This window comes from Abramis brama (genome assembly GCF_963993115.1).
Source record: "Abramis brama genome assembly, chromosome: 4".
NCBI classification, from domain to species: domain Eukaryota; kingdom Metazoa; phylum Chordata; class Actinopteri; order Cypriniformes; family Leuciscidae; genus Abramis; species Abramis brama.
Genome location: NC_139966.1, coordinates 4925341 through 4997429, shown reverse-complemented (window position 1 = coordinate 4997429; position 72089 = coordinate 4925341). Strand labels below are relative to the sequence as shown.

General features: G+C 41.5%; 1 protein-coding gene across 1 annotated transcript; it reads left to right on the top strand.

Annotated features, from left to right (window-relative positions):
* Positions 1-40640: 40640 nt before the first annotated feature.
* Positions 40641-57336, top strand: LOC311082039 (interferon-induced protein 44-like; the record flags this gene model as incomplete). The annotated part of the gene is made up of 5 exons (XM_084112784.1): positions 40641-40767; positions 40884-40917; positions 41389-41587; positions 56886-57050; positions 57148-57336. The coding sequence occupies exons 1-5, from the start codon at positions 40707-40709 to the stop codon at positions 57334-57336; spliced, it is 648 nt and encodes a 215-aa protein (XP_083968910.1). The 5' UTR covers positions 40641-40706.
* Positions 57337-72089: the final 14753 nt, after the last annotated feature.

Here is a 72089-nt window from a genome sequence, read left to right as displayed (position 1 = left end):
AAAGTTTTTTTTATTTTATTTATTTTTTTTATCCAACAAACACACAATCATTTATCAATCATAAAGCACAGACCTTAAAAGCACATCATATATTTCATTACAACATCACTGTGGAAATGTAGCAAATGTAATGTTTCGTTCAATTTTGCTAAATGTTTTTGTTTTGAACACGAGTTAAACAGTTTTGACAGCAGTGTGTACGCCTGTGCAGCTTGGCCTGTGTGGAACATAAAGTTTTGATGTCTAAGTGCAAAAATAATTCACGTAAATCGAAATATGCCGTCATCTAATGCACTTTGTGCCATAGCAATGATAAATGGTCCACAGTTTAGCCCACACAGGTTTCTGCTGTGCTCACTGTGGATAGTTTTGACAAAGTGACCTTGAGAAATGTGTGACCTAGCGATTAGGAGAAAGGAGAAAGAAAAAAAAAAAAAAGTGTAATAACCCGTATGACCCTTTTTTCATAGATGTTTGTAGACCTACTTTGTGAGGATCAGGCACGAGAGTCTCCGACCACTGGAAGGCTCCAACCGGCTGTTCGTCTCCGGGTCCGGTCAGGCCGTGCACAGCGTCTCCCAGGACATGTACAACTTTCACGCCATGTAAATACCTGCACAGACACCTCCACGCGCACATGTGTGATTACATACTCTCGGTTGCATCTTGTCAGTCACACCTTTTATATTGTATTTTTACAGGTACAAACTGGAGACGTGGACGAGCATAGACGTGCGGAGGGCCGTCGCAGTGGCGGCAAAGCAGCTCACCACACGGCAGCGGCACATCGTCGACGCCAACCTGGGCCGTTGCGATGGTGAGGTCCACATCGAGGACCTGGTGGACGCGGCCGAGCTGCTGCACTCCTTGGCCGTGTACGTCTCTTCGTTTACCTAGGACATAGCACAAACCATTTGTCCAGCGGATTAGCAACTTGTACACGTTTATCAATGTAACAGTGTAAACGTCTCGGGTTACGTATGTAACCCTTGTTCCCTGAGAAAGGGAACGAGACACTGCATCGGTGACGACACTAGGGGAAACGCCCTTCAGCGTAGCGCGTCTGAATTTATGAATGAAACTCAGTCCAATTCTATTGGCGTTGCGTGATGACGTAGTGTGTGACGGCATATACGGATGTGTACAAAAGCACGCCGGCACACAGAAAAGTCAGCTTTGCTATGAAGCAAGTCGCTCCAGGCGGGGTGAGGCGTGGCGAACCGACGCAGTGTCTCGTTCCCTTTCTCAGGGAACAAGGGTTACATACGTAACCCGAGACGTTCCCTTTCGAGGGAACTCGAACTGCGTCGGTGATGACACTAGGGGAACGAGATACCCACTATGCCACAACAAAAACCCCGCCTGTCCCAGTGTGAAACTGTCTTCAGACACAACTAGGACAAGAGCACTCGTGTGCCGGGTGTAGAGGGAAGGTCCAGACTGTAGAATCTCATGATTGTGTGCAGAGTGGCCCAGCCAGCCGCCTCACATATGTCATGGATAGGAGTCCCTGAAAGGAGGGCTTTGGAGGACGCCATGCCTCTAGTAGAGTGAGTCCTCACGGCCATAGGTGAAGGCAGATTGCGCACCTGATAGGCCAGGGAAATAGTCTGAACGATCCAGTTGCTGATGGTTTGCTTAGAGGCGGGAAGCCCTTTCTTGGGGGACCCGAAACACATTTTGTGTATTTGTGTCACACTGAAACAAAGAAAAAAATAATACATAGGCTATTATTACTATTAATAAAAAACAAAGTCAAACCTGTATTTACTTGATCAGAAATACAGCTTTCTATTAAGAAAAGGGTGTTTTTTAGGCAAAAATAGGCTGTAGTTTTAAAGTATATTTGGATACCCAAATCTATTTCAAGTTTGTTCCACCTGTATATTTTATATTGATATATTTGAACTAAGTTCCATTTTTTATTTATGTATTACTACTAGTGTTAACAGATGTAAGGTACAAATAAAAATAACTAAATTTATTCAATGATAGTGTCACAGGTCGGGATGGGCCAAGCCGGACTGCGCCCACCCCTGAACCAGGACCACCCTGAGGAACGTGTCAGAGACGAGACAGAAACGGAATTCAAGGAATAACAGTTCTTTTTATTAAAGTTAAAAGTAATTTGAATAACCTAAACTAAAATCTTCCTTTCCTCTTCTTCCCCAGGATCGAGGCAATGCAGCAGTCTCCGGGGCCCACTCCCACGCCGGTGCAAGGTTCGCAATGGCCTGTGATGGATCGATGGATTTCCACAGATGAGTATGCGGTCGGGGCTGTTCCTCTTCCCACACTGATGCAGGGTCCACAAGGACCTACGACGGACAGGTGAGTTTCCACCAGTGAGTAGATGGTCAGGGCTCTTCCTCTTCTCACACCGAGGCAGAGTTCACAGGGACCGACGACGGACAGGTGAGTTTCCACAGGTGAGTATACAGTCGGGGCTGGTCCTCTTCCCACACTGATGCAGGGTTCACAGAGACCTACGACGGCCAGGTGAGTTTTCACAGGTGAGTAGACAGTTGGGGCCCTTCCTCTTCTCACACCGGTGCAAGGTTCGCAGTGGCCTGTGAGGGGCAAGTGAGTCTTCACAGGTGGGTCGGTGGCCAAACGGGATACGGTTGTCTCACGTGTGCTGCAGGAAGATGGACACTTCACACTAGACAGGTGGACTATGGGGCTGCAGCAGACTCAAGTCAACAGGCTGAGCGGAGCTTCTCTAGGACAGACAGTTAGGACAGACAGAGTCAGCTTCAACAGCAGTATATAGGCCTCACGTGTGTTGCCGGGGACAGGTGACTTCACACCATGCAGATGGGCCGGGGGCTATAGCAGACTCAAGGCGCAGGCCGAGCGGAGCTTCTCCTGGACAGACAGAATCAACTTCAACAGCAATATACAACTCACGTGTGTTGCAGGGGACAGCTAACTTCACACCATGCGGATGGACTCGGGGGCTATAGCAGACTCAAGGCGCAGGCCGAGCAGAGCTGCTCTAAGACAGACAGAATCAACTTCACAACAGTATACAGTTCTCACGTGTGTTGCCGGGAACAGATAACTTCACACCATACAGATGGGCCGGGGGCTATAGCAGACTCAAAGGCGCAGGCCAAGCGGAGCTTCTCCTGGACGGACAGAATCAACTTCGACAGCAGTATACAGTTCTCACGTGTGTTGCAGGGGACAGATAACTTCACACCATGCGGATGGACTTGGGGCCGTAGCAGACTCAAAGTCGCAGGCTGAGCGGAGCTTCTCTAGAACAGACAGAATCAACTTCAACAGCAGTATACAGTTCTCATATGTGTTGCGGGAGACAGATAACTTCACACCGTGCAGGTGGGCTTAGGGCTGCAGCAGACTCAAAAATCAACAGGCTGAGTGGAGCTTCTACGAAGACAAACAGAATCAATTTCAACAGCAATATACAATTCTCACGTGTGTTGCAGGGGGCAGATAACTTCACACCGTACAGGTGGGCTTAGGGCTGCAGCAGACTCAAAAATCAACAGGCTGAGTGGAGCTTCTACGAAGACAAACAGAATCAATTTCAACAGCAGTATACAATTCTCACGTGTGTTGCAGGGGACAGATAACTTCACACCGTGCAGGTGGGCTTAGGGCTGCGGCAGACTCCAAGTCAACAGGCTGAGCGGAGCTTCTTCTAAGACAGTCAGAACCACTACTTCAAAACAGAGAGGTTAGTTTGACTTACAGATGCTGTTCCTTCTAGTCCTCAACAGATGGAACCGATCGACATTATTAAGCTCCAGTTACTGACAGTAGACCAGCATGGCACGAGGGGAGTGCACGGCAAGAGAGAATAAATCTTCCACCCACACACACGGCAATTTCACTCCAAACATGCAACGTGAGGGGGGAAACGTCAATTTAGGCACTGCAATCCACTTCAAATAAGTGCAGATAAGGCCAGCACTCACCCAGGGGTCTCTGTGCCACAAGCAACGAGCTTCGATGTTGGGAAAGAGATATTTCAGGATTTTCCTCCACAGACATAGACAGGATTCACATCACCGTTCCAACACGGGGGAAGAGGGTAAGAGATCGAACATGAATCAGTATAATTCACTCAGTGACGTTTAGATAGCACAATCAAGCACTCCAATCCACCTCAAACTCAGTGTTGAAACATGCAGGTACGAGATACGATGGTCGATTACTTATCTCTCTCCCTTCCAGGCAAACGGTGTGTTTTCACAACTCTTCCACACTCCTCGAGTCCCCTCCAACAACACTTTCCCTTTGCACACCCCAATTCTTCTCTGCAACACTCAAATAGAACGACTTCTCATGGGAGAGAACCATGCAACAGTCTCTCTTCACTGGCTTTTTATATCCTTCTCAATGCCCACATGGCTTCGTCATGGCTCTAGATTAATTTCCCACACCTGGTGTCAATTTCCTCATCCCGGTTGGCAGGGCAACAGATATACACTTACACGGGGGGTAGTGTTTCCTTGTTATTATACCGGAGGGGACACAATTGCGGCGAACTTTAGTTCCGCCCTCATTTGTCACACCGTGACAATAGTGTATCATTGTTACAAAAGATGTCCTGCACTTTTGACCAAATGAATGCAAGCTTAATGAGCGTAATAGACTTCTTTCCAGAACAGTAATTATAGTAAAACAAAACAAATCAAAACAAAACTATTTACTCACCTGATAAACTGTTCTTCACTATAATAGATGTTGTGTTTCTCAGCCTGACCCTAAACTTTCACACCTTTCCAGGGGGGATGGTTTAAGCTGAGTTCTGATTGGCTGGTTTCAATTCAAACTCAGGTTAGGGTCATGTCATTTCATTCCTCTGCAACAGTTTTCTGTTATCATCTGGAGATCCCGATTTGCTTTAGACTAAATCACTGTTTTTTTTCTTCTAAAAAACTGATATCTCAAAACTTGAAATGGCTTCTGAAGGGTGAGTAATTTCTAACTATTATTGCATTAGTTGTGTTAAGGTGCCTTTTTTGTTGTTTGTTAAAAGACTTACCTGTGTCCAGATATCTAAAAAGTGTTAAAAAAATCAATAATCATTTACTTAATAACTTAATTTTTTATTTATTTCACCAGAAAACAAGACATACTATCTTATTTCATTTTAGTTCTTTAGTAAATGGATCTTGATTGAATAAATGTTTGATATTTGGACTGGAAACTAGACAAAAATAGTAAGAAAGAGCTATTTTTTCCTGTGACACAAAGCTTTAAGGCCAGGACGGGTGTGCAGATCTAGGAAAAAAGTTAAATAATACACATTTGCATCTTGAATCTGAAAATTGAAAATGAAAATATTTTGTGGTTGTTTTTGGTGGTGCTTCTTTACTATGCTGCAGACTAAGCCATACGTCACGTTGACTACATTTCATTTAACTTGTATGTGGTAAAATAACCTTTTGTTTGTCCATACAGAAAGTACCACAGCAGGATTTACTTCCTCTGCCCTCACTGTAAGAAGGCGCCGCGCACTCTCCCAGGGCATCTGAGGACGCTGTGCATGCAGGGAAGCTCTGAGGAGGACATCCAGGCTACGGTACTGCAGGCCAAGAAGGAGATGGCAGAGTTCTCCCACACCGGCCGGTTCTGGGAGTACCAGAGGATTCAGGAGATTTTGGGATCGGCTGATCCTCTTGCCAGGTGTGTAATTAACCTTTATGCCACTCTGCTTTGTCCTGTTGCAGTATAATACACAATATTCCATCAAATGTGTGTGTATTCACTGTTTTTCTTTACTTAGCTTGTTAGAGGAAATGGACAGGAAGGGCTTGGCGGTGCGGAACATTCCTCCACTCCTTCCTGCGCCATCTTCTGTTCCTCAGAGCTCCACTAGGGATGCTGAGAGCGAGCCGCCAGCTGTAGAACCAGCAGAACCGGAGCCGGCGTCGGATGACAGCTCTGAGGAGTCCTATCAGAGGTAAAGTTTCACATCATCCTTCACAGAGAGCAGATGCAGATATTGGACATCATGATTTCTCTTGAACATATACACAATCATTTGACCACCTGGTTTATATGATTTCAGCACTGGGGGACCGAGGTGGACCTCTGATGTGCGGGTGGAGATGGCCAAGAAGGGCCTCTATAAGAAGCACTCCATCAAACACATGGCAAAGGTATGTTCTAAACTTCACACACATCAGTGCATGCAAAAAAATGCTTATCTTACTTAGTATGTTTGTGTTTTTTCCAGTCCAAATATAAAAAAACTTAAATCAAGAAGCATTTACTAGATGAGTAAAATGACATAAGAAATTCTATTTTGTTTTCAGATAAACAAAGTAATTTAGGTAATTTTTGCTTAAAACAAGCTAAAGTATCTGCCAGTGGGGTAAGAAAAATAATCTCAATTCAAATGGAAAACCAGAAATAAATCTGAATTCAAATGGAAAACAAGATTATTTTTTCCTACCACATTGGCAGATAATTTTGCTTGTTTTAAGGAAAAATTACTTAAATTACTTTCTGTTTATCTGAAAACAAAATAGAATTTCTTATGGCATTTTACTTCTCTAGTAAATGCTTCTTGATGTAAGCTTTTTTTTTAGATATTTGGACTGGAAACAAAACAAAAATACTAATTAAGAAAGCATTTTTTGCAGTGCAGAAACTGTGAACAAACTGTAAGGTTGCTTTGAGCTAATTTTCTTCTGTCTGTATTTTTTCAGAGATCAAGCGCAGCAGAGCACAAGTGTCCGGGTCAATATGACGCAAATGGGTCTCTACGAAAAGTTCCCTGCAGAAGAGGCCATGCTGACAGACTTTAAGGGCTACTTGATCAACACCCTGCAGGTCCCAAACTGCCAGCAGGAGGTAAGATACATCACATTTGTGTTTCTTTTTAGTCTGATCCGTATTGCTCTTTGTAACCGGGAAATGTTTTAATATATAGTAGCACAGCACATGTAGAGCAGCTATTACGTTCCATAAGAGAAGGGAACTCAGATAAAACACAGCTTTATTAGGGGTGTCTGTGTATGGCTGGTTGGTGTGTGGCTTTTCTTCTCACTGCATCATCTCACACTTCTCTTTTTCTTTCATCACAGGTAGACAACGTCTCCAGGATGCTGAGGTACATCCAGCCACTAAATATGCATGATCTGTGACGCCCACTCCGCATATTGCCTTTCCAAACAGAAAGTGCTTTGCAAAATTCAAATCAATGTATTGTGTTATGTGAATGATTAGGCAGGGTGATTTTCACATCATTTTGAAGAAAAAACACTAGGCAATGACATCTATTAGACAAAAGTCTTATTGGCACATATTTAGTATGTGTTTTATGGCCTTATTTCAGAAACTTTAGTTTTTAGTTTTTTCAATAACCACGCATAAACATTATTCTCTCAAAAATGCAGACATGTACATTCTTGTTGCTCACATATCATGGTAGCCCTGTTTGTGCTAAACAGTGTGTAATTTTTTTTTGCCATTAATATGTTTATAAGCAACTGAAAAAAGCACAAATGTCAGGGCATGTCAGAACATCTCAAGGACCCCAAAAACACCTCAGACCCCAGAGGGTTAACATCCTTTTATCCTTTTATACTAAGCAGTCTGATAACACAAAATTGAAACTACCCAAGGAAAAAACACACAACAAGGAATCAGGAAACAAAATACTTTTATTTAACAAAAAAGTGCGTGTATGTTGTGTATGTGTTTGCGTGTTGCCAGGTTTACAGCTGAAACGCGTTATTACTCCTCCACATCTGATTCCACTCATATGCTTGGAACCTAAAACAAAGTAAAACAAAATTTAAAACTTTAGGTCTATACAGCAATTTTTTAAAGATAATTTAAATATTTTTAAATAGGCTACAGGGGATCATTGCGCCCTATAGATTTTATTCACGAACACATTGTGCGGTTATAGCCTACTTTATTTTAAGGTGTCATTGTTACAGTGTAATTACATATTTAAGTAATATTAATTAAGTACTTACTAGTTAGGGTATGGATTAGGGTTTGGTTGAGGGTTAGATGCATATAATTATGCATAATTAACTGTTGTTACTATTGTAATGTAACAAGGACACTGTAATATAAAGTGTTCTGTTTGCACACAAGCACAGAATCATAGAGATTTATGAATTCGGGAAGTCTCCTGGTATGGCACGAGTTTATGCTTTCATTTTGCGTGCTCTACACATAAATGACCCTTTACGTGCCGACGCACCTTTTTTAGTAGCCTATACATTTATATATATATAAAAAAAAACATTAGCTCTCCCTGGGTATCGAACCCTTTTTTAGCTATATGATACGCACTTTTTGCGTGCATGTGCACACTTATTTGGCGTAGGCTACATAAGATATGATGGTTATATGGTATAATTCGTTTGCAAAAAAAAAAAAATGTTATCCTCTTTTTATCTATTTTTTTAAATATATATATATATATATATATCCTATTAAAAAAAAAGCTACATTTTTTTTTTGATCAAATTCAGTGAAATTGACACTATAATCCGACAGAACAACATAAAAAAGGTGGTTTTAGAAAAAAAAACGAGCTTCTAACTCCACCTGGAGCGTGTTATTTGTTTTGCAAAAATCCACCGCTCCCGGATCTTCGGGTCCAATCAGCGCAGGGGGGTGTGAGATCTGACTGTCAATCACAGTTCGTGCACACGCCACAGATCCCCCCTCCCTCGTGCAGACGCGCACGTTACAATATCACATGCACACGACACGCCTGAAGTTCGCCTGAAGATTGTACGAAGCGTGATGGCGGAGAGAAAATCTACTAACAAGCTTCCAATTCCTCGGTTATTGCTATCTATGGGTAGATTAGCCAGGGCAGCCTACCTCCGAGTCCATGGTGTTGATCGATGCTGAAGAGACGGACGCGTTCACAGAAAATCAGGTACACACGCACTGACGATGGGCGGGTGCTCGTTGATAGTGGGGGAGGGGCATGAGAGTTGTAAACATTCAAAATTTTGGCTAAGTCCACTCAATCTGCCAGACTTGCCGACTGCAGCTTTAACAATTGACAACAGTATATTGACAGACATGTAATTCGTTGCCAGACATGTCATTGCATTGACAGACATGTAATTCGTTGCCAGACATGCTTGAATATACCCAGATAGCAAACAGTCATTGAAACTATGTTAAATCAACATTCCTTTTTCAACAATAAGTCATTGAATCAACATCGAACTCTGATGTTGATTCTACATCATTTTGCACCCTGTTTTAATATTGAAACAACGTTGAAATCCTGTCCATAGATCAACGGAATTTCAATGGTATTTCAATTATCAGGAATATTGAAACAATGTTGAAATTTCAACTAAACTAAGGATCAACGTGATTTCAATGGAATTTCAATCGTTTTTAAATGTTAATTTTAAATGTAATGCCATAATTTAAATAGCCTGCTTTATCTACAGCCAGTAGTAATAGAACATTTGAAATCTCGTATAAACACTGAACACACCACACTAAAGCAAATTCATTTTTATAAGCCTTTTTATTTAATTATTTGTACTCTTTATTTACACTTCAATGTCCTCTGATGCCAAATATTTTGTCGTACAGTCCCTCCTGCCCGGTATGGCGCATAGCGCAGCCACTTTTGCACAGCCTGTGGGTGACGGCAGCTGTCCCCATCTGCTGAGTAGAGCATCTAAAACAGAAAATAAAATCACAATGCAAAAAATTAGCATTCAAGTTAAACAGAACACATATTTAAACACTTGGAACAAATTCAAATTCAATATAGGCTAAATAGCTGGATACTTATAACTAAGTAAATAGTAAATGTATTGATTAGAGTTACCAGACAAAAGATTTTTCCGGTCGACTAATTGCACATTTATATTAATTTCTGCTTAAATACTGGGTGCATGCAGGAATAGCATACGCCCGAGCACATGCGTAAATCTCACCGCAAATCTCAGGCAAAAACAGGCTAATAATAATAAATAGGCTATGTCTATAAAATTAACGAGGCATTTTAATTGTTTCTATATGAAGTATGGGGCTAAGCCCCCCCTTGACGCCAGGCCTGGTTGTCAGGCGCTGACAGTGCGCGCGCGCTTCCCCGCGCTCAGAAAAGGTGCATGTCAGAACAGAACGCCAATGAAATCTTTTCCTCAAAAGCAGATCTTGGAAAAGATCATCAAAAATCGTGATATCGCATAAGCACTAGTATAAATGACTGTTATCATTTCTGAAAACAAACACAATTGAGTTACAAAACTATATCGCAGCCCTAGCGCTCAATTTCGTATTTGTATTACGACGAGATGGTCTAATCGGCATTTCGTGGCGGTGCTGTGTTAATAGATTTCACTAGCAATGGGTACAGACATTTATTTTGAGCTATCACAAAAATAGACTGGACTCGGAGGTTTTGCTAACTTTATAAGAAGAGAACCACAAAGTACGTTTGGCAGATTTTGACACATGGTAAAACAAAAATATATTTCAGTGACCAGCACTGCGTCGGTTATTACACCATCATGTTAACGATCAGCCTAACAGTATTTGATTAGGTACAATTCATTCATATCGAACAAAGCAAGCTTACCTGTACGCTTGTGCCAAGGGTCCAGAAATGAGCTGTGTCCGGTGCAGTACGTTGGTGTTGATCTCTCGGTCAACCAAAAATCGATAGATTTTCAATCACATTTCCCGGTCAACTATATATCGATGCATTTTCAATCATATTCCCCGGTCAACTATATGTCGATGACTTTTCAACAATGCGCCGTTTCCCGGTCAACTATAAATCAATGACTTTTCAACACATTCAGCGATCGCCCGGTAAACCAAATATCAATGCTTAATCAATCATAAAGATAACTATAGATCAATTTTGTTCCAATATTGTTGCCATCAACATTAATAACATCAGGTTTTCATCGATATGGTAATGGTGATTCAACATTTATTTTACATTGAAATTTCAATATCAACCATAATGATGATTCAGATGGAAAAACAATGTTTATTCAATGTTGGCTTGCTGTCTGGGTATACATTATATTTAATTAGACACAATTCACAAGAATCATCTTGATGCCAGAGGTGTCACCAGGCCCTTTTCAGGGCGACTAAACTTCTACCTAGCCCCCATAAAAACATGTGATTAAGTGTAGGTGTAACAGGTATTAATTATAACTTGTTTTATTTTAAATTCACACAAAATCCTAATTTTTCTGTTACATATGTGACCAGTCACGGAAAGTAAGGACACAAGTCGGTTCTGGGGCATTTTGAGTTATTCACATATTCTGAAAGTGTAGTATTCAAGCTTTCCAACGATGTGTAACACATGGAAATCTGATAATATTTGGAGAAGTTGTGGCCATTTGAAGGTAGGCACTCAAAAAAACTGAAATGGTAGAAATCTGCTTCTAAAGATTGGCAAGTTCTCACCCTTCTGCGAATGACAATAGGGCTCATTTACATCTCATTTAGATAAGTCATACCCCTCTGTAAAGCTCCCCCGTCTCCCCCTCCCCCCTGAATGTACCAATTCTACCAATTCTCTAAATAAAACATCTCCAGTTAACTGGCAGAGCATTCATTTCGTTCGTTTTTAAATAAGATACCAGCGCTGAAATGTGTTTTTTTTTATCAAGTGTTCAAAGTGCTCGTTGCCGCTGCGATCAGTGGCGCAGATACAGTGTTTACTCGTGTGGCTCGCGCACACACTGCATTGGCTTCAATCCTTTGCTTTGTGTATACTCTCTATTCATTCTGTTAAAATAACAAAATAATTCAAACGTTTGCGTGTCCCTGCTTGATATACAACCACTGATGAACATAAACGTTTTGATGAGAGAAAAAAAACTAGACGAGAAAAAAAAGAAAAAAACCTATACAAGGGCGGATTCGAACTCTCAACCTCTGACACGGCTGGCGAAAGCTCTACCACTGTACCATTCATGTTCACGTTAATTACACTGACAACATGAATCAGGCTACATCTCATTAAATGACAAATTACACCCCATGTAACCTACTATTTAAATCGATTGCTGGACATCGTCATGTTATTGGCATCCATCTTCATTTAATTTTGAAATCAGATAGAGCCGGCCAGAGCGCTGCATAATAAGTAGCCACGGCGGCTTATTCAGTATGGAAATACACACCGACAATGACACGCCCCTACTGCGTGCTAGAATCTCCGAAAAACAAGCCGATTTCAACATCAAAATGTACGCTTTTAAATATACCAATACTGCTGTCTCAAACATGGAGAGGCTTCTTCGTGATCTCAACTAACAGATTCTGCAAAAAAACAAAAATCACCCATTTTGAAAAAAAACGCTTCTTTCTCATTTTGCTCGAAAGTTGTGCTGCCGACTTGTGTCACTGGTTTCCGTGACGGGTCACATATGTATGTAAGAAAAGAAAAGAATTATTATTTTTTATGTCTTTATGAGTTTTACGTTCGTCGCTGTTGTGACGTCATTTGCGCGTTGCGCGCGCTCTCGCTTCAGTCCGCAGGAGGTCTGAGCAGAGCGAGGTATGTATTGTGCACACTCCTGTTCAAAAGAGTGTTATAAGGGACCGTTCGGTATTTATGGAAGGGGCCACCGGAGGAAAATAGGGGAGGGTCATGTCTTTTTATTCTTTGTTGAGGGGAGGGTCATCCAACTTTTTTTAGTCTAGGGGGAGGGTCACCCAACTTTTATATTCATGAAAACAGCAACATTTCAAAGTGGCTTGTTTGGTGCTATTTTTTTCCATTTAGCTCCATGTTGATCTCGCGTTATCAGCCCCCCTTCGATATCAGATGGGTCTGACCCAACAAAAATCCAGTTTGGCGCTGTTTGACAGTGGTGCGCACTAGTTCAGTTCGCGCTTAGAAAAAGTGCATCATGTTAGAACAGAATGCCAAAGAAATGTTTACCCGGCAAAGCTTTAAAGCACGAGCAAATAATGAACTTTTGTTAAGTGCACAGTGTCCTGTGAGTGTATCTCTACCGCTGCGTTAACATGTGATGTGAACGTACGTACTGCAGCTAGAACTGCAGCTGATAGAATGTGCGCTGTAGGGCGATACTGCATATTTTAGTTTCCATTCTTATTTTGTTTCCACGATGTGTAAGATGTAGGGCTACCACATCTTTATATTACTATTAGTATTATTTAAGTTAACATAAAATACATAGACCTACACCACAAAAACTAGTTGAGGATAAATTCGTTAAAATTGGGCGATTCCAGTGTTATGGTCGTGACATTTGCAGTCAAAACTTAAAATAAAAATTCTCAGAAAATGCATTTAATACCAATATTTTGAAACGTCTGAAAGGAGTCAAGACATTAGACAAATATCAGTCTACACACGAGTTTTATATTTAATATGAGGGAAATACACATGTGACGTGACACAAAAAATCTTTAACTTTTAGGTGGCAAAATATTTTTTAGTAATTCTATAAATTACACTGTGCAAACCAAAAGATATATAGGCCTACCCACCGGATAAATAAAGATCGGCCTCCACAGAACATAAAATATTATATTATTTTTATTTTATTTTTTGTGTTCGCATTTATGTGGAAAAAAAAAAAAAAAAAAAAAAACAATGTTACGGGCATGACAGTTCTCCATTACGGACATGACTGCTCTGAAGCAACTTTAAAAATTTCACAGAGACCTCAAACAGAAAGCACAAAGCCTTTCTTTAAAGTGAATTTCGTTTTTTTATTAATTTTATCTTAATTTTAATCAATCTTTCATCTGGATTTAATAAATAAGAAGTAGTCTAAATATAGTAGAAAATAGATAATCATGACACGGAGGCGCGGGCGAGTGAACTGGATCTTGTCTCATAAATGAACCGAAACTCAGCGTAAGATAGGCTATGCTACTTGCCTCACAGACCGGAGAAATATATAGAAAGCTTGAAATGTCTACTTTTAAACAGAACGATTCATAACGAAAGAAAACAGACTGCTTTCTCCTTATAAAATGTGCATTTCTCTCTGGCGCGTTCTGAGAAGATCGCGACGCATCGTCAACTTCATCTTTGCAGTAGATACACAAAACACTTGTTTATTAATAAACAATTAAAATGTCTCCTTGCTATATTTGACATATTAATAATCATTACTTTTGCCGGTTCTTTGTGACAGCTTTTAGATGCTTTGTTGGCAGCGCCACCCACATGTTGAACGAGTCACACCGCATCAGCACCGAAAACATGATTTTTTTCAAATCTAAAATCAAAAATCGTGATACGAACCGAATCGTAGGTTTGGTCTATCGTTACAGCCCTAGTAAGATGAGAAAGCAAGAGTTTATGGTTTAAAAAAAAAACAAACAATGGCTATCTGAACATCTTTGCCAAGCGCAAACTAGTACAGAATTAGGCTAATCAATAAATTATCGGGGAGGGTCATGCCTTTTTTCACAATTATTTTGGAGGGTCATAGAAAAAATTATTGCTGGCAAAGGGAGGGTCATGTCTTTTTTGACAACAGAACTCAAAACTCCTCCGGTGGCCCCTTAAATAAATAACGAACAGTCCCTAAGTGAAAATAATCACCAATTAAGTGATCGGTTTTGTTAAAATGTAAATGAGTATGCACATGTATGTGATCTTCCCTCTTGAATATGTTTTTCCTGCATAAGTGAAAGTTTAACCGAGTGAATGCAGTCTCACGTTGTGTTGTATGTTAACATTAGTGTGAAAGTTGGCCTGTGAAGCGTGTCTGCTGATATCTTTTCTATGTTCAAATGTTTGACAGGAGAAGGCTGACTAAATGCACTTCATTGAATGCAACATATTAATCACTGCATTTTCCAACTCATGCATGCAGGTATGGTTATGAATTGTTTTTGTGATCTCTTTGTTATGTGTTCAACCGAATTGGTTATATAAAATGCTGGAATGTGGGTGATTTAAAGATGTATACCATATGAGATTAGTTAGTGACAATGTATATTTAGAGATAGATATAAATATTAGGGCTGTCAGTTAAACGCGTTATTAACGGCGTTAACGCAAACCCATTTTAACGCGATCAATTTTTTTATCGCGAGATTAACGGTCTTTTTGGCCTAGCAAACTTTGTAGTTTTTTTCACATGCTTTTGCAACAGGACGCGGCATGCGCGGCGCTGCTCTATGAAACCCATTCATTTCAATGGCTTGCGCCGCGCGAGGACGTTTTGTTGCTTCGTCGACCAAAGCGCAAGCGGATCTAGCTAGACCGGAAACAAAACAGCAGGCACGCGTACACACTTGTTTGGGCTTGCGAGCCGGCCAAATAGTAGGTTAACGTTACGTTTTGAGTGGATGACGAGCGCGAGACGCCGAAATGGATGCCAATAAGATTCTGAATGGAAAGTTTACTTTTAAAAAGTTGCCAAATGGTTCCATTGACAAAGTGATCTGTGTGTTTTGTCGTTGTGAACTGAGCTATCATCATCGCAGTACGTCCAGTCTGAAACACCTCTTGATGATGGCCACACACACACACACACACACACACACACACACACACACACACACACACACAGCTGATGCGAATTCTCCAAACCCTCGTCAATATCAGGACCTCGTCAGGATTTCTTTCACCCTTTTATTGATGGACAGTGTTACATTGTGTGAGAGATTATTTGCTCCAAGTGAGAATGTTAGTGTGAAATTGAACACAGTATTGCCAATGTTGTTTTCAATAATAAAAAAATCTGCGCAAAGCAAGCCAATCCACTTTTTTCATGTTGATAAGAGCATTAAAATGAGAAAAAATAATGGGACAAAAATAAATCAAGAGACATTTAGAATAGATAAAAATGTGCGATTAATCGCGAGTTAACTATGACATTAATGCGATTAATCGCGATTAAATATTTTAATCGTTTGACAGCACTAATAAATATATATTGTGTTATTTCTGTGACTGTTGATACACCTGATGTGATATTAATTTATTACTATTTTCTTTATTACTGTAAATGAGATTGTAAATGTGCATTGTGAACTCGCTTCAGTCCGCGGGAGGTCTGAGCAGAGCGAGGAGAAGGCTGACTAAATGCACTTCATTGAATGCAACATATTAATCACTGCGTTTTCCAACTCATGCATGCAGAATATATAAAAAAAAAACTCTGAACCAGCAATTCGACTCCAGTCTTTTATTCAACACAACACAACGCAGAGGGGTAGTCGAGTCGTAGGGACTATAGACACGCAAGCCCGAACCGGCTACATTGGTGCCGTGACCCGGATTCCCAGAAGGATCGACGTCAGATTGACCGCCGGATGTTGCTGGGTACCGAATAGTTCGTTCTCTGGACTGGGTTGAATTCTTCTCTTCCTGTCTAATCTGCTGGAGAGAGAGGTACAAAGACTGAGTATTACAATACACCAGAAAAAAATAATAATAATAAAAAAAAAAAATCTGTCATATTGCTGTAATTCTTTTTTTGTGTGACAATGTCATATACTTATGTTGTGGAAGATACGCAGGATGAAGTGTACATTGGTGGGGGGAGAGGGCAGTTCTTTAGGGATATGGCTCACACTCCTGGAGCCACAGGTATTGCTGACTCTCCAGTGTTTTGCTCCACACGTATGAAAACTGAAAGACAGGTTCCCAAGTCAGACACAACTTCCACTGATTTAAGCAACCTCATTACACCGTTAGCTTGTGAAATAGGACAGTCCATTTCAGCGCAGCTAAAAAGGGAAGTGAGAATGAGGAGAGAATGAGAATGACTAGCAGCCAAAATGTAGGTTTAGAACCACTTTGTGCCGACCCTCATTCACTAACCATGAATGGTGTAAAATTGGTGATGCAATCTGATGTGAAAGAACCACCAAGCTTTCGTGGAGATAGCACAGACAAACTTTCTATCCACGAGTGGGAAGAACAGATTGACCTCTATTTAAGAAAGAGAGGTGTGCCCACAGGAGAACTGGCTCAGGAAATTATGTCAAGACTTGGAGGGAGAGCGAGAGACATAATCAAAATCACATTACGCAGTAACCCATCATTAAACTCTGGTGAAGACCCAAGAGTTATTATTGATATACTAAAGCAACACTTTAGTGAACTGACGTATTCTTCAATGCCACTCGCTGACTTCTACAACACCCTACCTACAATGGGAGAAAACGCGATGGATTACTGGATTCGCTTGAATAAAGCTGTTTACGTGGCAGAAGAGTGCTTGAGGAGGCAGGGACGCAACCTTGAAGACCCAAGTAAAGAGGTAACCATGATGTTCGTTAAGCACTGCCCAGACCCAGCACTTTCTGCAGTGCTGAAGTTCAAAACTGCTGACAAGTGGAAGGCTAGTGAAATTCAGGAATGCCTCGATGATCACCAGACACAACTGAAGATTCAGCAGCAGCGAGCCAGATCGAAACGTTCGGGTGCTGAGAGATATGCTTCTGCAAACGTGCAGGCTGCTGCAATTGATGAATCGACTTTTGTGGGTGCTTCAATGAGACCACAAAGCCAAATGGATGCTGTGAGTGATGTTACCACATCGTCTGATAATATCAGTTTTCAGAGTCTCATAGCTCAACTTGATCGTGTGTTAAAGCAGAACCATCAAGCAGCAGTCCAGGCACCGTACATGTCAAGCGGATTCCAGTCTTTCCGAAAGCCATGCAAAGTTTGCAAAGCGACTGACCATTCTACTACCATGCATTGCAGGCGAGATGGGTTGTGTTTGATTAGCTACAAAGCAGGACATTGGAAGAGAGAGTGTCGTAAGGCTGCATCTGGAGCCAGTGGTCCTGGTATGCGTTCAAGCCAGGAACAACCACCGTTAAACTAACAAGCCTGCATATGGAGAGGGGATGTGTGGGTGGACAAAATCAAACCCTCGAACAAAAAGATGATGCTGATGACTGGGAGCAATGGTATGAGCACACATCCCAATCAGAAGGTGTTCAAGTAGTTCTGCAGAATTCACAAAGAATTGAACTATTTTGTGAATTATTTTATGCTCCAGTGATCGTGAATAAGACATTCAGAGTCAAGGGAATGCTAGACTCCGGCTCCATGGCTTGTACAGTAAACGAAGCAACGGCATCTAGGATGCTAGATGAAAAGGTAATCACTACAGACAAGCAGTTAAATGAGCAAGTCATCCTGATCGGCTGTGGGGGCCATCAAACTCACCCTAAATGTGTGTATGAAGTGGAGGTAGAAGTGTACAGTGTATCATTCCCATTCTTGTGGTCCCAGGGCAGAAAGATGACCTCATTCTCGGATCTAACGTCATAAAGTACATCATGCATCAAATGAAGAGCAGTGACGATTATTGGAGGGTGACCGGTCAGAGCTATGTCGCTGTCTCCTGATACTTCTCAATTCCTTGACATGATGGCAGGATTGACAAGATGGCAGGGTGCCGATACTCCTAACAAGATTGGGACTGTGAAGTTGACACAAGCTGTAACACTCTTGGCTTGACATGAACATCTTGTATGGGGCAGACTGCCGGAAAACACCCCTATGTCCCCCGGCAGCACAGTGGTTGTCGAACCCACGTCTTCAAAAACCATGCCGCGAAACATACTGGTCGGTCGGGTGGTTACACCTATATGGGGTGACAGATATGTCCCCATGAGGATAGTGAATCTCTCTGATCAGCCTGTGACTTTGAAGAGGAATTGCAAGTTGGCTGATGTATCGCCCTGTATGGCTGCCGAAGATTTTACGGTTTTCCAGAACTCCAGTCAGGTTAAGGCTAGTGATAAAATAATGAGTTATTCCAAAGCAAGCGATGAGGATGTTGAGAAGAAACTTGCAGAAGTTGGTCTGAAAGATATAGACCTCAAGTCATGCCAAATCAGTCACTCTATCAAAAGGGAGTTAGTTCAGCTTTTAGTCAGCTATAATGACATCTTCTCGAAACATGCTTTGGATTGTGGTGAGGCAAAAGGCTTCTCTCATCGCATCCGCCTGATGGATGAACGACCATTCCGCCTTCCTTACCGTAGAGTTCCACCAGCTCATTACCAAAAATTGAGGCAGGTCTTGACAGAAATGGAGGATCAGGACATAATAAGGAAATCCATCAGCGAATTTGCGTCACCTCTGGTGATGGTATGGAAGAAGGATGGTAGTTTGAGAATTTGCACCGACTTTAGGTGGCTCAATGCAAGGACTCTAAAAGACGCACACCCACTCCCGCATCAATCAGATTGTCTGGTAGCTCTGGGCGGAAATGTCTATTTTAGCAGTATGGACTTGACCTCCGGCTTCTATAACATTCCCATGCACGAGGAGGATAAAAAGCATTCACCACACCACTTGGATTGCATGAGTACAATTGTATGCCACAAGGTCTGTGCAATAGACCGGCTTCATTTATGCGAATGATGCTGAGTATATTTGGTGACATGAACTTCACCCAGCTTTTGTGTTACTTGGATGACTTGCTGGTATTTGCAGCCACTGAGAAGGAAGCCTTGAGTAGGCTTGACGTGGTGTTCCAGAGACTCTGCCAACATAATCTGAAGCTGAGCCCGAAAAAGTGTCACCTTATGCGCACTTCTGTGAGATTCTTGGGACACATCATCGAAGGGGGTGGAGTTGCTGTGGACCCAGAAAAGGTGGGCGTGATTTCCCACATGACCAAAGATGATCTCCTTCAGTAAAAAGAGTTAAATCTTTTCTGGGGATGGTCTTTTATTATCAACATTTCATATCATGCTGTTCCGCTATTGCCAGACCATTGTTTGCCCTCACTGCTGGTCAGAAGAGGAAGGGAAGAGGAAATGTCACAAGAAAGGCTGGTACTTTCAGAAAACTAAATCCCTCCGACTGGACAGTGGAGTGTGATGCAAGTTTCAGTGCTCTGAAGGATAAGCTGTTGAACTGTGCAGTCCTGGCGCATCCTGATTTTTCAAGACCCTTGATCCTGTCCATAGATGCTTCTCTAGATGGTTTACGCAGGCGGTATCGTCTCAAATACCCCTGGGCGAGGATAAAGCAAGGCCCATCGCTTTTGCGAGTAAAACACTTAGCGCTTCACAGAGGCGATATCCAGCCCACCGTCTAGAATTCTTGGCCCTAAAGTGGAGTGTCTGCGAGAAGTTTAGTCATTGGCTTAAAGGACACACATTTTCCGTCTGGACGGATAATAATCCTCTAACGTATATAATGACTAAACCGAAGCTTGATGCCTGCGAACAACGCTGGGTCGCGAAGTTAGCCCCTTATACCTTTGAGATACGTCACATAGCGGGCAACAAGAACATTGTGGCTGATGCTCTTAGTCGAGACCCTTTTTCAAAGACAATCGGTCATAGGCTGCTAAATGAACAGTATGAGAGGTTGCTGTCTGAAGCTGAGGGATTTAGTGAGGAAGGGATCCAGGATACTTTCCGGCTGAAAGTTCAATGTCACCAGCAGGGGTCGGAGACTGACCCAAGAGAGATCTTTCCAGTGGCTAGCTCGGGTACTTGCGGTGCTGGCGACGTGCATGCCACTTGTGAAGCTCATGACAACTGGGAGCTGGCAGCGGAGTCTAGAGCAGTGCAGTTGATCCAATCTGTTCAGCAGTTCGCCCCACCAAGTCTGGACACATTTCCTGAATTCCCCCTACAAGAACTTCAACAAAGACAGGAACAGGATCCTAACATATCTGTGGTTGTTCCTTTTGTGACCCGTAAGAGAAGACCTTCCAGACGTGAAAAAGCGAACCTCAACCCTAGTGCTCTTTCCCTCAGCAAACAATGGGAGAGACTTACCTTCCTGGATGGCATACTCTATCGAGTAATCAAGGATCAATTGAGTAAGCACAAGAGATATCAATTTGTGCTCCCTCAGAGTTTGAGAGCCAAAGCCATGAGTGGCATTCATGACCTCGCTGGACATCAAGGGCAAGCAAGAACGCTTCATTTAGCGAGGCAGCGATTCTATTGGCCAAAGATGGAGCAAGACATCAAGTCTTATGTTAAATGTTGCCAGAGATGCATTCTCGCTAAATCACCTGAGCCATCTGCTAGAGCCCCGTTGGAGAGTATCAGAACCTCAGCACCCATGGAATTGGTATGTTTGGATTTCTGGAGCGCAGAAGACTCTAGGCAGAACTCTGTTGATGTGTTGGTAGTCGCGGACCACTTTACAAAATTATCTCACGCATTTCCATGTGCAAATCAGACAGCTAAACAAGTGGCCAGGAAGCTGTGGGTTCACATTTTCTGCGTCTATGGCTTTCCTGAACGTATACACACCGACCAGGGTGCTAATTTTGAGAGTGGTTTGATCGCCGAGCTACTTAACCCTCTGGAGTCTGAGCTGTTTTCTGGGCCCTGGAGGTGTTCTGACATGCTCTGACATTTGTGCTTTTTTCAGTTATTTATAAACATGTTAATGGCAAAGGTGTAAATTCACTCTATATAGCACAAACAGGGCTACCAAAATATCTGATCAACATGCATGTATATGTTTGAATTTTTAAGAGAATAATGTTTATGCGTGGTTATTGGAAAAAATAAAAATGAAAGTTGCAGAAATAAGACCACAAAACACATACTAAATATGTGTAAATAAGACGTTTGACTAATGAATTTTGTAGCTTCGAGTTCTGGCTTCAAAATGATGTGAAAATCATCCTGCCTTATCGTTCTCATAAAACAGTACATTGATTTGAACTTTCTAAAACAGTTTTTTTGTCAGAAGAGGTTTATGCATGGGAGGGGTGGCCCATCAATATTAATGGCCCAATGGCCCATCAATATTAATGAGATTCAGACCAGGGGTGTGACATACACTCTTCCAGTGGCTTATGGGCCATCAAGTGCCTGAACAAAGAAGAGGAGTTTTTCAATCTGTTTTATTGTAATTCCTGTGGAGGAACTAAATGTTCTAAATTTGCTCTAAGCAAATCAAATGTGAGCAAAATAAATTAATCAGTCTGCTATAAACAAAGCAATTGTGAGCGATGAACAAAAGTAAAGGCAGGTATCTCACAGTAAATTCCTGTGTTGTGGCACAGAGTTGAGACAGCACTTTCTGAAAAAAATTGTTTGAATAGACTCATGGGCGAATGTGAGTCTACAGGGCTCAGTTGCGGTCCAGTTTCTCGTGCAGGACGGAATCGCATAGTCTGTGGAATCATGTCAACATCAGTCTCTGTTTTCCATGCCAGAGTGGACTGCCTGTTGCTTGCCTGCTGGTTAGCCTTGGCTCTCTTCGGGACAGGTGCTTGGACAAGTTCATTGTCACATCTGTAAAAAACAAAACAAAACACACTGTGAGCATACTGATAACACAATCAAAGACACTGTATTATTATCATTATCGATCACTAATGGCCATGGATAAAAAAAGACAACAGTTTTTGTAATATCACACAAGAATATGTACTTTTATATTATGATGATGTAAACAATTATATTTCATCTGTAAATATTATGTCTGTGGACTTACTCGGGAAGATTCTCCATCACACGGAGAACTGAACTGCGTGCCCCTTTGCGAGGTGCTGGAGAAGGTAGAGCTAGCTTCAGCCACATTCCTAAAAAACAACAACAACAAAAAAATATTTAGCATACATTATCCAAAGTAAACTGATGGGCAATTAATTGTTATGGACGCACAATCTATGTATATATCTGTTGATGGTCCATAGGACAGAGAAATATCACAGCGTCGCCGCGAGTATCTGTTGATGAGCCATAAAGACTGCACGCATTTAGTGACGCATGCAATGAACGGATCGTTCGCAAACGACACATCACTACATTTCAAACATTTACACCTGTATTCACAAACATCTGTGCATAAGGCAGTATTGAAGCATGATAAGCAGTGTGATAGTTTAACCAAAACCATAAACCATATATATATATATATATATATATATATATATATATATATATATATATATACAGTGCCCTCCACAATTATTGGCACCCCTGGTAAATATGATCAAAACTGGCTGTAAAAAATAAATCTGCATCGTTTATCCTTTTGATCTTTCATTCAAAAAATGTGCAAAATTCTAACCTTTCATTGAAGTAAAAGAATTGAAAGTGGGGGGGAAATCACATTATAAAATAAATGTTTTTCTCCAAAACACGTTGGCCACAATTATTGGCACCCCTAGAATTTTTTACGAGTAAAATATCTCTGAAGTATATTCTCATTAATATTTACCTTTTTTAGCACACCAGGGTGACTAGGAACATGAAATTGTCCAGCTATGACTTCGTGTTTCACAGGAGTTTATATATGAGGAAACACAAAGGCCAAATCCCCTTAATCATCCATCACAATGAGTAAAACCAAAGAATATAGTTCTGATGCGTAGCAAAATATTGTTGAGCATCACAAAATAGAAAGTGGCTGTAAGACAATAGCTAAAGAATTGAAAATCCCCATTTTGACCATCAGGGCAATAATTAAGAAGTTCCAATCAACTAAAGATGTGATGATTCTGCCTGGAAGAGGACGCGTGTCTATATTATCTTAATGCACGGCGAGGATGAAAGTTTGAGTGGCCAAAGACTCTTCAAGGATCACAGATGGAGAATTGCAGAGATTAGTTGAGTCTTGGGGTCAGAAAGCCCAAAAAAAAAAAAAAAAAAACTAAATCCCCACATGTTGTTTGGGAGGGTTTCAAGAAAAATCCTCCTCGCTCCTCCAGAAACAAACTCCAGCAAATGTAATTGTCAGACACGACTGGAACTTCAAACGGCACAGGGTTCTGTGGTCAGATGAGACTAAAAAAAATAGCTTTTTGGCAGCAAACACACTAGATGGGTTTGGTGCACACAAGGATAAAAAGTACCCCATGTGTACAATTTAATATACCGTTGGATCTTTAATGTTGTGGGCATATTTTTCTGCTGGAGGTCCTGGACTTCTTGTTCATATACATGGCATCGTGGATTCTATCAAATATCAACAGATAAAAAATCAAAACCTGATGCCTTCTGCTAGAAATCATATACTGGGCCGTGGTTGGATCTTCCATCAGGACAACGATCCAAAACAAACATCAAAATCAACACAAAAATTTGTTGCGGAGCACAAAATGAAGCTTCTGCCATGACCGTCCCAGTACCCTGACCTGATGAGTGGGCTGAACTGAAGAGAAGAAGCACAAACATGGATCTGGGAATCTGAGGATCTGGAGAGATTCTGTAAGGAGGAATGGTCTCTGATCTCTTGTCAGGTGTTCTCCAAACTCATCAGGCATTATAGGAGAAGACTCAGAGCTGGTATCTTGTCAAAAGGAGATTGCAAAAAGTATTTAATAAAAGGGTGCCAATAATTGTAGCCAACGTGTTTTGGAGAAAAACATTTATTTCATAATGTGATTTCCCCCCCACATTCAATTATTTTACTTCAATGAAAGGTTAGAATTTTGCACATTTTTTGAATGAAAGATCAAAAGGATAAACGATGCAGATTTATTTTTTACAGCCAGTTTTGATCATATTTACCAGGGGTGCCAATAATTGTGGAGGGCACTGTATATAATGTCTAGTGTTTAGACAGTAGGCCTAGGCTAGCACATATTTTACCGGAGGCTTTCATTAATGTGATTTAGACTAAATCACATTACACTTAAGCAGATATTCACAAATAAGGTACATAAGACATACGGCAGTATTTTAGCATGATAATCAGTGTTATAAGCTAATCAAAACTGAGTGAAATATATTTAATATACAAATATGTTTAGAGAGTAATAGCCTATCACATTGAAAAAGTTTACACTGTTAAGGGATATTGTTATGCAATCTTTCATGTAAGATGCCAAAAGCTAGCCAACACTAAGCAGATATAGTCTGAATTATCAGAAAAATAATTATATAACAGTAAAACTTACTCCGAAATTGTGTCCTCGGCAGGATCAATTCGCTCTTCAAAATGCTGCCGTTCGTCGTCCGAGTCTTCATCTTCCTCTGAGGAAAAGGTGCATCTTCCTCGCTGTCCAGAATCATCTGAAGGGCGGAGAAGCCGGAGAAGCGTGCCATACTCAAAACGCGATGAACTATCAGTAAGTCTGATGAAGAAACTGTGTTTTTATGGCATTGATCGGGGGGCGTATGCGATGCATACTAGATCACCTAACTATTTACATGTGAATCGCGCCGGGGGCGTAGCGGCCGCAGCTCATTTAGAGATAATGAAGGGAGAAGGAAAAACGGTACCTCTCCTTGCTTTCAAACGGATTACATGAGTTGAAAACATTTGTTTTTTATATAAATTACTTCATTTAAAAGAAGAGATTTCAAGCTTCATAAAGACATATTTAGGGCCCTATGATTTCCGTGATGCGGAAAACGCGGACGGAATCACGGAATTTACACATGAAAACGGAATTCTCTTATACGCACGGAATCGCACGTAATTTGCATATTTGTTGATATATTAAATAAACGTGTTGTTTTTTTTCAGTTTAAAGGTCTCTACCTAAACCCGGATCCATATAGAGAGACATCTATCAATACAGTTAATATACAGGGATGCAAACAGCACGCTTTTCACTATTTGCGCACGCGTGAACCACTAGTGTTTCTTCTTGCTGCGTATCTTTTACTGTCTATGGCAGGGGTCTCCGTGGCCTGATTGTAGGTAACTAGCTCGTCAAGGCGCCGTTCACATGTCATGTCTTTTGCGCGCTCAAGTTCGTTATTTTTAAATGTAGGCGCGCGGCAAGCGCGCTCATAATTGAAGCGACGCGCTCATTATTTCCAGGCGCAGCGAGATGAAAATACCTCAACTTTTCAGAATGCCACAAGCGCACCGCAGTTCGTGTGACAAGAACCAACATATCAACTTCACCCTTTCCGTAACAACATTGAAAGCTCAGTCAACATGAAGAATGGGGGTGCACCACAAACACTGAAGGTGTTTTTCTCTTCTCCGTAAATAAATCTTGTATCAGAGCTACAGCAAGTTTTTCGGTGGTGGAAATCTATTAGCTACTAAAACTTCTTTGTCATTGTGAAGAGCAGTGCATCGTTGCATAGCAACGACAGACGCCACGGGAAAATCGGACCAAATTTTACTATTAACAATAAAAGATAAGCTAATATGCATTGTATTTGTAAATGTAAGTAATTTATCTTTTTTTGACTAAAAGGCTTAAATATGTGAGGTTTATCTTTTTATAAAACATTCTTTGTGAAAAATGATTTAAAGTCTAATTTAATCTTTAATTTAATATTCATCAATCCTACTTTGTAATTGTTACCTTCATGTTACTGTTTTTTTGGCCAGAGATTTGTTGAAGGTTTGGCTGAATTTTGGAGAATTTTGAATGTGCTTTGCTGAATATATTAACAATTTAAATAAAAAAGCTGAATTGTGAGTTTGTGTAACTGAATTTCTAAAGGTCAATACTGCTTAGAAGTGGAAAAAAAAGCAAGCAAATCCCGAAAAATCCGAAAGGGCTAAAAATAAATCCGAAAAAACGGAATTTGAAAAAAAATAAAACGGAATTTGAGAAAAAATAAAACGGATTTCATAGGGCCCTACATATATCACGTGTCTGTGTGAGAAGTATTCGCTGAGTTATGATTCATTTTCGGACACGTTTCAGAATGGACTACACGGACAGAGAGAAGGCAGAACTCGCTCCGTGTTTATTTTTCTTAATTTGGCGAAAAGCACAACACTTTGTTTTTATTGTGAGTATACACAAAAATAATACACATTTAACAGAATCGATTGATGTATGAAACTCCTATGGAAAATCAAAGTCAGCAGAGTATTTATGAGTTTCTTTTACACTGATAAAAAAAAAAAGCGAGCTCGTATCGCCAGCGATACCGTCGACCTCAGGGGGTTAAACTGTCAGGAGTGGCTAAGTCGCACACCACAGCATATCATCCAATGGGAAATGGGGGAACTGAACGATTTAACAGGACTCTAGGAGCTATGTTGCGTTCTTTGCCTCTCAAAGCTAAGCATCAGTGGCCCCAACAAATCCAGACCCTAACATTTGCTTATAATGCCACTGTGCATGAAACAACGGGTTTCTCACCTTTTTATCTCATGTTTGGCCGTGTGCCGAGACTTCCGGTAGATGTGATGTTCAAACAGGTACTCCGAGATCCTGTGGTGGTTGATTATGGTATTCACGCCAAGGCACTACTCTCTCATCTCCATGAAGCAGCAACTATTGCGCAGCAGCATGCTGTCAAAGAACAGAAAAAACAAGCTCAGGGATATAACAAGAGAGTAAAAGGCAGTCCCCTAAGCGTTGGAGATCGTGTGCTGATTGCTAATAAGGGAGAGAGGGGGAGGAGAAAACTTACCGACAAGTGGGAGTCAACCCTGTATGTTGTCATCAACCGGAATCCCCAGACACATACCTAAATGGTACAGGATGAAAAAGGAACTAAGAGAGTTGTACATCGCAATCTTTTGTTGAACATCAGCTTCTTACCCATTCAGACGGAACTTGGAGGAGCCAGTAACCCGGAGGAGCCAGTAACCCGTATCTCGATGACTGTGACGATGATGGGGAGTCAGTTGTTCATCCGCAGCCCCAGGATCCTGCAGATTGCTTGGAAAGTGAAAGTTCAGAGAGACAGACAAGCCTCTGGGTATTAGATGAAACAGAACATTCCCTGGGTCAAAGCTCACAAAGTGAAACTGGATCTGTGCCGTACTATACTGAGGGAGAACAGCAGAGTCAAAATGGTGATTGTTCTGAGAAGCTTTGTGATGATGACAGTCATATTACAGAGCCTTTTAATGATCAGACGGACTGTTTTAGTCTTGATTGTGACAGAGTCCCATAGTGGAGGAAAGAGTCAATCCCAGAGTGGAGGAAAGAGATGTGCCCAATACAGAACAGCCTAGTTCAGAGACTAGAGACTGAGACACCCAGGGTGTAGAAAATACTCAAGAATGAGTTACACGTGCTGGAAGAGTGGTTAAGAAGGTCAATCGTCTTATTGAATCTATGGCACAAAGACAGTTAAAGATTAAATCACTTAAAAACACATTGGGTAGAAAGTCCCAGTCACTACTCACCTTGTTTTAAGAGTTAGTCTATAGTCTAAGTTCATATTCTTTGATACACTTGAGCATTATCCCCGTGGCTGTAAAGCAATTCATTTGATGTGACATAGATGTTATACATTTGACTTGAAGATTTGTGGTTTAAAACCTGGTATGGTGTAAAAGGCATAATTTTATTCTGGGAGTTTTTTAAAGGGATAGTACGCTTCCCACGTACCGACTAGGACATGAAAGGTTCAGTAGACTATTTGCTCTAATTGAATGGCTAATGTCATGGTGTAATGAACAGAAACTGCTCTTTGTAAACAATTGGAATCTGTTCTGGGAGCGACCTAGGCTCTTCCGTGCTGATAGCCTTCACCCCAGCAGAATCGGAGCGGCTCTTCTGTCGGACAACATCTCCAAGACGTTACACACCATATGACTAGTAAGTCAAAGTCCAAATCACAGTCTTTGCTGTCCCAACCTAATTGATATAAGTACCATTGTAGAACATTATATAGAAACTGTGTATATTCCTTGTTTAGTGAGGTCAAACGTTAAATCTACTGTAGGAGCTAGGAAAAATCTAATTGTGATTAAACCATAAAATCTCAATATTAGTGAACAAAAACAATTTCTAAAGCTAGGTCTTCTAAACATTAGATCGCTCACACCTAAGGCGGTTATTGTAAATGAAATGGTCACAGATAATAGTTTCGATGTACTTTGCCTTACTGAAACCTGGCTTAAACCAAGTGATTATTTCGGTCTTAATGAGTCTACTCCACCAGGATACTGTTATAAGCATGAGCCCTGTCTGATTGGTCGTGGCGGCGGTGTTGCAACGATCTATAGAGATATTCTTAATGTTACTCAGAAAACAGGTCACAGGTTTAATTCGTTTGAAGTACTTGTGCTTAATATTACGCTCTTAGATGTAAGAAATAAATGCCTATTATCCCTAGCCTTGGCTACTGTATATAGACCTCCAGGGCCCTATGCTGATTTCCTAAAAGAGTTTGCAGACTTTCTCTCAGATCTATTGGTCAATGTCGATAAAGCATTAATTGTTGGAGATTTTAACATACACGTAGATAACACAAATGATGCGTTAGGGGCTGCGTTTATAGATTTATTAAACTCCTTTGGGGTCAAGCAAAACGTCCCTGGTCCCACTCATCGTCTTAATCATACACTAGATTTAATTATATCACATGGAACCAATCCAACCGATATAGATATTATACCGCAAAGTGATGATGTCACTGACCATTACATGGTAACTTGTATACTACGTACTGCTGAAATTTGTCATGTTGCGCCACGTTATCGACCAGGCAGAACAATCCTTCCAACCACTATAGATAGATTCTCAAATAGCTTACCTGATCTATCTCAGCTGCTCAGTGAACCCAAACAAGCAGATGAACTAGAGGAAATTACTAGCACTATGAGCACCATTTTCTCTAGTACATTAGACATTGTTGCACCAATTAGATTAAAAAAGGTTAGAGAGAAAACTAAAGCACCATGGTACAACAGTGCTACGCATGTTATCAAGAGAGAAACTCGTTATTTAGAGCGTAAATGGAAACAAACTAATTTAGAGGTCTTTAGAATCGCATGGAAAGACAGTATGTCACGTTATAAAAAGGCCCTAAAAGCAGCCAGGGCTGAGCATCTCCGCAAACTAATAGACAATAACCAAAATAATCCAAGGTTTTTATTAAACACCGTGGCTAGACTAACAAATAAACAGACATCACCTGAGCAAAATATTCCGTTACAGTTTAGTAGTAATGATTTTATGAATTTCTTCACTGAGAAAATAGTAAGCATCAGAAACACAATTGTAAATGTACAATCTTTAACGGTGTCTTATGATTCAACCTCAATCGCCCCTCAAGAACAGCTACAGCGCTTTACAACTATAGGACAAGAAGAGCTAAATAAACTTATCATTGCATCTAAACCAACAACATGTTTATTAGATCCTATACCCACTAAACTACTGAAAGAAGTGTTACCTGTAGTGGAAGAGCCTCTTCTCAATATTATTAACTCGTCTTTATCTTTAGGTCATGTTCCAAGAATATTCAAGTTGGCAGTTATAAAACCTCTCATTAAGAAACCACAATTAGATCATAATAACTTAGCAAATTACAGACCTATTTCAAATCTTCCATTTATGTCTAAAATACTAGAAAAAGTTGTGTCCGCTCAATTGTGCTCTTTCTTGCAAGAAAATGAGATCTATGAAAAGTTTCAGTCAGGATTCAGGCCGTATCATAGCACAGAAACTGCGCTCGTTAAAATTACAAATGATTTACTTCTAGCTTCTGACCAAGGCTGTATCTCAATACTAGTTTTACTCGATCTTAGCGCTGCGTTCGACACTATAGATCACAAAATACTCCTAGAGCGACTAAAAAATTACACTGGTGTTCAGGGACAGGCATATCAGACCGCTACCATTTTGTCTGTTTAAATGGGGAAAAATTGAAGATAACGTCAGTAAACTATGGAGTGTCGCAGGGATCTGTGTTAGGCCCTCTGCTATTCTCAATATATATGCTGCCACTAGGTAATATTATAAGAAAACATGGAATTAATTTCCACTGTTATGCCGATGACACTCAATTACAGTGAGGAAAATAAGTATTTGAACACCCTGCTATTTTGCAAGTTCTCCCACTTAGAAATCATGGAGGGGTCTGAAATTGTCATCGTAGGTGCATGTCCACTTTGAGAGACATAATCTAAAAAAAAAATCCAGAAATCACAATGTATGATTTTTTAACTATTCATTTGTATGATACAGCTGCAAATAAGTATTTGAACACCTGAGAAAATCAATGTTAATATTTGGTACAGTAGCCTTTGTTTGCAATTACAGAGGTCAAACGTTTCCTGTAGTTTTTCACCAGGTTTGCACACACTGCAGGAGGGATTTTGGCCCACTCCTCCACACAGATCTTCTCTAGATCAGTCAGGTTTCTGGGCTGTCGCTGAGAAACACAGAGTTTGAGCTCCCTCCAAAGATTCTCTATTGGGTTTAGGTCTGGAGACTGGCTAGGCCACGCCAGAACCTTGATATGCTTCTTGCAGAGCCACTCCTTGGTTATCCTGGCTGTGTGCTTCGGGTCATTGTCATGTTGGAAGACCCAGCCTCGACCCGTCTTCAATGCTCTAACTGAGGGAAGGAGGTTGTTCCCCAAAATCTCGCAATAACATGGCCCCGGCCATCCTCTCCTTAATACAGTGCAGTCACCCTGTCCCATGTGCAGAAAAACACCCCCAAAGCATGATGCTACCACCCCCATGCTTCACAGTAGGGATGGTGTTCTTGGGATGGTACTCATCATTCTTCTTCCTCCAAACACGTTTAGTGGAATTATGACCAAAAAGTTCTATTTTGGTCTCATCTGACCACATGACTTTCTTCCATGACTCCTCTGGATCATCCAAATGGTCATTGGCAAACTTAAGACGGGCCTTGACATGTGCTGGTTTAAGCAGGGGAACCTTCCGTGCCATGCATGATTTCACACCATGACATCTTAGTGTATTACCAACAGTAACCTTGGAAACGGTGGTCCCAGCTCTTTTCAGGTCATTGACCAGCTCCTCCCGTGTCGTTCTGGGCTGATTTCTCACCTTTCTTAGGATCATTGAGACCCCACGAGGTGAGATCTTGCATGGAGCCCCAGTCCGAGGGAGATTGACAGTCATGTTTAGCTTCTTCCATTTTCTAATGATTGCTCCAACAGTGGACCTTTTTTCACCAAGCTGCTTGGCAATTTCCCCGTAGCCCTTTCCAGCCTTGTGGAGGTGTACAATTTTGTCTCTAGTGTCTTTGGACAGCTCTTTGGTCTTGGCCATGATAGTAGTTGGAATCTTACTGATTGTATGGGGTGGACAGGTGTCTTTATGCAGCTAACGACCTCAAACAGGTGCATCTAATTTAGGATAATAAATGGAGTGGAGGTGGACATTTTAAAGGCAGACTAACAGGTCTTTGAGGGTCAGAATTCCAGCTGATAGACAGGTGTTCAAATACTTATTTGCAGCTGTATCATACAAATAAATAGTTAAAAAATCATATATTGTGATTTCTGGATTTTTTTTTTTTTAGATTATGTCTCTCACAGTGGACATGCACCTACGATGACAATTTCAGACCCCTCTATGATTTCCAAGTGGGAGAACTTGCAAAATAGCAGGGTGTTCAAATACTTATTTTCCTCACTGTATATATTTCATCACGACCAGATGAAAATACTAAATTATCTAAATTGACAGAGTGCGTTAAAGATATAAAAGATTGGATGACGTGTAATTTTCTGCTACTAAATTCAGATAAAACAGAGGTATTACTTATTGGTCCAAAAATCTGCCCACAAAACCTCTTACAATACAACTTTAATTTAGAAGGGTGTCCTGTTACTTTATCCTCTACAGTAAAAGACCTGGGTGTTATATTAGACCGCAACTTGTCTTTTGAAAATCATATTTCATATGTTACAAGAACAGCCTTTTTCCACCTTAGAAACATTGCTAAGCTACGTAACTGTTATGAAACTGCTCAGAGACACGAAGTAGGAGATCCAAATGCAGCTTTATTTTGTGGGGCAATCCAGAGGCGTAATCCAACATACAGGCTAGGGTCATACACAGGAAAGCAGTCCAAAACAAAGAAACAAACAAACAAACAAACAAAACAGGCAGGGACCAGAGGCAAGAGAGTAATCCAGGGACCAGAGGCAAGAGAGTAATCCAGGAAACAAGAAACAAGACAACCAGGGAAATGCTCAGAATGGCAGTGTAACACTTAACAAGACTTCGCGGTGAGTGAATGAATAAGGTATATATAGACAGACTAACAGGATGATGAGACAGGTGAATGCAATCAGTGAATGAGGTACAGGTGAATGTGATCAGTGATAAGTGATGATGAGTCCGGGCAGTGAGTTATGGGAAATGTAGTTAGTGAGTGAATATGATAGTCTGATGTGGACTGCCCTCTGGTGGCTCACAAGGGCAGCTCTAGCTGGTGATCGTTACATAGCCCCTCCCCAAAGAGCGGCTTCCAGACGCTCCAAAACTGTCCAGGTGGGAGGTGGCCCGGAGGCGGATCCGGGGGCGGGATGGAGGGCCAGGTCCGTGGAGCGGAAGAGGACCTTGAGACTGTGGTAATACGGGAGGCCAGGACGGAGCAGGTAGTCCATCGGGCGGCCAGGGCGGAGACGACCCTCCATCGGGCGGCCAGGGCGGAGACGACCGTCCATCGGGCGGCCAGGGCGGAGACGACCCTCCATCGGGCGGCCAGGGCGGAGACGACCCTCCATCGGGCGGCCAGGGCGGAGACGACCCTCCATCGGGCGGCCAGGGCGGAGACGACCGTCCATCGGGCGGCCAGGGCGGAGACGACCCCTCGGGCGGCCAGGGCGGAGACGACCCCTCGGGCGGCCAGGGCGCAGGAACAGACATCGGCTCAGGGACTGGAACAGACACTGGCTCAGGGACTGGAACAGACACAGGCACCGGCTCAGGAACAGACACAGGCACCGGCTCAGGAACAGACACTGGCTCCGGCTCAGGAACAGACACTGGCTCCGGCTCAGGAACAGACACTGGCTCCGGCTCAGGAACAGACACTGGCTCCGGCTCAGGAACAGACACTGGCTCCGGCTCAGGAACAGACACTGGCTCCGGCTCAGGAACAGACACTGGCTCCGGCTCAGGAACAGACACTGGCTCCGGCTCAGGAACAGACGTGTCAGCGGCCATCTTGTCCATAGAAACTGGCTCGGTGGGGACCATCTCGTCCTGAGACACTGGTTCGGTGGCGGAGGTCATCGTGTCCGGAGACACAGGCGTGGAGTCGGCCATCTTGTCCGAAGACACAGGCGTGGAGTCGGCCATCTTTTCTGTAGACACAGGCGCAGAAAGAGGAAGAGGAACAGATTCAAGCTCAGTATCCGGATCAGTTTCAGGCTCAGGAACAGATTCAGTCTCGGCGGGACGAGACACTTGACGGGCGGACGTGACGTGAAGCTCAGTCACTGGATCGGCAGAAGTGACGTGAAGCTCAGTCTCTGGATCGGCAGAAGTGACGTGAAGCTCAGTCTCTGGATCGGCAGAAGTGACGTGAAGCTCAGTCTCTGGATCGGCAGAAGTGACGTGAAGCTCAGTCTCTGGATCGGCAGAAGTGACGAGAAGCTCAGTCTCTGGATCGGCAGAAGTGACGAGAAGCTCAGTCTCTGGATCGGCAGAAGTGACGTGAACAGTCTCTGGCTCAGGATCAGCGCGCTCTGAGCTTGACGGGACCAGCGGCGAGGGCTTTGAGCTGGGTAGGACCAGCGGCGAAGAGGGCTTTGAGCTGGAAAGGACCAGCGATGAAGAGGGCTCTGAACTGGACGGAACCAGCGGCGAAGAGGGCTCTGAACTGGGCGGGACCAGCGGCGAAGAGGGCTCTGAGCTGGATGGGACCAGCAGTGAAGGCTCTGTGCTGGACGGGACCAGCGGTGAAGAAGGCTCTGTGCTGGACGGGACCAGCGGTGAAGAGGGCTCTGTGCTGGATGGGACCAGCAGTGAAGGCTCTGTGCTGGACGGGACCAGCGGTGAAGAAGGCTCTGTGCTGGACGGGACCAGCGGTGAAGAGGGCTCTGTGCTGGACGGGACCAGCGGTGAAGACTCTAGCTTGGCGGGCATGTCGCTTGCTGTCTCAGGCGCGGTGGGCATGACGCATACTGCCTTGGCTTCGGCAGATCTGGCGTGAAGTGCGGTCTCGGCTGGACTGGCGTGAAGTGCAGGCTCGGCTGGACTGGCGTGAAGTGCAGGCTCGGCTGGACTGGCGTGAAGTGCAGGCTCGGCTGGACTGGCGTGAAGTGCAGGCTCGGCTGGACTGGCGTGAAGTGCAGGCTCGGCTGGACTGGCGTGAAGCAACTCAGGCTCGGCAGACGAGACGGGACGAGGCTGTGGAATGAGGGCTAATGTGGGAGTACCGCATCTCTCCTCCGTGATCCCCACAGCATATCTAGAACCACTTAGTTGCAGGGCAGAGCCAATATAAAATCCTAAAGTGCACTGGGGATTGTGCAGTGGCATTGCTGACCCGAGTGGCTCTGATAGTCCCCCTCTAAAAAATATCATGAGGCACAGAGAATCCATACAAGTGACATTTGTCAGATTGATAAAGTCTCTTACGTACTCCTCGATGGGTCGATCTCCTTGACGGAGACACATTATCTGTGCTGCTGGATTCATGGTTGGTCTCACTGCTGGATCTTGATGTGGCGAAGTCTTCTGTTATGAAACTGCTCAGAGACACGAAGTAGGAGATCCAAATGCAGCTTTATTTTGTGGGGCAATCCAGAGGCGTAATCCAACATACAGGCTAGGGTCATACACAGGAAAGCAGTCCAAAACAAAGAAACAAAGAAACAAACAAACAAAACAGGCAGGGACCAGAGGCAAGAGAGTAATCCAGGGACCAGAGGCAAGAGAGTAATCCAGGGACCAGAGGCAAGAGAGTAATCCAGGGACCAGAGGCAAGAGAGTAATCCAGGGACCAGAGGCAAGAGAGTAATCCAGGGACCAGAGGCAAGAGAGTAATCCAGGAAACAGGGCAAGATATCCAAAAACAAGAAACAAGACAACCAGGGAAACGCTCAGAATGGCAGTGTAACACTTAACAAGACTTCACGGTGAGTGAATGAATGAACAAGGTATATATAGACAGACTAACAGGATGATGAGACAGGTGAATGCAATCAGTGAATGAGGTACAGGTGAATGTGATCAGTGATAAGTGATGATGAGTCCGGGCAGTGAGTTATGGGAAATGTAGTTAGTGAGTGAATATGATAGTCTGATGTGGACTGCCCTCTGGTGGCTCACAAGGGCAGCTCTAGCTGGTGATCGTTACAGTAACATGCTATCAGTTTCTGATGCAGAAAAGTTAGTTCATGCATTCATGACCTCGAGACTAGATTACTGTAATGCTTTATTAGCCGGTTGTCCTGCATCCTCAATAAACAAGCTACAGTTAGTCCAGAATGCCGCCGCTAGAGTTCTTACTAGATCAAGAAAATATGATCAAATAACACCAATTCTATCATCTCTACATTGGTTACCTATTAAGTTCCGTATCAATTACAAATTATTGCTACTGACCTATAAACAGTGTTTGGAATAACGGCGTTTAAAAGAACGGCGTTAGGTAACGACGTTATTTTTTCAGTAACGGGGTAATCTAACTAATTACTTTTCCCGCCGTTACAACGCCGTTAACATTACTGGACGTTAAATGCGGTGCGTTACTATGCATTGATTGAATAAACTGTGTAATCCGAACGCACCCCTGGCTCACACAGCGAGTGAGGAGGTGGGTTAATAATAAGCGATTATGATTGGCTAAGGCAGAGTCATGTGTTTCATGGTAGCCAATCAGAGCCAGTGTTTTTACACGCATGCCAGCACACGCGCCACACACACACACACACCAGCTAAACAGAGATTCGAGGAAGCAGCAGCAGAGATGGCGAGTCAGGAGCAATCCGATGAAAAGTTGGCATTTTCAAGGTGGAGATATAAGCACTACTTCAAATTCATTGAGGTCAAAGGCAAGAACTAGGGGTGGAACGGTACATGTATTCGTATTGAACCGAAAGAGAGAGAGAGAGGCGCGGGCGCGATCGAAAAGTTGCAAAGTGTTTACATTTGTGTGTGTGTGTGAGAGAGAGAGAAAGAGAGACGCGGGCGCGATCGAAAAGTCGCAAAGTGTTTACATTTGTGTGTGTGTGTGTGTGTGTGTGGCGCGGACGCGATCGAACATTGGAAACATAAAAACATAATCCGTAATTTTGTTTATACAGGACATTCAAACTGCAAAGTGTTTAAGTTACTGCTAATTAAAATTAAGGAAAACAAAGGTTTATTAATTTAATAACTAATTATATAAAACATATATAATGTTATATAATGTGCACAGTCAGTGCACTACAAATAAACTGGTTCAATGCCTTTACTTTATTAATAAAACTTTTAATAAAAAATTGAGAGAGGTTGATTTAATTTGCAGAGTTAAATGCACTTTATATGGTGTAACTGTTTACTTTTCTTACAAAGATAATGCTTGAAGTGCAGGATAAACCTCTTGCTGTCTGTCAACGCACAATAAATATCGAAAGGTATGTACAAACACCTGTCTGTTCTACTCATTTCAACTGACTTGTGAAAACTGATCAATCTGAACAAATTCTTTGACATATAGCAACTTTTTTTTTTCTTTTTTTTTTTTACAGTAACGCAAATAGTTACTTTCCCTGGTAACGAGTTACTTTTATTATAGAGTAATTCAGTTACTAACTCAGTTACTTTTTGGAACAAGTAGTGAGTAACTATAACTAATTACTTTTTTAAAGTAACGTTCCCAACACTGCCTATAAAGCCCTAAATGGTTTAGCTCCAGTGTATTTAACGGAACTTCTATCGCCCTGCAATCCATTGCGCTCTTTAAGATCACTAAATTCGAGGCTTCTGGTCATTCCTAGGATATCTAAGTCCACTAAAGGAGGGAGGGCGTTTTCACATTTAGCTCCTAAACTCTGGAATGGCCTTCCTGATATTGTTTGAGGCTCAGATTCGCTGTCCCAGTTTAAAACTTGATTAAAAACACATCTCTTTAGCCAAGCATTCACATAATGATTACCTTTTATTCTACAGTTGAATCGGATCGAATGCATTAATATTATGAACAGCAGCTACGCTAATTATTTCCCATCTGCTCTTCTGTTGTTATCTCGGGACACTAGTCCTGAGGTAAATAGAGTTCGTCAGCTCCAGTTTGTATCCAGCCTTTCATGGAAACCTCAGATGCCCCAACACCTGTGCAGAGACGACTCGACGCCTGTGAAGAGACGACTCAACGCTGGCGATATGCCATGCCCTAAATTAACTGATTAACTAACTGTATTTTTCTATGTTCATTTCTGAAATGCACTTTCTGTAAAGCTGCTTTGAAACAATATGTATTGTGAAAAGCGCTATACAAATAAATTTGAATTGAAATCACAAAATAGCAATGTCTGTCACTTTCTCAATAAACATTTTTTTTTTTGTGATTGTGTTTCAATGGAAACAAGCTAAACTGAATAGAAATCAGTTACATTTCTCAAATGTAATACAGATTCAGGAATATAAATGATTACCTGATAAAGCACAGGATATCATCAAGTCCCAGGTCAGGTGTTTATGCTGACAACAACTCAATGTATAATCTCAGCATTATCAGGAGGGTTCTTCTCTTTTTCTTTTTTTTTATTGTCCATCTTCATCTGCCTTCACTCCTACTAAAGTAACAGTGTGCTTTGCAAGCACGAATGGATGCAAGACATGGGCTATGTTTGCAGTGTAACATTCTTACTCATGTTCATGTCTCCTGCACTTCAAGAAATATTTTAAATAGCGTTAGAACTAATAAACATATATATATGGATGATATATAGGAATATATTCCTAATAAACCATACTAAAGCAAGATGCATATTTTTAAGAATGCAGAAAAATAGATGCTTTATTCAAACACTCTAATAACTTTTTAATGTAGCTAATTACAGTCAATAACAACACAAATCAAATGCAAATAAGCATGCAAAACAAATAAATAAGGTAGATGCACCATTGTTTGAAACTGTGCTAGAGAAGTCATGTAAATATATCAGGTATTTCAACAAACAAGACTTCTGTATAGAATGCACCTGTTTTTTCTCTCTAATGAGGGAAGCATCAATTAGACTTCTGAGAAGTGCACATGCAAAACCAAATTGGGCTTTTACCAATCAGTGGCCAATTTTCAAACTACAATAAATAGGCTTGTTTGAGATGATCAAAATCTGCGCAGAACCGATCAACGTGAGATGCATGCTGGCTAGAAATAAGCTTGTTGAGATGCGCCTTGCCTCTCCTGAAATGTAGAGGACAGTTCTCTCTTCTCGCAGTGGATCAGACACCTGTGAGATCAAAGACGGATATTGTGGGATTCACGGAATTCATGCTTGTGTACAGTGTAGCTAATAAACTAGATGTAATTTAAGATCTTTTGCTTTTATATGAAAATAAATGAGATGAGCAAGACACCCAAAGTACTTATTTATTTCCATTCCAAATACGTGTTTATCAATCATTTTTACTTTCACTCCTTCCCTCACTGCAGCCGCCTACTCTAGGCTTGTTTAAAATGCGCCTTGCCTCGCCTGAAATGTAGTCGATTGTTTTTTAAAAGACTTGCTAAAATCATGAAGGCCCACCCCTAAACCAAGCCCCCAGTGGATTAGAACAAATCGGGTAAAGCGGTTGAAAATGCCCATTGTGGTTTAAAAACGCCCCACTGATTGAGAAACACCCACTAGAGTTCTGCAGAGATACATGCCTGAATGATCTTGTGCTCATCAACTACAAATCACTGTTAGTTAAATGTCACTACTTAAAACTACGCCCTAAAAGTGTGTACTCTTTTTGTGAAGAAAAAGTGCATACTTTTGAGTGTGGATCAGAAGAGTAGACAAGCTTTGGGACATACTATCACGTCATACAATAGCATCTTTAACGGCTGCTCTCTGTCGCATCCTGTCATGCAAACTGACCTGTTTGCATGACAAATGCAGAAGCACGTTGATCTGCAGTCGCAGGTCTTTCATGAGAAAACACATCCATAATGTGTTTGAAGAAAAACACTTCAAAAATCCACCGGAAATAGTAGATCATCCCGGGACTTCTGGCATTCTCTTTTCAACATACTATGCTTTGAGACACACTTATTTTAATCTCACATACTGTTTAGGGTGGATAGTATGGACATTGAGACGCAGGGTGTGTCTCCACCCATGTGTGCTGTTGACTTTCATCAAAATTTCACTTAAAACATTGAAATGTCAGTCTTAACCAAAATTATGGTTTGGATCAAAACACAACATTGTATCAATGTCATCATGCTATCTGGCACGTCTCATCCGACAGACAGAAAGGCGGCCCTCGCGGGCACACTTCTGAGCACTGAAATGCCGAATGGGACACCTTACGGACTCGTACACTTGGCGAGCATGCACAATTTAAGGCCACGAGACCGCGAGTCCACATGAAGTGTGCCATTTGGGATCCAGCCCCAGGAGGTCTCCAATCCGGGTACTAACTAGGCTCAACCCTGCTAAGCTTCAGTGGACAACCAGTCTTGAGCTACAGGGTGATGTGGCTGCTGGCATCAATATGAAAATGATGGGAATCATATACAATGACCTTCAGTCACCAGATTTGTTTTGAGAAAAAAACATTTCTGTAGGTTTTTGCCTGTGCTATCTTGGCTCCCCCTCCCTAGAATGATACAGCACTTTCAAATCACTTTTAGTTTCTGTTTCCTGGAAATGGAAGCTGGCATTACATCGATTTTAACTCTTTCCATCCTGTTAGGACTTTATAAATATTTCACTTTGTACTGATGATGTATATCAGACAATTCTTTTTAGGTTAATTAAAACAAAATGCCTTTAAATATTCTGCTTTTACAAAATAAATTATGTGGTAATGCAGTTAATTCAATATACATTTGAATGTTTTCCAGGATTGTGTGTAAAATTGAAAGTAAAAGTGAAAAAGGAACAGGAGGCTATATATACGGGCACCGTGATGTAAGCTTCCACACTGGGCTGCAGACTGACTGAAAAACGTGAAGTGACCATTCTTCTGAGAAAAACAGCAGATAATGGGAGGCGAATCTTCAAAACCGGATCCAAAACCTGATCCAAAACCTGTTCCAAAACCAGGTGAATTAGGAAATTTACATATATTTTTTGCATAACTTTGCAGTATTATATGATTTGTATTTTGATAGGGGACACACCATAGATAATCATATTTTCTGTTTAAATACTGTATGTAGAATTGGAAACACCATGGAGGAGATTTGACTGGGGGTAAGTTTACCATATAATATTCATGCTATGTAGAAAATAGTGTTGCCTATTTGTCTTATTTCCATGAATAGATATAAATATATTTATAAAAGGGTGATGGTATATATGACTTTCATTGCAAAAAAGAATTGGATATGGAAATATATTAACACAATAAATAACAACAGACATTATAGCAATAATAACAAATGCATAGTTTTATCAATAATGGTGGCCTTTAATGTTTCCTATTATTAGTAGATGCCAGTGACTAGAATCAACACTATATTGTTTACCAACATAATGTGCTGTTTTAAAGATTTCAGAAAGAGCTTATTCTTTTTTATATTGCCTAACACACTAAGTCCTTGGCTAAATAAATATCTAAATAAAGGTGTGACCAAATGAGACTTGAATGTGCGATATATGACAAATCAGCAGTTTTTCTGAAGTTCCTTTCTTCGAAATATTTTGTTTCTTGTACTTGCATAGACAAAAAGAAGTGCTGAAGACACGCCTAAAAACGTTCTCTGTGAGTAATCCAGATGTAAAAGTCATCAGGATCCTTGTAGCTGGACAAATTGGAGGAGGGAAGTCCAGTTTTATTAATTCTGTCAACAGCGTTTTCCAAGGACGGATCACAGGTGGCGCAATAGCTGATGCATGTGGTGGTCGCAGTTTTACAAAAAAAGTAAGTATTATTTTTTAAATTATATTGCACATATACAGTAAAAAACGTCTCGGTTACGTATGTAACCCTCGTTCCCTGAGTAGGGAACGGAGACGTTACGTCGGATGACGACGATTGGGGTTTCGCTTAGAAAGCCTGTCATCTTCGAGTATATAAAACGAGCCAATGGCAATGAAATGCCATGGGTCTGCGGAATTTGCATAGCGTATCTCCGCCCACCGCAGGGGGTATAAAGGAAGTACGCTGGCAACATGCAGATATGTCTTCGCTGAGGAGCCGAGACTGAACTCAGGCGTTTTTCAGCGATACAGCGGAAGTGGCAGGAAGACGTAACGTTCCCTTTCGTGGTCACTCCGAGTTACGTCGGATGACGACGATTGGGGTTCCAGTCTAATCACGCCACCTCGGCTGTCTTCCAGTGCCCTGCGTAAGTCTGAGCTCCCTGTTGTGAGACTAGCACGAACGAAGGAGTCCTACCTAACACAGGAATACCAAGGTACACTGGGAAGCATATCTCAGCGGAAATAAGCAATCATGCCCAACCCGAAGGGGGGGACTTGGAATACACATATGGCCCAGAGGGCTGCATATGGAGTATCACTGGGGTGTCCAGCCGCAGGTGGAATATTTCAACCCCAGGGGTGGCAAGGTAGCTTGCCGAGGGAAAGACACACGCTCAAAAGAGACTTACAGTGGAATACACATGTGGGGGTCGCCCAGAGGGGGGACCATGCACATGGAGGCACCTAGTCAAGCGCAAAAGCTGCGTTATGGCAGATTGGCATAACTCAGGCGTTGACGTAACCAGTGCTGGAGGAAACTCAGAGCTTATCAGACTCACCTGAGAAGATAATCGCACATATCCCGTCCGTGGAGAGGAATGGCGAGCAAGCGAAGACACCTGAGCAGAATCTAGTACCGGCTGGTTGAAGCGAGTACATGGGAAGAAACTGGCTCTACTTGGAGATTATAGAATCTCACGAATGTGTTGGGTGTCGCCCAGCCTGCAGCTCTACAAATGTCTGTTAGCGAGGCGCCATGCGCTAGAGCCCAAGAGGAAGCCACATTACGAGTGGAGTGGGCTTTCACACCAAGGGGGCATTGACGACCTTGCTGCTGGTATGCCAAAGCAATGGTATCCACTATCCAGTGAGATAACCTTTGCTTTGAGAGAGCCTTTCCCTTCAGCTTCCCACCATAACAGACAAAGAGCTGGTCTGAGGTCCTGAAACACCGCGTTCTGTCTACGTAAGCACAGATGGCGCGTACTGGACAGAGCAGTGCCAAGGCTGGGTCTGCCTCCTCCAAGGGCAGCGCTTGCAGGTTCACTACCTGGTCTCGAAAGGGTGTGGTAGGAACCTTGGGCACATATCCAGGCCGGGGTCTCAGGATCACGTGAGAGTTAGCCGGCCCGAATTCCAGGCACGCTTCGTCAACCAAAAATGCCTGCAGGTCCCCTACCCTCTTGATGGAGGCCAATGCAACCAGGAGCGCTGTCTTCATAGACAGGAACATAAGCTCTACTGATTGCAAAGGCTCAAATGGAGCACTCTACAGGGCAGTTAGAACCACTGAGAGGTCCCAAGAGGGTACGAGGGGAGGACGAGGAGGATTCAATCTCCTCGCTCCCCTCAGGAACCTGATGACCAGGTCATGCTTTCCCAGAGACTTACCATCAACTGCATCGTGATGTGCGGCAATGGCGGCAACATACACTTTCAGGGTGGAGGGAGACAGCCTTCGCTCCAACCCTTCTTGCAGGAAGGAAAGCACGACACTGATCGGGCATTTCGTGGGTTCTTGATGTTTAGAAGAACACCAGTTGACAAAGAGGTTCCACTTAGTAGTGGTCAGTTAACTATTACTTTATTAATGATCAATTTATCATTTCTAAATGAAGTATAGCATTATTTACAAACCAGTTACATTATTTACCGTTATTTACAAACTAGGTGTTGTCATTGATTAATAAGATCACTTAGAAAGTGTAAGTATATGTAGTAGATTCAGGTAGTTATAAAGCATTTAGTAGTGGTCAGTTAACTATTTTTTTGAGCTCATCTAAAGTGAGGACTAGTTATGCTTTGTAAAGCATTTACAAAGGAGATTTAAAGGCTCACTGATCTTCTAAACGGAAAAAGGAAACAAACACAACAGTGATACAGAACATAAAATTATTTAACAGCCTTTAAATCTCCTTTGTAAATGCTTTACAAGGCATAAATAGTCCTCACTTTAGATGAGCTCACAAAAATAGTTCACTGACCACTACTAAATGCTTTATAACTACCTGAATTAACCATGAATTACAGTAGAAATACATGTTAATAAAGCATTTATTAACACACTAAGTAACTATCAAGGTTATTATAGTTTTGCTTTTTTAAATTAGTTTTTATTTTAATATCGTTTTCAATTTTGCTTTAAATTTAAGTTTAGTTTTAGTTCGTTTCATTAATGGTTTTGTTAGTTTTAGTTTAGTTTTTATTTTGCAAACACATTTCTATTTAGTTTTTATTTTATTTAGTTTCAGTTTTAGTTTAAGTAATTATAGTTTAGCAGAGCAAACAGAACACTTCCAGGGTAGACCAAAGCGAGACGCATAATTACAGCAAAGTTTAATGTTTGCCGAGATTGAGTGACTGAGTGAGTGACTCTTGTGCAGACATCTTAATAATAATAATAAAAATAAAAATAATGGTTTGAGATTGAACAAAGCACCAAATAAATGGAACTTAAAAGTATACAAGAAAAAAAAAACAATGAAAACTTCAGACAAACTAAGACATATTAAAGATGAAATCTTGTTAAACATAGTTCACTTTTTTCAGCTGTACAACAACTGAGGTACACAAGCTTATAAATCATACAGAATGAGTTTTTTTGAAAATGTAAAAATGCAGAATGTTGTGTGTGATGGGTAGGTTTAGGGGTCGGGTTAGTGTGTGTGTGTGTGTGTGTGTGATGGGTAGGTTTAGGGGTCGGGTTCGCGAGTGTGTGATGGGTAGGTTTAGGAGTCGGGCTAGTGTGTGTGTGTGTGTGTGTGTAAGATGAGTAGGTTTAGGGGTCGGGTTAGTGTAAGGAGACAGAATATACAGTTTGTACAGTATAAAAACAACAACAACTCATTTGAATATCATGCTATTACACTTACAACTCCCATTAAGATCCATATTGTAGTCGTTTATCGCCCCCCAGGTCAGCTAGGTAACTTTGTAGATGAGCTGGATGTGCTGCTGTCCACTTTTCCTGAAGACGGCACCCCACTTCTAGTCTTCGGTGACTTCAACATCCATCTCGAAAAGCCGCATGCAACAGACTTCATCTCTCTACTAGCCTCTTTCGATCTCAAACGACTCATCACCTCAGGTACTCACAAATCAGGCAACCAACTGGACCTGGTTTACACACGCAACTGCACAACAGAGAACATTTTGGTGAGACCCCTCCATGTTTCAGATCATTTCCTCATTACTTTCAGTCTACAACTCTCTACCCCTGCACCACCACCCCAACCACCAGTCACTTTCAGACGAAACCTGTGCTCACTTTCCCCCTCCCATCTTTCCTCTGCCGTGGCATCTTCTCTTCCCCCACCCTCACAATTCTCATCTCTGGATGTGAATACCGCAACGGACACCTTATGCTCCACTCTAACCTCTTCTCTAGACATTATCTGCCCTCTCTCCTCCAGGCCAGCACGTGCTTCTCCATCAAATCCCTGGTTGTCTGAGGTTCTTCGTGAACACCGGACCGAACTCAGGGCAGCGGAGAGGAAATGGAACAAATCAAAAGACGCATCTGACCTGAGTATGTATCAATCTCTCCTCTCTTCCTTTTCTGTTGATGTTCATGCTGCAAAATCTTCTTACTTCCACAACAAGATCAACAGCTCCTCCAACACACGATTACTCTTCAAGACATTCAACTCTCTCCTCTGTCCACCTCCACCACCACCCGCCTCCTCCTTAACTGCTGACGATTTTGCGAACTTCTTCACCAACAAAACAACAGCTATCAGCAGTCAGTTCTCAGCTCCGCACACACAGGAACCCAGACCGACCCCTTCCACAGCCAATATCCCTCTGTCCTCCTTCTCTTCGCTAACCGAGGAAGAAGTATCTACACTTCTCCTCTCCAGTCACCCTACCACCTGCCCTCTAGACCCCATCCCCTCACACCTTCTACAAGCCATCTCTCCCACACTTCTACCATCACTCACACACATCATCAACTCATCCCTCCATACTGGCACTTTCCCCACAGCATTCAAGCAGGCTCGGGTTACTCCACTGCTTAAAAAACCAACGCTAAACACATCCTTTGTAGAGAATTACAGACCTATCTCTCTTCTACCATTCATTGCGAAGACACTTGAAAGAGCTGTTTTCAACCAAGTAACATCCTTTTTGTCTCTAAACAACCAGCTGGATGTCAACCAATCCGGCTTCAAGAAAGGGCACTCAACTGAGACTGCACTACTGTCGGTCACAGAAGCCCTACGGATCGCAAAGGCTGCTTCCAAATCTTCACTCCTCATTCTCCTGGATCTGTCTGCTGCCTTCGACACTGTGAATCATCAGATCCTCATGTCCACCCTCTCATCACTGGGCATCACAGGAACTTCACTCCATTGGTTTGAGTCCTATCTCACAGGTAGGTCCTTCAAGGTCGCATGGAGAGGCGAGGTATCCAGAGCACATCAACTGACCTCAGGGGTTCCCCAGGGTTCAGTTCTTGGTCCCCTCCTCTTCTCCATCTACACAACATCACTGGGTCACATCGTACAGGCACACGGCTTCTCCTACCACTGCTATGCTGATGACACACAGCTCTTCCTCTCGTTTCAACCAGATGATCCTACAGTAGCTGCACGAGTCTCAAGCTGTCTGGCGGACATCTCCACATGGATGAAGGAACATCACCTGCAGCTCAACCTGGCAAAGACTGAGCTTCTCGTCATGCCAGCCAATCCGTCTCTACAGCACGACTTCACCATCCAGCTAGAATCATCATCAATCACCCCATCAAGGTCGGTCAGAAATCTTGGAGTAACGTTTGATGACCAGCTGACCTTCACAGATCACATTTCAAAGACAGCTCGATCATGCAGGTTTGCACTGCACAACATCAGGAAGATCAGGTCTTTCCTAACTGAGCATGCAACACAACTTCTCGTCCAGGCCCTGGTCATTTCTAGGCTTGACTACTGTAATGCTCTTCTGGCCGGACTTCCAGCATGTGCAACTAAACCCCTACAGATGATCCAGAATGCTGCAGCTCGCCTTGTCTTCAACGAGTCCAAAAGGGCCCACGTCACTCCTCTGTTCATCTCTCTGCACTGGCTACCTCTCGCTGCTCGCATCAAGTTCAAGGCATTGACGCTTGCTTACAGATCCATCACAGGCTCAGCTCCCTCCTACTTTCACTCACTCCTACGAGTCTACATCCCTACCAGACGCCTACGATCAGTCAACGAGCGACGTCTCGTGGTTCCATTACAGTGAGCCACAAAATCACTCTCCAGAACATTCTCATTCACAGTTCCATGCTGGTGGAACGCGCTCCCCACCCTCATCCGGAATGCAGAATCCCTGACAACATTCAAAAGACATCTGAAAACCTATCTATTCCCTGAGCACTTAACCTCATAAAAAAAAAGAAAAAAAAAAAATTCCTATCGCTTTGAAACATCACTTATCAGGCTTACGCTACTCTGAATAATGCCTGAACTTCGTATTCTGAGCACTTCTTGCGTTGTTGTTGTTTTTGCCTCTTCATGATGACTCGCTTAATTTAGTCCTTATTTGTAAGTCGCTTTGGATAATAACTTGTAAAGTTATTAGAAATTTATTTATATGAAACATCTTCATGAAAATAAAATAGTTGGCACTGTAGCAATCTAGAAATGCACTGCAGCTAAAGCCACATGTCTGACCATATTATATTTAAAATATGAAGATGATAAGTCTAAAACTCTGTATTTAGTAAAAAAAAATTCAAGATAGATGCACCTAGAGCTAGCTAGCATGTTAGCTTAGCACACCATCAATACATGACAATTTATGAGATTAAAACCATGTTTGTGCTCCAAACTTACTTGATAACGCAAGTGAAGTGTTTTAAATAATCTTCTGTGATCTAATTTGGCATCAGATAAAAAAAATCAGACAGAAAATATACTATTTGATAATATTCTTCACAATGATAGTCTATATAGATTAGCATTACATTATAAATATAATCTATTATTATGAAAATACCTGGCATGGCTTGAAAAACACAGGTAACTCAAATATCATTGCAATCATGTTTATTGTCTTCAAAACATCTGTATCTGCATGTTACAGCGCGATCTCTGTAGCTTTGTGTGTATCAGTGACTCCTGAATGTCACATGATTATGGCTCTTCTTCATGTTCCATATATGGGTTATTATTGTGCATATAGCGCCATCAGGCTATTGGTATGAATGGAAAACACAGTAAATCAGAGTGCCAAACGCTCATAAAGATTACATCGACGCATTTGGGTATAAATTCAATAAATATTATTCCTGTCAATAGAAATCTGATGTAAACCTATGAGAATCTATCAATATTTCTCCAAATCTGCACATTTTTGAGCTAAAAGCCCTGAGGGACGTTGTTTTGTGAATCGCTGTCATGACGACAGCACAGAGTTTTTTTATGAATGAAAGCGGCTGACGCGCATAATTCATATTAAAGGTATTGACTCATTTTTTCATTTCATAACTCCTGACAGAAATTAAGAAATAACTGTTGCTATAAGTTTCTCAGAATACAATAGTGGTCAAATACTGAAACTTGAGTCTTATATCTTTTTAATGATGTATAGTTTGTCAAGGTATAACATTAAATCTGATAGTAAATTTGAACTAAATAAAAAAAAAAAACGCTTCAGTGCGCGGGCGCACTGGCAACGGTTAACAGGTTAAATGTCCCCAACTAAGCAAGCCAAAAGCCAAGGCAACAGTGGCAAGGAACCAAAACTCCATCAGGTGACAGAATGGAGAAAAAAACCTTGGGAGATCCCAGGCTCAGTCAGGGGCCTGTTCTCCTCTGGCCAACGAGCGAACAGTGTATGATTATGATCCAGGCAGCATTACGGGTCAGAAGTCAGATTGGTCTGTCGATGAGGCCGGCACTTCAGGGATGCGTCTTGGTTGGGTCCACGTGCAGATCCACCATCTAATCTGGATACGGCCGGAGTCCACATCACTTCATAAACGGAGAGACTGGTTGACACTTCAGTACTGCGTTGTTGTCGCGTCCAGGCGCAGGTCCTTCATCGGATCTGGATACGGCCTGGATCTGGTGGAAGAGGAGAGACTAGTTGACACTTCTGAGATCGCAATAGACGTGAAGGACTATAAAGCGTTAAGAGCTCGCTCAAGTACTGCGGAGCTAAACCATTTAGTGCTTTGTAAGTAATCATCAATATTTTAAAATTTATACGATGTTTAATAGGCAGCCAATGCAGTGTTGACAGAACCGGGCTAATATGGTCATACTTCCTGGTTCTGGTAAGAACTCGAGCTGCTGCGTTTTGGACCAGCTGTAATTTGTTTATTAAGCGTGCAGGGCAACCACCCAGTAGAGCATTACAATAATCTAGCCTTGAGGTCATGAACGCATGAACTAATTGTTCCGCATTTGTCAATGAGAGTATATGGCGTAATTTAGATATATTTTTTAGATGGAAAAATGCAGTTTTACAGATACTAGACACGTGACTTTCAAAAGAAAGATTGGTATCAAAGAGCACACCCAGGTTCCTAACCGACGACGAAGACTTAACAGAGCAGCCATCAAGTGTTAGACAGTATTCTAGATTATTACGTGAGGAAGTTTTTTGTCCAATAATTAGAATCTCTGTTTTTTCAGAATTTAGTAGTAGGAAATTACTAGTCATCCAATTTTTTTATATCAGCTATGCATTCCGTTAATTTTGTGAATTGGTAAGTTTCGTCAGGGCGTGAAGAAATATAGAGCTGAGTATCGTCAGCATAACAGTGAAAATTGATTCCATGCTTCCTAATGATATCTCCTAATGGTAGCATGTACAGAGTGAACAGCTGGGGTCCTAGTACTGAGCCTTGAGGTACGCCATACTGAACTTGTGATCGATGAGATATCTCTTCATTTACTGCTACAAACTGATAACGGTCAGATAAGTATGATTTAAACCATGCTAGTGCAATTCCACTAATCCCAACATAGTTTTCGAGTCTATTTAAAAGAATGTTGTGGTCAATGGTGTCAAACGCAGCACTAAGATCGAGTAACACTAATAGAGAGATACAACCACGATCGGATGATAAGAGCAAATCATTTGTGACTCTAATCAGAGCTGTCTCGGTACTATGGTACGGTCTAAATCCGGACTGAAAATCCTCACAGATATCATTTCTTTCTAAAAAGGAACATAGTTGTGAGGATACTGCCTTTTGTAGTATCTTTGACAGAAAGGGTAGATTCGAGATCAGCCTGTAATTGACTAATTCTGTAGGATCAAGTTGCGTTTTTTTAACAAGCGGTTTAATCATAGTCAGCTTAAAGGTTTTCGGTACATATCCTAGAGACAAAGATGAATTAATGATATTAAGAAGAGGATCTATGACCTCTGGAAGCATCTCTTTCAGTAGCTTAGTCGGTATAGGGTCTAACATACATGTTGTTGATTTAGCTGATTTAACGAGTTTAGTAAATTCTTCCTCTCCTATAGCAACGAATGAATCAAATTTTTCCTCAGGGAGACTACAATGCACTCCCTGATGCGATACTGTAGTGGACGGTTGCATAGTTATAATTTTCTCCCTGATATTATCAATCTTGTTAGTAAAGAAGTTCATAAAGTCATTACTGCTGTGCTGCTTGGAAACTTCTGTGGCTGAAGATTTATTTTTTGTTAGTTTAGCCACTGTTTCAAATAAATACCTAGGATTATGTTTATTTTCTTCTAATAGGGTTGAAAAATAAGCAGATCTAGCAGCTTTTAAGGCCTCTCTGTAAGTAATCGAGCTCTCCTTCCATGAAATGCGAAATACCTCTAGTTTTGTTTTCTTCAAGTTGTGCTCCATTTTTCTGGCTGCTCTCTTAAGGGCCCGAGTGTGCTCGTTGTACCACGGCGTTTGACTATTTTCTTTAATCTTCTTTAAGCGCAAGGGAGCAACTGTGTCTAAAGTGCTGGAAAAGAGAGAGTTAAAAGTTTCTGTCACAATATCTAGTTCTTCTAAGCTATCTGGGATGCTAAGATGATGAAACTGATCAGGAAGATTATTAATAAAGCAATCTTTAGTGGCAGAAGTGATAGGTCTAACATATTTGTAACACGGAGTCGACTTTGCAGCCTTGGCTAAATGAAGTTTACACGAGACTAGATAATGATCTGAGATGTCATCACTCTGCTGCAGAATTTCAACAGCATCAACATCTATTCCATGTGATAATATTAGATCTAGAGTATGATTACGACAATGAGTAGGTCCTGACACGTGTTGTTTAACTCCAATAGAGTTCAGAATGTCTTTAAATGCCAATGCCAATGCGTCTTTTTTGTTATCCACATGTATATTAAAATCACCAACAATTAGTACTTTATCTGCAGCCAATACTAACTCTGATAGAAAATCAGCAAATTCTTTGATAAAGTCTGTATGGTGCCCTGGTGGCCTGTATACAGTAGCCAGCACAAATGTTAAATGTGATTTATCATTTTACACTAGATAGTGTTACATTTAGCAACAACACTTCAAAAGAATTATATTTAAAACAAGTCTTCTCAGTAATTCTTTTTATAACAGTAATCTTGCGGGGTGGACTCATTTAAAGTAATATAATTGTCTGCTTTTAGCCAGGTTTCTGTCAAACACAGCACATCTAGGTTATTATCTGAAATCATATCATTAACAATAAGTGCTTTTGAAGTAAGGGATCGAATATTCAGCAACCCAAGCTTTATCATTTGTTCATTCGTATTATAGCTGTTTTTTATTTGTTGAACATCAATAAAAATTTTACCCTTGAATGGGTTTAGGAGTTTTTTGTATGTCCTAATTCGGGGAACAGACACAGTCTCTATATGATGATAACTAGGTGAAAGAGGCTCTATGTGATGGGATTTATCTGACCTTGGTGAGGTGAGACAGCTAGCAGACGGTCGGTTTAGCCAGTCTGTCTGCTTCCTGACCTGAGCCCCAGATTGTCATGTTTGAGCTCTAAGACTATGAGCCATATTACTAGAGAGAAGAGCAGCACCATCCCAGGAGGGATGAATACCATCTCTTTTCAACAGGTCAGGTCTGCCCCAAAAACTTTTCCAATTGTCTATGAATTCTATATTATTTTGGGGACACCACTCAGACAGCCAGCGATTTAGAGAGGACAATCTACTAACTATCTCATCACTCCTGCGAACAGGAAGGGGACCAGAGCAAATTACAGTGCCTGACATCGTCAGACACTTAAGATCAACATTTTGTCTTCACATATTATTACTTTTACTTTAAAGCAGAGAAATATCTGATACTGAGCAGAAATATTTGACACACATTATAGCCTTGTATAAAAAAGTGTTGGAACTTTGTTAAAACATTTTGCACACGTCGTCACACTCGCTGTTGAATGGCAACGGTGTTTGCTAGCCTACTTGATATGCAAGATTTGCAGTTGGCATTAAACTACTAGACTTACCCGAAGAGGAACGGCTGCTGTTATCATCATCTGTGATGTCCACCACCACACTGGCAGCCTGCTGAACTTGAACTTTCGTCAAGCGTGTCAGAGGTTTTGGGTTCTAATCTGCATTCGTAGAGTTTTTTTTTTTTTTTTTTTTTTACTGATTATGCTCATCAGCAGGGACACGTTTGTGTGCATTATACTGTGATTTTTTACCAGAACGAATAGAGAGTCTCCGTATTGAAACTCGCGTCCGAGTGAAGACGGTGCGGTGTGCGCGAGCCATAAGAGAAAACACTGTATCCGCGCCACTGATCGCAGCGGCAACGAGCACTTTGATAACTTGATTTAAAAAATACATTTCAGCGCTAGATCGTTTCTTATTTAACAAACGAACGAAATGAATGCTCTGCTGGTTAACTGGAGATGTTTTATTATTGGAACATTCGTGCCGCGAGATGTTTTATAGGGGGCGGTAAAAAAAAGTCAGGCACCGAAATCAGGCACCAAAATTTTCGTTCTTACCAGGCCGTCCTACGACGCAGTGTCTCGTTCCCTGTTTCTCAGGGAACATAGGTTACAGTCGTAACCGGAGACGTTTATAGGCCTGATCCAGAAAACAGACTTTGTGTTTTATGTCTTAATAGTTGTTCTTCTTTTTATGAAAACATGTGGTAAGCAGTTTTTGGCCTCGTCAGCTGAATGCCGAAATGTTTTAACATAGATCATTTACCTAACAATTGAAAATTAAGATAACTATTATATCTACCTATCAACAGTTATATGTGAAACAAGCTCAGTCGCATTAGAGTTGGATTCTTGCTCATATTGAATATTGTTATTGAACTGCATGTTTAACAGTGCTAGTGTTCTCTGCCTCATCAAAGTTCACACAAGTCACAAAGTTTTCACCGGAGCATACCGACTCTGAAACAAGACCAAATATTAGCATGTAACATTTTGGACACCTTTGTTTTTTATGCATCTTTGATTTTGTTTGCATTTCTTCTGAAATACACTGTTTTGAAATTGTTTACCAATTTTTAACATCACCATTCTCAATCTATTGCACTTTGTCTAAAGTCTATTTTCCTTACACTTTGAAAAACAAACTTTGAAAAACAACTATGGTTTCCTAGATTGTCATCAGCTGGTAGAAATGTCTTGCGTACGTCTATCTCACACCTATCGCAGGTGTTGCCTGCATCACCTTATCTACAGCTAAAGAAAACAATTATAAGAGTTGAGAATGTGTGTTTGTATGTTGAAATGTATGTTATTAAATTAAAAATGCCACGAAACAAAGACAAGAAAACATCTTTCTAAGTGACCCTCAAAACATGTGCGTACAACAAAACACAGTGCATCAGTGTACAATGATTTATCAGAAAATTACTTTCGTCACTTTGTTTGAAGAAAAACTTAAATCAGCTGGTGGTTAATAACTATTGAAGTTATTAAACACCCCTGAATTCGGTAATGACGGGTTTTATGCAATATTTATATCACGTTTTAATTTTTACTCAATACATTTGAATGCGCTAAAGGTATATAACTGAACTTTAACATCTTAATATTTGGTAAAAGTTCACTTATAGCCTGCGCAAAATGAAATACATCTTAGCTACTTTTTAAATTCACCCATGCATATGTTGTTTTTTTTGTTTTTTTTAACCACCATTCATACGTTGTATGGACATCTATGTGTTGGGAGCTACTTCTTCAACTCTCAAAAAATGTAAGATGATTTTATTTTTATTTTTGTTTATCTAAAACTAAAATAATTGGATTAGTAATTTTAGAAAAGGTGTTTATTTTTAAATTGAACGATATAATCATTTAATTTATTTTCTTTTAGAAGAACAGAATGTTTTTTCAACTTTTTCAACTGTAGGTAGTGTGAAATCTTGTGAAATATACGTGTGTGTGTGTGTGTGTGTATCATCCTCATGATATTTTCTGTTCGATTTTAATTTCATTATTAGAAAACCTCTTTTTTTCTCACTTCCACTGTCCCCAGCAATCCCCCTGTGCTTTGGAACGTGGAGGGTGAGAGGGAGCTGATGCTTGCATGTCGGAGCTCAAAAATAACCCTCATGACTTCCATTATAACATGTCAACGTTCAAAAATTAATTAATGGACACATTATTCTCAGATATTCCTATTATCCAATTATTCCAATTATAACCAAGGTCAAATGTGACACTGGCATGGAGGAGTCAAGGTCATTGCTAGGGCATGGGGTGTGGCAAGGTTAAGAGTTCACCAAAGGTCAAGGGGTCAACATCAATTATAGGGCCATCAATCATTTTTGACATACACTATAGCATATTCACTACTCGGGTCCCTCGCATGAGGCACCATGTATCTCATTCAGCGCTCCGGAAAAGGATCTGATGTAGATCGCTGCCTTTTGTCCTCTGGAGAGGATGAGGACGCTGAGCTGCCCCCCTTCGGGGTTGTGGCTAATTCTGAATCGGATTCAGAGTTGAAGGCCATGCTTTCCCAGGTCACCGTGGGTATTGGGTTTGAGTGGAACACTCCACCGTGTCCTGAGCCCTCGTGGTTGGATGATTAGTTCCTGGCTGAAGAATCGGGTGGAAAATACTGTGTTTCGTTTTATTTCTGTTCCGCCACCGGCCCTTTTTCAATAAAAGAGCAGTTTCCAAAACCTCTGGGCCATACTGGGTCTGTGCTGACAGTGAGCGATGCTCTGCTTCCTCACTCTCAGCCATAGCCTCATTTGCCATGGGCAGGTAGCCCACGCTTAGGGGATGCACTGCCTACTCAGCCCTCACAGGACCCACAGAGCCAGGTACGTCCACCACACTCACCGCCTTTACTCCAGGACTCTGTCCCTTTGGTGCCACTCGTACAGAGCTTGTGAGCCTGGCTAGTGCTTCCCAGCCCCTCACGCTGGCTCATTCGGACAGTCAGACTCAGCTATACGATTCAGTTCGGTAGGCGTCCCCCCAGGTTCAGCAGTGTCCTGTTTACTTCGGTGGCAGGCAAAAACACCCCTTTTCTCCGCGTGGAGATTTTGCGGGCACAGTTGTCTTCTGCTCGTATAGAGACGGTCTTGACAACGGTCACCAGCATCAAGCTAGGCCAGGAAAATCGTGACTATGAACACATCTCTTACAGGCTAGGGAGCGGTCATGGAGGGCCGTTACACCAGAGGTCTATGGAGGGACCATCATCTTTCATGGCACATCAATTGCTTGGAGATGTTGGTTGTGTTTCCGGCTCTAAGACATTTCCTCCTGGACCTCAGAGGCCATCATGTTCTAGTTCGAACAGACAATACGTCGGTGGTCTCTTATATAAATAATCAGACTTGCTCATCAGGTTTTCCTGTGGTCCCAGGACACATTACTCTCACTCAGAGCAATGTTCATTCCCAGGGACCAAAATGTGGTGCAGATATCCTGTTGTGACAGGGGCTGAGGCCCGGGGAATGGAGACTCCCTCCAGATTAACTCCACCACCTCGGGGTGGAGTCCGGCCAGGCTGAAGTAGATCTGTTCGCCTCTCACGAGAACACACACTGTCCACTTTGGTTTTCCCTCACACATTCAGCTGAAAACTCCCCCGAACCCCCGATTCCAGACCAAACGGAAAAGAGGTAGTCTTGGTCCGGATCAAACTGAAAAAAGGTTTGGTTTGTTTCTAGTGTGAGAGCATTTTAATAATAATAATAATTCATTAAATTTATATAGCGCTTTTCTGGGTACTCAAAGCACTTTACATGGAAGGGGGAATCTCCTCAACCACCACCAATGTGCAGCATCCACCTAGATGATGCGACGGCAGCCATTTTGCGCCAGAACGCCCACCACACACCAGCTTACTGGTGGAGAGGAGACAGTGATGAAGCCAGTCAGTATATGGGGATGATTAGGAGGCCATGATGGACAGAGGCCAATGGGCAAATTTGGCCAGGATGCTGGGATTATACCCCTACACTTTTTTTGAAGGACATCCTGGGATTTTTAATGACCATAGAGAGTCAGGACCTTGGTTTAACGTCTCATCCAAAGGACGGTGCTCTTTGAAAATATAGTGTCCCCGTCACTATACCGGGCTGTTAGTACCCACACAGTCCACAGGGTGAGCGCCCCCTGCTGGCCTCACTAACACCTCTTCCAGCAGCAACCTGGTTTTGTCAGGAGGTCTCCCATCCGGGTACTAATCAGACGCAACACCAATCGAGATTGCACTTATTCCACACCTGTTTCAGACACGCTGAAGGCATTCCCCAATGTGTTGTCTTCGACTCAGGGAACAAAGGGTTACAGTCGTAACCCAAGGTTGTTCCCTCCATCAGGGAATGGAGTTTACAATAGTAACCGAGACGTTCTTGGTCAGTTCTTGTTTATTATTTGTGTGGATTGTGTTCACTAGAGCTTTACTTCTACAATCTCATTTGTGTTTTGCTTCGGTTTATCAATAAAGACAGTTAGATTTTCTTAGACTCCTTCGTTATGTGATTGATACAACCACACTGTTACAATAGTATGTGCATTATGGCTGTGTGTAAATTTGTCAGTTGGAATCATCATTATTTATGAATCCTCCTGAATGTTGTTTTTTTTTAGTTTACAATACACCACCTCAGAAGTGAAGAAGGTGATTTGCCTTTTACATTGAGTGACATAATGGGGTTAGAAGCTGACTGGAGGTTTCAGCCAGAAGCTAAGCATGGGTCTCAGCCAGAAGATATCATCAAAGCCATATATGGACATGTCAAGAATGACTACAAAGTAATAAACCACATTTATTAGAAAAATTAAACATTGTACAAATACAATTCTGTCTAACTGACATTTTCACATATTTTGTCTTCATTTTAAATCTTAGTTCGACCCAGAGGAGCCACTCAGTGATGAGAGTGAAAATTACATCAGTGACCCTTTACTCTCTGATCAGGCTTTCTGCCTGGTTTACGTTGTGGATGCAAATACAGTCTCTAACACAGATGAAAATCTTTTTAAAAAATTGCGCGAAATCCGAAAAAGATGCAGCGGAAACAGAAAGACTGGCCTTTAAATATGTGGTTACTGACACTGGAGAGTTTAATAGAACAGTACAGATGTGGGATGTAACATTAATAGAAAAAAATTGTTTGCATGGAATTATTATTGTAATTAATTCTTGTTCAAAACAACTGTTGGAAAAACTTTGATTATTCATTTGATTGGATGCAAACCTAGTAAAGAAAGATTCTCTAGAATCATTTTGTAAATAATTATAAATCTGTTGAACTTCATTGTTCAGCATGTTCCCCAGTACAATGACTTGTCCTCCAAACACAAAGTCCAATTGTGTCATTAGGAATATTTTACATTAGAATATTTATTTGTCTAAAAAAAATAAAAAAAGTTTTCCCATAGCTAAATTCTACACAATAAATTCTATTTGTTTTGGACAGTAAATATGAAGGACGGTCTGTACCAATCACTGGAAGCCAAAGATACATTCTGCAAAATAGATTAAAACTTAATAAATACTATTGTCTTCCATAATTTGTAAACAATGGAAATAAAACAGTGCTCTTTTCTTCTTGTAGGGATTCCTCAAGTGATCGTCATGACTAAAGTGGATTTAGTATGTCCACTGGTGAGTAGTGACCTAAAGAAGATCTACACCAGCAAGAAGATCAGAGAGAAGGTGCATTTAACACATGTGTTTTACTTTGTGGAAATGAATTTTTAAAAAATATTAGGTTTGTCTGATATTTGTTGAATCAGCATTCATTTTTTGGCGTTACATCTTTACATTCTTTAGATGCAGGTATGTAGTGACAAGATCGGAGTGCCAATGAACCATATCTTTCCAGTGAAGAACTACAGTCAGGAGATCGACCTAGATGATGATGTTGATGTTCTCATTCTAAAGGCATTTGACCAAATGGTAAACCTTGCTAATGATAGACTGAGAGGTGCTGCTTCAAACTGATGCAAACATTATGCATACTGGGAATGCAGTCAATACAATTACTCTGCTCAATAACAGTGCAAACAAAGCATGGAATGCACATTGATGACACTTACTAACTATACATGCATGTATAAAATACCCTTTTCCATGTATGATGAATCAAGGAAGTCTAGCAGGTTCACTGGAGGTAATAATGTTCATCACTGTTGAAAATATGCTATACTGATAATTGCAATTAGTTATATATTTTTTAAATGTTAATCGTAAAGCAGTACAAGAGTTTTCACCTACAATAGATTCAGCTTTAAGTACATTCGTACACTAGTTGTAGTACTCACATACTTGACAAGTCTACCAGTTGACATTAAAGACATTCATTTATTTCCATTAGAGCACTGTTTGTCATGATTAGTTAAAGGAAATAATTTAGTGCTTGATAAGAACATAAGTAAATAATATAACTAGCGCATATGCTTGTGTAACCTGAAACCATTTGAACAAATAAAAGTATTTGTTTCTTCCTAAATCTATGAGGTTGTGTGCTGTTTGTGTAGCGGGGCTCCGCTTAAGGGGTGGAACTCACTGACTACCTCTAAATATGCACGACTACGCCACCCTGTCTAACAGGGAAATATTAATACTCATGAATTTAATAACCCACAAAAAGGACACACAGGAACGTTGTTATCGAGGAAGGGCCAGAGACGTGGATACAAAGGTACAAAAATGTTATTGTAGTCAGCAACAATCTTAAGACAACATTAAAAGACTGGGTCATCATGCAACACTCAAGAAGTCAAGGAGGAAGCCGAGGCTTAACAATGGCAGGTACACTACTTTAGGGAGTGCAAGGCTCCTATAAATCACTCTTACCACCCTGTGCACAGGTATCTCTCACACACTCCAATATGGTCAAGCATGAACGCACAGCACTCGGTGACAAAACCTCCACCACAGCACGTGAGGGCCTACTAGCGGCCTGCCTTGAAGCCTCGGCTCCTGTAATGAGAGCAGAAATTACTGCACTAGTCTCAACATACAACAAAGACACTAACTACAAAAGAAAACACAAATAATGAACATTTAAAATCAACAAATAACACAAAGGATGATGTTCAAGATTTGGTACCAACACAGGGTGTATGTAGTACAAAACTATTCTTCTAACAATACTTTCAAAAGCAAAACAGACATAAACATACCAAAACATTCATAAACAAATAAACAGAAAAATATATATAAACTACAAATCACACAATTTGAAAGACTAGTTGGAGAAACAACCCAGCGATCACGAGAAGGCGCGCTGGAGAGCAGGCGTCACACAAGACGCATAAATCGAGCGCACGTGTTGATGAGGAATGTTATTGCCGGGAAGAATCCGGACGTACAAACAGCAGGAATCCGAGTGTATAAAGCAGCAGCGTCAAACAGCGTTGCCCCGCAGGTGTCACTGACCAGTCTATTCCTCCTAAAATAAGCATAAAACATATACTTGAAATCTAAAAAGGGAGCGCCACACAATAGTGATGATTTTACGTACCTTCATTTCATAAGTCGCCCGTCCACGTCACGCGCACACAAAACACCATGAGGAATGCCAAAGGAGAGTAACAACTGCCAACAGCCCACAGTTGCGTTTTATCCTCAAGCTCAACGCATCACCAGACGCGGGACCGCGCAAGAGAAACGCCAGAGGAGAGTAGCAGCTGCCAACAGCCCACAGCCACGATTTATCCTCAAAGCTAAAACGGAAGAATTGTTTACATGACATCACGCATCTCTGTTTAACTAGTCAGCCAAACACATACCTCCAAGCGAGAACGGATGAGGAACCAGGAGGGGCGATGCCCGGGCAATGACGCACCACGCAGACGACACCCACACGTAAACAGTGACTCGAAACCTTTTTTATAGGGTCCCGCATCGTTATGATTAACCTAATGCGTTCGGGCGTGAGTTCAATTAGACGCAGCAGTACGTCCTACTACAATCGCATACTGTTTGTTCTAACAGAATCCCTTTAGTTGTTATTGATATACAAGGCAATTGATTAATCTGTGTGAGAATGCTCCATTCAGATTAGTATACAGCGCTGTTTAGCCAATTTGCCAATGCCAATCGCTGTATTGCTAATAGTGGTTTCGAGTATCGATATATCTACCCTATCCAATGAACACAAGAATGTGCAGTACTCTCAGGCTGTTTCTCAATCTGCATTCTTGTCTGTACTCGTGTTCTTCTGGACTTGTGAAACTTCATCAGTCGCTGCCCAAGTACTGTTCCAATTCAAAGTTTACATCCAGTCAAGTACATTTCAAATCCCCGGATGTGTTCTTAATCCGCCCCTTTTATCGAGGATGCATCGAGAGGAGACTTGTGAGGACTTGAGACAGCCAGATATCCCAGAATGCATATCGCACCTACCAGCAAATTTCAATAGCGGAGGAGAAAACCCAGATAATTTATTTAAAAATACTACTGTTATTGTGTCACGAAATGAAGTTTTAAGATTTTTAAAGGCAAGAACGTAGTTGTTTAAAGCTCAAATCTGTGGTTTACTGATAAAGAGTGCGCCTATTTGAAAATTTGAGAGATCCAGTCGATCACTGGGTGCTCAGCGCATGCACATGTAACCCACTGGAAAAGCCTGACCTCAGCCAGTCCTTCTGACATTTGCTGCTGGCTCTGATATCTATTTAGTGGTTAAACATATGAGACATAATTTGTCTATCTAACTGGTGATCTTTGGTCTCATAAATCTCAATGAAATTCCTGGGCAAATCATTTTGGATGAGGTGCAAAGTGCAAGGCGTTTCATTACTTTATATATTTAGGCGATTTAACTTTACATTGCTAAAATAGTGTAAAAGACAATTTGACACCGAGTTCTAAAGTTAAAAATATATCCTCATTAATTATGGCACCTATTGATTATTTAAAGGGGTCATATAATGCCATTTTTGTACAAGCTAATATGATTCTTCTGGGTCTAAATTAAAAGTTTGTAATATACTTTAATTAAAAATTCTCATTATTATTGTAAGAAAACACTCAATTTTACCTGGTCAAAACCAGCTCTGTTTTCAGAACGCTGTTTAAGTGCATGTGTCTTTAAATGATAATGAGCTTTGCTCACCCCGCCCCTCTGTTCTGTGGGGCGTTTTGACAACACATGTGGAGTGTTGCCTTGACAACAGTTAAGGGTATATTTTGAAGAATGCCAGCGGAAGTCTCTGAGGACACATCTGTGCAACCGTATCGGACCCGGAACAAGATCACGCCCCGAAGAAGTTCGACAATTAAGGCTCGAACAGGACGTTTCTGAATGGTTGGTTAATGGTTGTCACTTTGATCTATCTTTGTGTGTACCCTGAGACTAATGAAAAGTTACTTAAACAATCAATCACACTTTTAATTTCTAATGAATCTCGAACAAATATTGTTGTATCATCTGCTAATTGACAGCATTTTATTTCTCTTTTCTAAAATCCTGATGTCGTTAAAATTAAAAAAATTTATATAAAGAGTCATTGTCTGAGCTACAAGTAAAAACAAAAAAGGTGATATTAGGCATCCCTGCCTTATGCCTCTTTCTAAAAGAAATCTGGGGGTAGTGCCATTTGCAAGTTTTACTGAGCTATTAAACCCATTATATATCGTACAAATGGCCCTTTTAAAGAAATTACCAAAGCCAAAAAAAATTTAAAAAAATAAATTTAAAATAAATAAATAAATAAATAAAAAATAAATTTAATAAATTTAATTTAATTAATTAGTGGACGCCATTACCCGTGATCCTAATCATCCCTTGCTATGGAGACGTAGCCAGTCCGCTTTGCGATTGGGTGATTTCTTTAGTGATTTCATTTCTCATTGCGCTCTGTCCAGGTAAGTTACGAGGTTCATGATAAGTAATGATCACGTTTTGACTTAACATGTGCTTGCAACTCTGCTGCTGTTGCTGTATTATCAGTCAGTGGTTAGATCAGCGTAGCAGACAATAAACGGAACAAGGGATGTCGAGTATGGGACAAATCAATTAGGCCCAATATATGGACATCCTGGCTAATAGGTGACACGTAACAGTTGGCATTGGCAGGTGGCTAGGTTAGCCAGTAGGACTAACCCCCTTTATTAACAACCTAGTTTTAATGAATTCTAACGTTATAATTGTGCCTCTTGTTACTGGATCTCATGTTCCCAAAAAAAATGTTGTATTAAGGTTTTAATGTAATTTTTTACTTCATTTTAGAGATGCCAGGAAGTTCAAAGAAAATGTGCCCAGGGTGCAACACCCTACTAAGTGTTGCATACAAGGCTTGCCCAGTTTGGAAACAACTGCAGCCATATAAAACAAAAGTTGCAGCGAAGAGATGCAACTTTCAAAATAAAAAAAATTAATGGAAGGAGTCAGTCAAGAAAAACAACAACAGGACAGTTGTTCTCAATAGCAGCCATGTGTTGGTAAGGTTAGGTCAAAGTTCAGGATTCTAATAGGAATTTATGAAGTCAAGTCAATTAACATTGTAAAATTTAACAGTCAATAGCCATGTTTCCATGTAATTGTCAAGCGAACTTTTGAAATGTTTCGAAAAAGTATAAAATATCAATCAGGTGTGTTTCTATCAACTGGGTTGGAGGGAATTAATTAAGATCCCGCGAGGGGATCCTCCCACACTGAAGCTGTCCCTAACCCGCCCCGTTTCTCACCAGCTTTGGGCTGCAAACAACCCACCTCTTAGGAGATGGGACCTCGGCACTATGGGGGCTGTAACTGGAGAAAGACTCAGACTTTATGTCAAAACTTGGGCAAAGCTGTTACCATGTTCCATTAATCCGTCTATCATTCGTTCAGTCGTTTTTTTTTTTATATTGTCAAACGTTATATATATATATATATATATATATATATATATATATATATATATATATATATATAAAACGTTAAATATAGGAAACGTTTATAAATGTTTTAACATTTAACAATCCTCAGGAATTTCACAGATTATATGTACATATTTGTATTAAAGTGTACTGTCAGAGCACCCTAGTAATATTGATAATAATAATAAAAAAAAATGAATCGAATGGGTGTCTGGGACAGGTGTGAATCCTTTACCTTTTTGAATTAAAACACAATAATAATAATCATTGAAAGCTTAAATTAAATGCTTAATTCAATGCTTATAACACTTGGGTTGTCAGAGTCTTGTGTTTGAGCAAAATGTCTGTAATAGTTATACTGATAATAAAACATAAATAAAATAAAACAAACTGGATCAATGCATATGGTTCCCACTCCTCTCGAGAGAAGAGGAGAGAAAAGCATCAGGCTTTAAAGATTCCCCATTGTTTGGCTCCCTCTACTGGGCACATCACACATGGATTTATTACAGGTGCTGTAAATGTAGCATACATTTATAAACGTTAAAACATTTAACAATCCTTAACGATTTCACATATTATATGTGCATGATTGTATAAAACGATACTTTAGGCACACCAAAGTTGAAATGAGCTGGATCAATGCATTTGTCTCCACTTTTTTCCGTTATTTTGTTTTTATGTCGATGTTAATGTTGTAATCATAAATCTATACTTTTATTACCGAGTGATGGATAAATAGTCTCTGGAAATGAAAGTGAACTGTGAAGGTAAAACATGGCTAAAGGCTAAATTATTAAAATACATACAATTTGTTGGGTTAAAATTTGTATTTAAAAAAAAAAATGCTTATAGCATTTTAAACCTTGTTTTAAATAATAATCCTATGTGTATTTTTAAGGTTATGATATTAACAGTGCTATAAGAATAATATCAGCGCTATAACATGCGATTTCATTGCATAACTTAAAATATGACACCTCATATAGTAGAAACGCTATGTGAATGGCAGTAAATGACTGAAATCTGACATAAAATATTATTTTTTAATGTAATGTAAAAATGTAAAAAATCGGGACTTTTATTATGTATACAAACCCGCGATCAACCTTGAACCTGCGCATCATTAGCATCGGCAAGCACCTGCCAGCACATGGGATCTATTCTGCACCCTTTACCATCCCCTCAGAGACGAAAAGTTTCAAAAATGGACATGTGAGTGTTTATATATGTTTAATCTGTGACGTGTAATAGTGTGTGTGTCAAACCATGGCATTTTGGCGTTTTTTTCTTGGGGTTTTTCAGTGAGGATGTTGGCTTTGTGACTGAATTCCAAAAATTCCAGACGGTGTCAGAGATTTTAAGTGCAGATTCCCCACGGATCCCCGTCTTTGCCACCGTTTTGGAAAAAGCGCGCAAGGCGGTGACGTATTCTTACGATTTTGACGGCGTGGTCATCCATTTAGAAGACGTGAGCTGCCTGAAAGCTGGGCTCCACTACCTCTTCGTGGGACAAGTTGACCCATCGAAGGTGGTCAACCATTGGCATACACTAAAAAAGCACCTGGACTTGACCGCCTACACCGTGGAGGGCGTCATGTCCATCCGCAGGTCGATGGGCAGCATCTTTGCCTATGTTGACGGCGGCTACTTTCTCAATATCAGTTGCGTGCCGGTCGAACCGAACAACACCGCCCCCATGTTCCGGAGCGATCTTATGGCAAAGGCGCACGGCACTGGCATGATCAACGCCGTATACAAAAACTTCACTGCCCGGATGAAGGGCCTGCCGCCGCGCGACTTGGCCAGAGCCAGCGTCATGAAGAATGACCTCAGCAACCTGACGAGGATGACGCGGTTCCTGCTGGACCTCTTCATGAGCTTGGTCAGAGACGTGAACGTCGACGTGGACATGGGCCTTTACCTGACCCTGACCAAGTTCGGGCAGAGGGACAGAGGGTTTTTCGACCTGAGGAGGCTGGTCGACACGCGGGGAGATGCCGACATCTCATACCACATGGCGGTCAACGTACACCCCTCTAGCGACGCGTCCATCAACCTCCTGTGGTCACGCTGTGGGCTGCAGGAGGTGGTGGGTCAGCGGGGGACCCTGTTCCCCTCTTATTCCATGACAGAGACGGCGAACTTTCAGAGTAACCTTGACCACCTGCCCATGGACGTTGACCCGAGGCTCATGGGAGTCCTGCGAAGCGAAGACGTCAAGGTCAACTTCCTGCATGTCTACACCGTGACGCCCCATTGCCACACGCCGGCCGCGGCGAAGCACCCGGTGAGCCGCGTCGTGACCATGTGCGACATGCACAACGAGCGACACCGGTAAGTCGGGCATGCATGCAGAAGAGCATGTGTGTTTATAAAACTACACCTGTATTACAGAGTAAGGGAGAAAGAGTAATTGTGAACAAATGTGACAGCAAAATATTCGAAAAAAAATGTAACACTAAAAAAAAAAACACACACTAAGAAGAGCATCAAAACGCCTTGTTTAAAGTAACTGTATTATCATCTGTCTCAATGCAGGTACGTGGCACACACAGATGACCTCGTGGCGAAGACGGTCACCCAGACGTACGCCAGGTTTGAGGGGGTCTTTCTGGTCGGGCCCCAATTTCATGAGGTGCTTCACCTTCAACAAAATCCTCATGCTTTTGCTTATAAGGTTTTGCATGATCTGGCACCCCATAATCTCTCTGAGCTTTTAACCCCATACACACCAGCACTTGATCTCCGCTCCTTGGAAGCTTGCCTTTTAATAGTTCTGCTGACTCGTTTAAAATCCATGGGTGATGTGGCATTTTCTTCAGTTGCTCCTAAACGCTGGTATTCCCTGCCAGCTGAGATTGGGCAGCTGAATCCCTTTTGTGTTTTTAAATGGTCCCTTAAAAAAAAAAAAAAAAAAAAAAAAACCTATTAGGGACAAATGTGGGCAAAAATAATTTTTATTTAGTTTTTTAAAATACTTCCCTTGATCTGGGTGGTACAAGACTTGGCTACTTTTCCTAAGTTTGCCACCACCTGAACATACACAAAACAAAATGACTCGATTCTACAATGTTAAACGGGAGAAAAAAGAACAAAATAAAAAAAAAAATCCTTAATCTCGCTTTCGTGGACAAAAATGGGCACCCATAGGAATGAATGGGAAAAAACTAATTCAGAGCATTTTTTTTTATTGTCAAATAAACATTATTAGTACAATGCATATCTTACACACACACACACAAATGAAGGGGTGATCTTGTACAGCGTTCTCAACATGGCACACACACAGCACATTCAATGAGCCTATAACAGAGCTGGGTTTTTTAATTTTTACATTTTTTTATAAAAACTCACACATACAAAAACAAATAATTGAATGAGCCAATGTGAGCTACTGCAAGGTTTGTTGATACTTCTAAACATAATGTTTCTGCAGCATATGCTACCTAAATTATTGATTATATAAAAACCTTGTCATTGTTTTTGTTATGTATATTCTTACCCGTTTGGTACCAATTAGTTTGAGTTATTGGAATTTGAGTTTTTTTGGTTTGAAATAAATGATTTAATACTTTATCTTTTTCTTATATATCATGGTCATATTTATCTAAGCATATTGTGGCATATTTGTATAGCCTCACCTAACTCAGATATATTTTTATTTTTTTTAAATTACAATTTTAACTTGTGATAAAGTAAAAAAATTAAGAGCTCAAATTCGTTTTATACAGTGGTTCATAGAGTTCAGCATATATGTTGCCATTCAGTACTACAGCCATCTCTAGTGGTTATTACTATTATTGTTTTTTTGTTAATTTTTATACCAACATAAGACACCGGGTGCCGCCAAAGTCACTTCATCTTTAGCTTTTACCTCTCTGAACTTACTGGGTTTATTAAAAAAAAATTTAACCAAGTTAAAATATAAAATATAACATAAAAATAAGCATAATTTACATATAAAATATTGTACTTTTAGAGGTAAATACATTCATAAATAACCCCAAAAGTAAGAAATAAAAAACAACACAAATTGTTAGTTTTTATTTGATCATAGATAGTGATTTAACATAAAAATTAAAAAAAAAAATGTTTTAAAAAAATGGATCCCTTTGTGCCCACATTTGTCCACGAACACGGAATTAAGGGCTGTAATGTGAGTACGGCTTGAGGGTTAAAGGGGTCATGACATGGTAAACCAAATTTGCCTTGATATTTTGGTATATAAGAGGTCTTTGCACCATTAAAACGTCCTGCAAGTTTCATAGCTTAAGACGTCCTCCCCATTACAAACAAATCATTTATTTAATCAAGCTCTAAATACAGCTCGTTCTGGATCCATGGCATATGACCGCCTCCAGCGTAGACAACTACACTTCAAGCGCAAGATAACTAGGCCTCATTTCATCATCGCATCTGTCACGCGCTTCACATGTGTTCAGTCGACGTGCAGCGAGTGGGTCTGTTTACAAGAAGATTGCGATGTCACGCAGATGTGCTGTTCCTGGCTGTAGACAAACTACATGTCTGAATAATATACGCTGCTGAAAGATCCAGACGTCAGTGGAAGATGGATGCAGTTTATTTTTTGCGGACGTCCCAGTCACGGCAGTGTTAATTTAAGCGTGTGTTCTCCACATTTCAAGGATGAGTGACAGTTGAGAACAATCAGTATAATGCGGGTATTGCCAGAAAACTTTTGTATAAGATAAGGCCGTGTGGACTATTCTGGGCTACACAACGACGACGCAAACTGTAAGTAATGTAGGCTATTTAAAATGTAAAACTTTTTTAAAAACGTTAATTGCAGTTTAATTCATTATGAATAATAGCCGTGTTTTTACTTAGTTTAGCCTTTATTGTTTTCATGACCGTCATGTTCATGCCCCGTAGGCTATTAAAAGATGTAGGCTGTTAAACTGACAAAATAGTTTCACACTTTCTATGTGGACGGGCTGATGCATTCTTCGTTGTGTTGATGGTTCATTTCCTCTGAACACTCAATTTTAAATGTTTTTTGTCCAAAAAACTATAGTAATACTATAATTGCACCTAAGGGAACATAATAAAAGAGAAGAAAAAACAGCAGTTCAGGCAGTTCAGCTCGGCCCTGGGAGTCAGCGCTACCCACCCGAACAGCCTTACCAGGATGAGGGGCTTCCTCTGCCTCGGGCCCATAGGCAGCGCCAGCGTCGGGGAGTCTCCTCCTCCTCTCAAGACCTTGACCAATGACGAGGTCCAGAAGGCCAGAGACCTCCGCCTATTCCCGCTGACCGACAGCCTGGCGGCGGGCCATCAGGTCGTCGGGGAGCAGATGGTGAGGATCCTCCTGTGCGACTTGCACCAGCGGGACGCCCCCCTGCCCGGCCAGTCCCTCAAAGGCCCGGCCCTTCCTTTCGGCCGGCTCGTTGACTGCAGGTCCGTCTCAGAGTTCGCCCGTGAGGTAACGGACAGGAGAGCCTTCGGGTACCCCCTCATGTTCGGCCGCGCGGTGAAAATGGTGACCGCGATGACCACTGCCTCGGCCTGGGCCTCGCTCCATACAAATACTTTCCGCATATAAAATACTGGGATGAAAAACGGCACCTCAAGGCCAGGTGGAACAATAAAGATTACGTGGAGCTCCACCAGCCGGCACAGATACCGTCGGTACCGCGAGCACGGGATGCCCTGGCTGGAGCGCTGCGTGGAGCATCTTCCGAGGGGGATGCCAAAGGACAGGGCGATCACCGCCCTGACCTTCCTGAGCTGCATCGGGCTCATACAAAATGGCGATTTCGTTACCTTTAGCACAATGGCAGAGCTCGAGCGCTCCATGCCGGTGTCCCAGCTTCACCTGCAGGATCTGCACATCCTATCACGGCTGCTACTGATCCAGAATCCCACTGTATGGAGGTTTCACAAGAGAATACCATACAAGCTGGTTGTGCCACGAGACGTGCCCAGCACACCCGCCCGTCCGCATCCGCCACCCCAGGAGGAGAGAGTGGAACCCCTGGAAGTGCAGGAGGAAGAGGATCAGGTCGAGGATCAGCTCGTGGAGAGGATCGAACCCACCTCGTTTCCGGCGAGCACAAACAGCAGGTGGACAAATCTGGAGGTCAGCCTCATTGACCTCAGCCCTGACCAGAGCCACTCCGCCGCCTACAACAGCTATGTAAAGTGCTGCGCTGAAACCTCTGTCTCTGTCCGAACCTTTGTTTCGTTTAAGAGAAAAAGGCAGCGCCTGATGGCGTAGAGCTGAGAGCCTTTCCACGCAATTTTTTTGCAGACTGTATATACTGTAGTTCTTTGTAAAAGAAAAATTCCTCATAAGCACGTGGTTTTCCTTTTCGTAAAAAGATATATAGATATATATATATATATATATATATATATATATATATATATAGTTTTTTTTTTTTTTATAATTTGAGTTTGAATTTGGCCGACCTCAGGGGGTTAACATTGACGTTGTAACAACACAGTTGTTAATTATCTCTGTGTCAGTGACCGATGCAACTTTAATCTAAAAATGTTCGATGTCTAACGGGGCCTACTCTGTGTAAATGACTCAGCGTTTATGTCCGTTTTAATGACCGACGTGATTTCTGGCCCAACTTTATATTTGGTGGGTATATTTGTACTGACACAAATTAAAACGACACAAACCAATAAAAAAAAAAAAAAAACAACAAGTAAAATGTACTAATTTTCTTCATATTGTATTGGCAAACACTTTTTTCAGGTATTAACAGGGTTCAAGAACTTCATGCCAACTACGTTTTTTATTGCAATATATAATAATAATAATAACCACCAAAAAAAAAAAAAAACCTATTACCTTTCTATTAAGATTTTTTCATACATTTCAACCTCCTTATAGGTGTCAAAATCACTGTTTTCTCAAAAAAAAAAAAAAGGTACGTATGCAATATCATCGCAACAAATCATTAATATCTACGTCGCGACTAGACGTTTAGGCCACCATAATATAAAGTGTGTACAGTTTTATTTGGGATGTTTAATATCTAATTGAATCTCTTTAATTAGAGTATAGTTCTTTCTAGTTTTTGTTGAATTTTATGTTTTGTATCGTATCTTTTGTCTCAAAGGTTTGTTGTCCACTGCCTGCTGTGCAAGGAGCCGCAGGACGACATTGGTGAGCATCTGGCCAGGGGGTGTCTGCGTGACGGCACACCCGCTGAAAGGGCTGCTGAGGTGGATAAAGCCCAGGCTTCCGCCAGAGACTGGGCACGTAACTCTAGGGTTTGGGATTTCAACCATCTGTGTGGGCTACTGCCGGACAGAGGATGCCAGCTGGCGATGGTGAAGGAACTTCTTCGCCTGGGCTTCATCGTCAGGAACCAGCCGGACCTCAGTGAAGAAACTCCTCCTTCATCTGCCGGTCCTTCCACCTCCACCGCTGCTGATGGAGTTGTCGTCCCATCTGGTCGGCGCAAAATGTAAGTGCAGCAAAGCATCCTTTGCAGTGCGACTTTATCGTGTCAAAATAAAGTTTGGTAATAGCAACGTTATCATCGGCATGCACCTGTCTTGTCTCACGTAATCTTAAGGGTGGCGTCTAAAGTATCCTGTCCGTTTTGTCCCGTTTCATCCAAACAGACGTTCTATTGGGTCTGCGTCTCTTTCGAAATTTAAGACTATTTTACGGGTGGCCAAAGACGACGTGGAGAGAATACGTGGGGGCCTGCAGTTGGGCCGCGGCATTTCTAGAAGAGATAAGACACTGTTCAGATATTACTGCGAGGCGGTCCTGGTCTATGATCTTATGCAGGTCCCCATGGCTGTGCAAAATCTATCGGTAAGTCCATCCATTTTGACCAGTTTACACTTTCACAAATTCACTCATACTCTCGCTCACACACACACGCCTACTCACTCACTCAGGTTTGTTTTGCTATCCAAGTGAGGACATTCCATGGGCGTAATGGTTTTTATACTGTACAAAGTGTTTATTGCCTTACACTGCACCTACTCTAAACCGTCGTAATGGCCGTGTCATTATGCAAATTTGTGTCCTCATAAATCACGAAAACAAACACACACACACACACACACACACACGCTCGCTCATGCAAAAACTCACTCACTCACTCACTCACCCACCCAGCCAAACAACCACTCACTCACTCACTCACTCACCCACTCCTTTTAAATGACACCTTCGATGTTTTCCAGGATGTGGATTGGGTGGGCCGTGTCATCCACGGAAGCAGAGTGGTCCTCCGCAGTCAGCAGAAAGCCGCTGGCAATTTGAAGATAGCATTGACCCAGGACGAGGAAGCTGTAAGTTTCAGTATGGCATAAACAGTAGATTGCTTACTACACCATTTTTACATTTAGGTATGTACAGTTAGGTTTAAATCGCTCCGACACATTTCCCCATTCTTGGGTCACTTCTGCAAAGCTCTACCAACCGACTTTCATCTTGGCACAGCAGTTCACTTAACATATTCTAAATGCACCAAATCTACCAAAACAATTGATTCATGTTTCAAATCAACTCAATTCTTCCAGAACACTAGCAAAGTTTTTTTTTTTTTTTTTTTTTTTTTTTTTTTTTTATCCAACAAACACACTTTATCAATCATAAAGCACAGACCTTAAAAGCACATCATATATTTCATTACAACATCACTGTGGAAATGTAGCAAATGTAATGTTTCGTTCAATTTTGCTAAATGTTTTTGTTTTGAACACGAGTTAAACAGTTTTGACAGCAGTGTGTACGCCTGTGCAGCTTGGCCTGTGTGGAACATAAAGTTTTGATGTCTAAGTGCAAAAATAATTCACGTAAATCGAAATATGTCGTCATCTAATGCACTTTGTGCCATAGCAATGATAAATGGTCCACAGTTTAGCCCACACAGGTTTCTGCTGTGCTCACTGTGGATAGTTTTGACAAAGTGACCTTGAGAAATGTGTGACCTAGCGATTAGGAGAAAGGAGAAAGAAAAAAAAAAAGTGTA